At 36.0% G+C, this 72089-nt stretch overlaps 3 protein-coding genes across 4 annotated transcripts; 1 reads left to right on the top strand and 2 right to left on the bottom strand.

Annotated features, from left to right (window-relative positions):
• Nucleotides 1–10535: 10535 nt before the first annotated feature.
• Nucleotides 10536–11003, bottom strand: LOC126696193 (secreted RxLR effector protein 161-like). The gene has a single exon (XM_050392971.1). The coding sequence runs from the start codon at nt 11001–11003 to the stop codon at nt 10536–10538; it is 468 nt and encodes a 155-aa protein (XP_050248928.1).
• Nucleotides 11004–24199: 13196 nt separating this feature from the next.
• On the bottom strand, nt 24200–32783 carry LOC126695286 (endoglucanase 11). The gene is made up of 5 exons (XM_050391971.1): nt 32388–32783; nt 32060–32272; nt 31767–31967; nt 31249–31503; nt 24200–25072 (listed from the first exon to the last, which is right to left on the bottom strand). The coding sequence occupies exons 1-5, from the start codon at nt 32637–32639 to the stop codon at nt 24410–24412; spliced, it is 1584 nt and encodes a 527-aa protein (XP_050247928.1). The 5' UTR covers nt 32640–32783; the 3' UTR covers nt 24200–24409.
• Nucleotides 32784–57364: 24581 nt separating this feature from the next.
• On the top strand, nt 57365–64017 carry LOC126695285 (probable plastidic glucose transporter 1). Of its 2 annotated transcripts, XM_050391969.1 has the most exons (12): nt 57371–57648; nt 57733–57856; nt 58208–58408; nt 59874–59973; nt 60681–60793; nt 61246–61339; nt 61425–61581; nt 61825–61971; nt 62068–62141; nt 62450–62538; nt 63273–63387; nt 63617–64017. In XM_050391969.1, exons 1-12 carry the CDS (start codon nt 57462–57464, stop codon nt 63812–63814), a joined length of 1599 nt encoding a protein of 532 aa, XP_050247926.1. In that variant the 5' UTR covers nt 57371–57461; the 3' UTR covers nt 63815–64017. The 2 variants fall into 2 exon arrangements, with proteins under 2 accessions (XP_050247927.1, XP_050247926.1); XM_050391970.1 differs by lacking the exon at nt 62450–62538 and having other exon boundaries at nt 57365–57648.
• Nucleotides 64018–72089: the final 8072 nt, after the last annotated feature.

Below are 72089 nucleotides of genomic sequence, written 5' to 3'. Positions count from 1 at the left end.
CACATAAACTTTAGAAAGCTCACATTTTTCCATGTCAATATTTTTTATTTGAATTTAAAATCTCTATGGATTCCCTATAAAATCTTTTATATACACCCTTAATTAGAACAATAATAATTTCATGTACAATCACAATTATAATAAATAAATGTCTATTACTAACTAAGGCATGGGTTACTCACATACACTTTAGGGGGTTATATATATATACTACTTTTTTTTACTAATTTAATTTACCTATAAAATATATATTTTGCACACCTTGACTTAAATCTTACACACTATGATCATAGATCAAATCAGCCCAAAATCAAATAACAACATAAACTAGTCCATCCCAAAACTAAACAACACCACAAATCACAGACTATCTCAGTATCTCCAACTCTAAGAGTAAAGAATAAGTGTTTGTGAATTGTGAGTCTCTCTCTTTATTATAAATTTATATTATATGTGTGTGTGTGTGTGAGTGAGTGTTTGATGTTGTTTGTGTGCGTTGTTGTTGTTGCTATTGTTATTATTATTATTATTATTATTTGTTGTAATATTATTTGTGTGAACTGTGATATGTGTGAATGTATAGTATAAGTATAGTATAACTTTATATAATTTAATAATTAGGAAATACATAGGGTTTGTTACAAGTGTGTGTATTGTAATCATATTATAATAACTTTTTGTCATAAAATCAATGATTCAAGAAAAGAAGAAGAAGTAAAGCTACTGATTGTTCAAGCATTTGATTGATTAAGTAGACACTGAGTGTATTATTTATTTATGGATGAGTGTGGCTATGTGGTTTAATAATTATTGCAATGCAAGTGAGTTGAGTTTTGTTAATTAGTTTAAAATATTTTTATAAAAACAATTACAAATAGATAATAAAAATTGCATAAAAATAAAAATGTTATATAAACTTAACAAAATAAAATGCTCACACGTACCCATATTGAAAATAGATAATGACAACTAATAATAAACTATCACGTAATGATTTCAAAATAAGAAAACTCCTAGAATGAAATTGTAAAACTTTACGCAATTGCGTGTTTTTTTTTTCTTTTTCTTTGATGTCGATAACTTAATATATTCAAATTCTCTTTTTATTAATTATTTTTTCAATTTAAATTAAAACAGAGTCTCAAATAGAATTCTAATTCATCCAAACTTCTCCCACCTCCTTTGTCACACGTTTCAAGCTTCTCATTCAATTTCAACTTCTCCTTACAACAACAACTAACACTATTACAGCCCATTGCACACCATTTGCAATTTCAACCAACACTGGATTATAGATAGCAAATATCATGAAGCAGGTTTTTTTTATGGTTGAGCTGGAAAAAATCAGAAAACAAGTAGGAAGGATTTGAACTATATTTAATTATTTATACCCTCCAATATTTTTTTTATCGAATCTTGCAACACCCCCCCCCCCCCCAACCCCCACACACACATTTATAAAACAATAATAATAATAATAAAAATAAATATTTGTTGAACTTGCCCATGCATTGCATGGGTTACCTACTAGTTTTAGCCTTTTAGGATGTTACTAAAACCTAAAACAACAACCTATTTAGTAAGCTTGCATATCAAAAAGAAAGAAGAAGGATTATTAAAAAATAAAACAAAAAATTATATTAGAAAATTATATAAATACTATTTAATAAATAGTTAAATATTAAAAATTCTCATTTAAGAAATTATTGTCTTAGGCCTAATTATAGACTAGAGTAATAGTTTTTGTGGCAGTTTAGGCTTGGAAAGAATTGGACTGTTAAGCATGCTCTTTTGGGAAAGAAATATGTATGTATAAATGTGAAAGAAATAAGAGTCTCACATACTCGTCGGAGAGCCAAAAGGGATTTTGCTTTTTTTTTTTTTTTTTTTAGAAAAGGGATTTTGCTTTTAAAGGGCCTTTAATTATATATGTTCCACCTCCGGATGTGGAGTCTTTGTATAACTACGATAATAAAAGTGATGTGTATTGTACTTTGTAGTTTGTACTCGTCTTGTTACTGTTTGATGAAGTTGAATAAAAGCCCTTTTTAAGTATTAACCAAAAAGGAAAATGTGAAGGCAGAATGGGTAACATAGGGATAACAAGTCATCAATAATTTTTTTTTTTTTTTTTGAGAAATCAAGTCATCAATAATTTAAGAACCACAAGTTCCCACCATATATTAACAAAACAAAATAAAACGACTCCTCATGGCCTAGCTTTCTTGATTGCTTCTCCAAATCATGAAAGAAATAAAGATTAAAAATTCGCCAAAAGAATTGGCCGCAAGGAACACCACATAAGGAAATAATATTGAAAGACAAATTACATTTGTCCTTTTGGATTTACCAGATTGAAGCTCTTGTCCATTTCAAATATTCATTGAAACTGTAGGGGCAGGGTTTGGATCTTGAGCCCAAAAGGTTGAAGGATTCAGGCCCAAAAAGTCCAACACAATGAATTTGTAGAGAGTGGGCTTAAAGACTAGGCTTCAATGGATCGAATAACGTGCATAGTGGATTAAAGATAGTAAGAAAGTAAAGAAAAACAAACTCTGGGCAAAGAAAGCCTTCCTCGGCAAAGTCCGAGGAGAGTGGTCCTTGAGTATATTTCTTTTAAACTTGGATACAATTTTAGTTCTTATTGTTACAGTGTTTTCTCTATAGATTTCCCAATCCCTATCCCTGGAGGATCCCTCACATTATATTTCCTTTTTTGGCTGATCCTAGCCTTCCATTTGTTGGTTATGTAAGCCACTACTCGAATGCTTGTCCCATCAGACGCCCTCCCTAGTCTTCATTGAGTTGCGGCAACCAAGACAATACTGTTTAGATGTATTCTCTACATTAATGCGGCCAGGGGGGGTTTGGTGAGGCACAATAAATGTGGTGGCAGCTTCCATCCCTCCAATCACATCAAGGCTAACCCCCTCTCTGAACCTCTTCCTCCCCAGTGTGGCCCCCCTTTGGTTTTACCATCCAAGTGCATGGACTCCTCAGCACGGTAATGGCCTTCTTGACCATGGGTATAACACATGACATTATTACCTTATTTAAATTTCTATACCCCACATAAACAATTTAGAGAAAATTTGGAAGATAAACACCTTCATCATACAATTCTCATAATTTCGATAAATGTGATAGTATTTCAAATTTATGGTGTCCACTTTTGGATAATTGTTTTTTTTTTTATCATCAGGTTAAGATACTAATTAGTTTTTTATATAAGCAGAGATTGAATCTCAAAACTCTTATTCAACAATAAGACACTTTACCAATTGAGCTAACTAAAATCCACTATAAATCTCATGGCTTATATAATTAGGTTTTGATTAAATTAGCTAAATTATTCGTAGTCAAAGTTCGAATTGCATAAAGAATATGTATACCTTCACTTGATTTTTAAGTTTTAACTGATTTATATATATATATAATAAAATAAAAAAAAACAAAGAAATTAAATTTTTGAGTGGAATATAGAGATTTTCTTAAACGAGTATCTCTTGTTTTTAATTTTTAATATAATTTTTTTATTGTCCTTAAACTTTATAAAGAGATTTTTTTTCAATAGTTTGAAACAAAAATAAGGATGAAAAAAGAATTTTTTTTTTTTTTTTCAATAGTTTAGGGATGAAAAAGGATTTTTTAAAAATTTAAGGATAAAAGTGAAATATTTTCAATAATTTAGGGATGAAAAACAAACTTTTCAATAGACTAGGGGTGACAAACAAATTTTTTTTAAGTTTAAAAATGAAAAACAAGCTTTTGATTAAATTTAGGAACAAAAATAGTATTTTATCCTATATAAAAGTAGTTTGTTTGTTTGGTTTTTTTTTTTTTTTTTTTTGACTAAGATGATAGAATCGATATATTTAAATAAAGAAAAGGTACAAGAAGTATAATAATGGGTCCTGTTGGGCTTTGTGGAGCCTAATTTTGTTTGATTTGGTTCGACGACCTGACCCGACCCGAATAATATTGCATGGTTTTTAATGGGAGATTTACTAAGGCTTAGTCCATGGGGCGGAAGCTTGGGCTGATATCAGCCCAAGCCGGAGCCCGTTTAGCCCATTGTAGAACCGACTTTGGTGATTAGGGTTTTATAGGGTTGTTGCTGTGTTTTTGATATATAGAGAATAGTGTAGCCGCACCTTTTTTTTTTTTCTTTTTTCCCTAATAATAGTGAAATCCCTGCAACTCCGTAGACGTAGGCAAATTGCCAAACCACGTAAATATTGTCTTGTGCATGTGATTGTTTTTTTTTTTTGCGTGTGTTTTCTCTATTTTTTTTTTGTTTCTCACAAGTTGGGATTTTGATTAAATTCCCTACAACTGGTATCAGAGCTTAGGGTTAGGTTTGAGTGGGAGCAATGGCAGAGGAAGCAGGAAAGGCATCTGGAATAGAAAAGTTTGATGGCACAGACTTTGCGTATTGGAGGATGCAGATTGAAGATTATCTCTATGGGAGGAAATTGCATCTGCCTCTTTTGGGGACAAAACCTGAGGCAATGAAGGCTGAGGAATGGGTTCTTCTTGACAGACAGGTACTGGGAGTTATCAGGTTAACTCTGTCTAGGTTTATTGCACATAATGTTGTAAAGGAGAAGACCACAGCAGATCTGATGAAGGCTTTATCCGGTATGTATGAAAAGACGTCAGCAAACAACAAGGTACATCTGATGAAGAAACTATTCAATTTGAAGATGGCAGAGAATGCATCAGTAGCACAACATCTGAACGAATTTAACACTATAACAAATCAATTGTCGTCTGTAGAAATTGATTTTGATGATAAGATTCGTGCACTGATCGTTTTGGCTTCTTTGCCAAACAGTTGGGAGGCAATGAGGATGGCAGTAAGCAATTCTATGTGAAAGGAAAAACTGAATTACAATGACATCCGAGATTTTATTCTGGCTAAGGAGATTCGCAGAAGAGATGTAGGCGAAACCTCAGGATTTGGTTCTGCCCTAAACCTTGAGACAAAAGGCAGAGGTAATGACAGAAATTCAAACCGGGGCAGATCAAAATCCAGAAATTCTAATAGGAACAAAAGTAAATCTAGATCAGGCCAACAAGTACAATGTTGGAACTGTGGGAAAACAGGTCACTTTAGGAGGCAATGTAAAAGTCCTAAGAAGAAGAATGAAGATGATTCTGCTAATGCTGTAATAGAAGAGGTACAGGATGCATTACTTCTTGCAATAGACAGTCCACATGATGATTGGGTTTTGGACTCAGGAGTTTCATTTCATACCACTCCACACCGAGAAATCATGCAGAATTATGTTGCAGTTGATTTTGGTAAGGTGTATTTGGCTGATGGTTCAACCTTGGATGTTGTAGGTATGGGAGACATTCGGATATTGTTGCCCAATGGATCTGTTTGGTTACTGCAGAATGTTCAACATATTCCTAACCTGAGGAGGAATCTAATTTCTGTTGGCCAACTTGATGATGAAAGACATGCAATACTATTTGTTGGTAGTACTTGGAATGTTACAAAGGGAGCTAGGGTATTGACTCGTGGAAAGAAGACTGGTACTCTGTATATGATCTCATGTCCAAGAGACACAATTGCAGTTGCTGATGCAAGTACTTACACAATCTTATGGCACCGCAGACTTAGTCACATGAGTGAGAAAGGGATGAAGATATTGCTGTTAAAAGAAAAACTACCAGAATTGAAGTCCATTGATTTTGACATGTGTGAAAGTTGCATCTTAGGAAAGTAGAAAAATGTGAGCTTCTTGAAAACTGGCAGGACACCGAAGGTTGAAAAATTGGAATTAGTACACACTGATTTGTAGGGGCCTTCTCCAGTTGCATTCCTTGGAGGTTCAAGGTACTATATCACCTTTATTGATGACTCAAGCAGAAAGGTATGAGTTTATTTTCTGAAAAATAAATCTAATGTATTTGAAACTTTTAAGAAGTGGAATGCCATGGTTGAGACAGAATCAGGTTTGAAAGTAAAATTTTTAAGGTCAGATAATGGAGAAGAGTACATAGATGGAGGGTTTAGTGAGTATTGTGCTGCACAGGGAATTAGGATGGAAAAGACCATTCCTGAGACACCACAGCAGAATGGTGTGGTTGAGCGCATGAACAGAACTCTCAATGAGCTTGCTAGAAGTATGAGGTTGCATGCTGGACTACCAAAAACTTTCTGGGCTGATGCTGTTAGCACTGCAGCTTACCTGATAAACCGAGGACCATCAGTTCCCATGGAATTCAAACTTCCTAAGGAGGTTTGGAGCGGTAAAGAGGTAAAGTTTTCACACTTAAAAGTTTTTGGTTGTATTTCTTATGTTCATATTGATTATGGTGCTCATAGTAAACTTGATGCAAAGTCTAAAATATGTTTTTTCATTGGCTATGGTGATGAGAAATTTGATTATAGGTTTTGGGATGAACAAAACAGGAAAATCATCAGAAGTAGAAATGTGATATTTAATGAACAACTTATGTACAAGGATAGGTCAACTGTAGTGTCAGATGTTACAAAGATAGATCAAAAGAAATCTGAGTTTGTTAACTTAGATGAATTGACTGAAAGTACTGTCCAGAAAAGGGGTGAAGAAGATAAGGAGAATGTAAATTCACAGGTAGATCTGAGTACACCTGTAGCTGAAGTTCGTAAATCTTCCAGGAACATTAGACCTCCACAGCATTATTCACCTATTTTAAATTATCTCCTGTTGACTGATGGTGGTGAGCCAGAGTGTTATGATGAAACCTTGCAAGATGAGAATTCAAGCAAGTGGGAGTTAGCCATGAAGGATGAGATGGATTCCTTGTTGGGGAATCAGACATGAGAACTGACTGAATTGCCAGTAGGAAAGAAGGTTTTGCACAATAAGTGGGTATATAGAATAAAGAATGAACATGATGGTAGCAAACGTTACAAAACCAGATTAGTTGTTAAAGGATTCCAGTAGAAGGAGGGCATTGACTACACAGAGATATTTTCTCCAGTTGTGAAGATGTCAACAATCAGACTGATACTGGGAATGGTGGCTGCAGAAAACTTACATCTTGAGCAGTTAGATGTGAAGACAACATTCCTTCATGGTGACTTGGAGGAAGACCTTTACATGATTCAGCCAAAAAGGTTCATTGCTCAAGGACAAGAGAATATAGTCTGCAAACTAAGAAAGAGCTTGTATGGCCTAAAACAAGCTCCTAGATAGTGGTACAAGAAATTTGACAGTTTTGTGCATAGAATTGAGTTCAAGAGATGTGAAGCTGATCACTGTTCCTATGTTAAGTCATTTGACAATTCTTACATCATATTACTGTTGTATGTGGATGATATGTTTTTGCAGGGTCTAGCATTGAGGAGATTAATAATCTGAAGAAGCAATTGTCCAAACAGTTTGCAATGAAGGATTTGGGAGCTGCAAAGCAAATCCTTGGTATAAGAATCATTAGAGACAAGGCTAATGGTACATTGAAACTTTCACAGTCAGAGTATGTGAAGAAAGTTCTCAACAGGTTCAACATGAATGAAGCTAAACCAGTGAGCACACCCTTGGGTAGTCATTTCAAACTAAGCAAAGAACAATCACCGAAGACAAAAGAAGAAAGGGACCATATGAGCAAGGTGCCCTATGCCTCAGCTATTGGCAGCTTGATGTATGCTATGGTGTGTACAAGGCCAGACATTGCACATGCAGTGGGAGTTGTGAGCAGATTCATGAGTAGGCCTGGAAAGTAGCATTGGGAGGCAGTCAAGTGGATTTTGAGATATCTGAAGGGTTCATTAGATACATGTCTTTGCTTCACAGGTGCAAGTTTGAAACTGCAGGGTTATGTAGATGCTGATTTTACTAGTGATATTGATAGTAGAAAGAGTACTACTGGGTTTGTTTTTATTCTGGGTGGTACAGCTATATCATGAGCTTCAAATCTACAGAAGATTGTTACTTTGTCTACTACAGAAGCTGAGTATGTTGCAGCAACTGAAGCTGGAAAAGAGATGATTTGGCTACATGGTTTCTTAGATGAATTGGGTAAGAAGCAGGAGATGGGCATTCTACACAGTGACAGTCAGAGTGCAATTTTTCTTGCCAAAAATTCGGCTTTTCATTCAAAGTCGAAGCATATACAGACAAAATACCACTTTATCTGTTACCTTGTTGAAGACAATTGGTAATACTTGAGAAGATTTGTGGATCTAAAAACCCAGTAGGCTTGTTGACTAAGGGCGTCACCATTGAGAAGCTGAAGCTGTGTGCAGCTTCAGTTAGCCTTCTAACTTGAGGACAGGAGGATGAGTTGCAGGGATGAGGGGATTGTGTTTTTTGGAGGATTGCGGTTGATGTTGGTGATTGAACTAGTCTCCAAGTGGGAGATTTGTTGGGTTTTGTGGAGCCTAGTTTTTTTTTATCTAGTTCGATGACCCGACCCGATCCGAATAATATTGCGTGGTTTTTAATGGAAGATTTATTGAGGCTTAGTCCATGGAGCGGAGGCTTGGGCCGATAGGCCTAAGCCGGAGCCCATTTAGCCCATTGTGGAACCAACTTTGGTGATTAGGGTTTTATAGGGTTGTTGCCATGTTTTTGATATATAGAGAAAATTGTAGCCGCACCTTGTTTTTTTTTTTTTTCTTTTTTCCCTGATAATAGTGAAATCCCTGCAACTCCGTGGACGTAGGCAAATTGTCGAACCACGTAAATATTGTCTTGTGCATGTGATTGTTTTCTTTAGCATGTGTTTTCTCTATTTTTTTTATTTCTCACAGCTGGGATTTTGATTAAATTCCCTACAAGTCCTGCAACCACAGAAGGCTACACACTAGCCTCATAGTAGGACAAGTAGGAAAAGTTGACAAAAACAATAATAAAAAAACACTACATCTGAACTACGCTACAGCAAACAGCTGAAAAAATATGAAAAAAAAACAATACATCTGACTACCCTATAGCAAAACAGCCCATCTGTGGCTTAACGTGTCTGTTGGATAGCTACTAGAGCTTGGTACTCATGCAGAAGAGATGTGGCACCATGAAGAATAATATTTGGGCGAGCGTGGGTGTTTTCAAAACAAATTTTGTTACATGAATTCCATATGTTCCATGCTATCGTAGGCCATTGTTCCATCTCCGTACACGTAAGTCTCACGAGCATACTTCGCATTAGTGTGAAGAAGTCTAAGATCCGAGCATTACTCTTTTGGACCCATCCCCTAACCAGTGCCTATACATTCCTGGCTAGAGGGTATTCCCATAATATATGCTTCACTGTTTCACTCTGCTGTTGGCACACCGCACAAAAAGGGTCTATCTGCATTTTCTTCTTTCACAGGTTATCTCAGGTTGGCAAGATGTTCAAGCATGCTCTCCACTGAAAATTTCTCACCTTTGGTGGGGTATTTAGGGACCACATGACTTCCACAAGCATTCATCTGCAGCAGCCAAAGAGTACTCCCCATTTGACAGGTTAAGCAACCTCAGTGCTACTCCATATGACGACTTTACTGAGAATACCTGAGATTTATTTTCCGTCCATTCCAGTACATCATTTGCATGCAAATTTGTCATTGGGACGCATAAAATATCCTCAATCGTGTGGTCCTCAAACTAGTAGGCTAGTTTATTTTTGTCCCATTGCTTTGTGTCTTCATCCACCAGTTCTCTAACCTTCACTGGTCATGGTCCATCTTGACGAAAGCTTAGGGTTCGAGGCAGCCACTAATGGTTCACAATGTCTATGTAGGTTCCACTCCCCACTCTCTATCTTGACCCTTCCAGTATTACATCACGTGCCTGCAATAGGCTTCGCCACATGTACAACAAGTTACACCCAAGTTCCGCCTCTAAGAATGAGCATGCAGGGAAGTATTTAGCTTTATATATTCTATACTCTATAGAGTAGAGAGTTTGGTTGGTTTATTAGCCTCCACACCTGCTTGAACTGTTGGGTGCAAGTTCTTAATTATATGGCTTGGAGTAGAATTTATTTTTTAACTGTTGTAGAGATGTTACTATTATGTTAGATATGAAGGAAAAACAAAGTACTGCAGCACAAGTATTTCATTGTTTTTTTTTTGGGTGTTAAATACTTCAATTTACAACTCACATCTATATATAGATGTGTTAAGAGTTTATGATGACTACAAGCTTCAAGAATATTGCAAAAGTTTGGTTCATTTCTCATTGATTGACACTTGTCCATGAAGTGTCCACTTGTTTGCTTGTTCAATTTTGCTACTGCTAGATTCTTCATTTGTTGACAGCTAGATTATACTTAGGGACCTAGTTTGACAATTACAAATTACATTCTAACACCTTCTCTTAATTTGTAACTCCCACATTTTTCTTAAACTCTTCCAATTTTGTAAAAACATCTGCTAGTTGGTCAATTGTGTTGACAAACTCGAGCTGTATTTCTTCTTCTTGCACCAATTTTCTTATGAAGTGATGGTGGAGTCCAATGTGCTTTGTTCTATTGTGAAACACCGGATTTTTGGTTATAGCAATGGCTGACATGTTGTCACAGTAGATGATGGTTGGCATCTTTTCACATTATTGCATGTCTAAAAGAATTCTTCTTAGCCATACTGTTTCACATGCTGCATCTGTTGTTGCTATGTATTTGGTTTCGGCGGATGATAATGCAACAGTTTTCTGCTTCTTTAAGGACCAAGAAATTGGTTTTGTACCTAGGCAGAATAAGTAACCAGAAGTGCTCTTGCAATCATCAATTGAACCTGCCCAGTCGCTATATGTATATCCCACTAGCTTGCTCTCTTTTTCTTTCACATATTTGATGCCAAATTTCTTTGTACCTTTTAGGTAGCGTAGATTTCTTTTTGCTGTTGTGAGGTGGATTTTGCTTGGTTCATTCATGAATTTGGAAATAAGATTGACTGGTTGCACAATATCTAGCCTTGTGTTTGTCAAATAAATTAAGCTTCCAACCAAACTTCGATAATTTCTAGCATCAACTTTTTCTGCGCCATCTTCTAAGTGCAATTTCTCATTGAATGCCATTGGGGTGAATACTAGTTTGCAGTTGTTCATTTGGAACCTTTTGAGTAGATCTTCAAGATAATTTTCTTGAGAAATAAATATTTCTCCTTTGCATTGACGTGCTTGGATCCCTAGAAAATATTTCATGGGACCTAAGTCTATCATTTCATATTCTTTCATCGTTGCTCCTTTAAATTCTGCAACCACCTCTGGGTTTGTACCTGCATAAATAAGATCTTCAACATATAAACAAATTTAAAGAAAATCTTTTATACATTTTTTCTTGACATATAGTGATGGTTCACTTAGACTTCTTTGGAATCCATTTTGCTGAAAGTATGAGTCAATTTTGCTATTCCATTCTCGCAGCGCTTGCTTTAGTCCATATAAGGCCTTTTTGAGATGATAGACCTTGTCTACTTTTCCTTTCTACACATAGCCTGGAGGTTGTTCCACATATACCTCTTCTTCGAGTTCTCCATTTAAGAATGCTGCTTTTACATCAAGCTGGAAAACTTGTAGCTCCATTTGGGCTGCTATGGCTAGGACAGTTCTGATAGTTTCCATGTGAGCAACTAGAGCAAAAGCTTCATTGAAATCCACACCTGGTTGTTGTGAGTAACCTTTTGCCACTAATCGCGCCTTGTTGTTTTCAATTGAACCATCTTCTTTGTACTTGGTCTTATAGACCCATTTTAGCCCGATTACTTCTTTGTCTTCAAGTTGATCAACAAGTTCCCATGTGTTGTTCTCTTCAATGGTTGCAATTTCATCATCCATTGCTTTTATCCAGACTTCTTCTTTAGTTGCTTCTTCAAAATTTTGAGGCTCACATGCAAAAAATGCTACATCATAGGATTCATAAATTTCTTTGAGAGAACGTACTCTTCCTGGTGGAGTTTCAAACTCTGAAGATGTTCCAATTGATGGACTTGCTCTTGTTGATGGGCTGTGGCTTGGACTTGCACTTGGAGTTGATTGAGAACTTGAACCTTCTTGATTTGTCACTGGTTCAATAATCTCTAACATTTTAGGCCCTTGACTGGAATCACTTTCCCAATTCCATATTGCTGATTCATTAAAAATAACATCATGAGAAATCACCATCTTGTTTGTTTTGGGATTGTAAAGGCGGTAGCCTTTTGATTCATTGATGTAGCCAACAAAGATTTTCTTTTCTCCTTTTTCATCAAACTTTTCTCTTTCTTGTTTTGGAATATGAGCATAAGCAACACATCCAAACACTTTCAGTAGATGGACTTGAGGTTTCTGTCCATACCAAGCTTGATAAGGAGTCTTGTTCAGAACGACCTTTGTAGGAGACCTGTTTAAGATATAAACAGCAACGTTAACTACTTCAGCCCAGAAATTATTTGATAGCACTTTCCATTTTAACATGCTTCGTGCCATTTCCACAATTGTACAGTTTTTGCATTCTGCCACGTCATTTTGTTGTGGAGTATGATGGATTGTGAGTTGTCTTTGAATACCTTGCTCTTTGCAATATTTTTGGAAGGGTTCATAAATAAATTCTCCACCACGATCTGTTTTGAGAGTCTTCATTTTTTTGCTGCTTTGTTTCTCTACAAAAGCTTTAAATTGAAGAAAAACATTAAAAGCCTCTGATTTTTGTTTAAGAAAATAGACCCACATCATTCTAGTCTAGTCATCAACAAATAAGAGAAAGTATCTATTATCATTGAGTGATGGGGTTCTTGTTGGTCCACAAATATTACCATGCACCAATTCAAGTGGTGCTCGGGCTCTCCATGCAATTTTTGAAAACACGCCTATGCATTTTTCCATAAATACAGCCTTCACAAACTTGATTTAGCTTAGCAATAGGAGGCAATCCTATGATCATATTTTTATCCTTTAGTAATTTGAGGCCATTATAATTTAAGTGTTCATATCTTAAATGCCACAAATATGCTTCATCTATTTTTTTTTTTTAGTTTTAAAAGCAAAATTCTCAGCTAGTGGCATAGTGAGAGGAAAAACATTTTTGGAATTCATTTTTACTTTTGCCACTATGGAATTATTCTTCTTATCTATGATTTTCCCTTCATCATCATCAAAATTTATTTTGTAACCTTTCCTTGATAATTGTCCAAGACTTAATAGATTTGTAGCTAAACCAAGAACATAATGCACATCATAGATAAGTTTAGAGTTACCTCCTTTTGATTCAACAACTACTACATCTTTTCCATCAATGTCATGAAATTTTCCATCTACAAGCTTCACTTTGGACGCGTAGCCTTCATCAAGACTCATGAAAAATTCTTTGCTTCCTGTCATATGATTACTGCAAGCACTATCTAGATACCATGTACTTCTTGGTTCTTGTTGTACAAATATACATGAGAAAAACACTTGTGCGTTTTCAACTTCCTTAGTGAAGTTGGCTTCATCATTTTTTAACATCTTTATACCAGCAATCTCTTTGAGAGTGATTTGGGATTTTACATTTAGTGCATCGAAAATAGCAATTTTTAGACTTATGTCTAGATTTTTTACAGATTATGCATTGAGAGTCAGAGTTAGCAAAAGAATTTCTTTGGCTTGAAAAACTTCTTTTTCCTCTGCCTCAACCTCTAAAATTTTTTTTTCCTCGTCCTTCTCCAGTTTGATTCCTTTGTTGGGAGGAGCTGCTGGCTTCATTTTCTTGTTCATTTTTTTGTGTTTTTATTGTTTGTAATTTTTACTTTAGATTGAAATGCTTGTTCAAAAGGCTGAGTAGAAAATTTGCCCATCCTTTTTTCATGTGCTTCAAGAGATCCACAAAGCTCATCTAGTGTAAGCTTTGATAAGTCTTTAGCTTCTTCAATTGCAACAACCACATGTTCAAATTTTATTGACAAACTTCTTAGTATTTTCTATACAATTTTTTGATCATTTATATTATCTCCATAGCCTCTTATTTGATTTATTATTGTTGAAACTTTAGAGAAAAATTCTTGCATAGTTTCATTTTCTTTCATTTGCAAGTTATCAAATTCTCTCCAAAGATTCTGTAGTTTAATAAAAATTACTTTATCATAACCACTAAATGCTTTTTTAAAATTTCCCATGCTTCTTTGTATTTAATTGCACCTGAAATTCTGGGGAAAATAGTTTTACTTACCCCTTGTTGGATGAAGAGTAGAGCCCTTGCATCTCTTTGCTTGTTTTGCTTGTACTCCTTTAGCTTTGCCGCTGTCAAAGTTGACAGATCTTCTAGCTATTCATAGCCTTCCTCAATTAAATCCCACAAGTCTTGTGAGATGAAGAGTGTCTTCATTTGTGTGCTCCAAAAATCATAGCTCTCACCAGTGAAGATGGGAACAATGTTTTGGGCATAGTTGAAGGTGGCTATACTTGTACTTGCTGCCATGGTTTATGGTTTGTGAATGTCTGGTTTATAGTTTTAGGACAAAAGGGGCTGGCAACCTGCTCTGATGCCAAAATTGTTGGATGCAAGTTCTTAATTATATGGCTAGGAGTAGAATTTAGTTTTTAACTTTTGTAGAGATGTTATTGTTACGCTAGGTATGAAGGAAAAACAGAGTATTGCAACACAAATATTTCATTGTTCTTTTTCCGGATGTTACATACTTCATTTTACAACTCACATCTATATATAGATGTGTTAGGAGTTTAGGATGACTACAAACTTCAAGAATACTGCAGAAGTTTGGTTCATTTCTCATTGATTGACACTTGTCCATGAGGTGTCCACTTGTTTCCTTGTCCACTTTGACAATTACAAATTACATTCTAACATGGACATCATGGCTAAGTTGAAAGCATATATATCCCGAAAACCCATCCCCCCTTTTTTCTTCGGGTCGCATAACCTTTTCCAGTTTATCCAATGTACTTTCTTCTCGTCACTCATCTGTCCCCACCAATAATTCGCAATAATAGAGTTAATATCATTGCAAAGGTTCTTCGGCAGTTTGAAAAGGCTCATTGAATACGTCGATATGACTTGCGCAGTGGATTTGATAAGGACCTCTCTCCCTGCTTTCGAAATGGTTTTTTCTTTCCATCCGGTGACTCGCTTAGCTATTCTCTCTCTTAGTTCTTTGAACGTATTCACCTTGTTCTTTCCTCCCACCATTGGCAAGCCCAAGTATTTCTTAAATTCAGTCACTATTTGAGCGTTGAGCATGTTCTGAATCCTTTCTTGTATCCCTCTATCCGTATTTGGTCTGAAGAATAATGTCGTTTTCTACCGATTAATGGCCTGGCCAGAAGCTCTCTCATATGTGCCTAATATTTGGAGTAGACGATGGCATTCAGTCGGGGTGGCTGGGTAGAAGAGTAGGCTATCGTCGGCGAAAAGTGAGAGATTGTAACTTGTTTCGGTAAGACATGATGCCCTGCGTTTGTTGTGCTTCAATGGACTTGCGGAGCATCCTCAAAAGTCCCTTCATGCAAAACAGGAATAAATATGGTGATAACGGGTCACCCTGTTTTAATCCTCGTGTCGAATGGATAAAACCTCGAGGCTCTCCATTGATGAGTATTGAATAGCTTGCTGAGGATACACCTTGCATGGCCAGATTTACCCACCTATCTGAGAACCCCATTTTGAGCACTATATTGCGCAAAAACTCCCATTCGACTCGGTCGTATGCTTTACTGATGTCAAGCTTGATCGCCATGTGGCCAACCTTGACCTGTCTTCTATTCCTCAATCCATGCAGCATCTCGTACGTTACTAAGGTGTTATTTGAGATCAGTCTATCTGGTACGAATAGACTAATCCATATTAGGTAAAAATTAAAAATCCTGAGGGGTTATACAATATTGTTAGTCATATTAGGTAAAAATTAAAAATCCTGAGGGATTATACAATATTGTTGGTTTTAAATATATTGACGAAAGCTTTTATGTTAAGGTGGTGCCCTACTGTGTTGTATCAAATCCTCAATGATTTTAATTTAATCCATATTAGTTAGGTTTTGTCTTCCTCAATGTTTCTTCATATTTATAAATGGAAACATTTATATTTAAATTGCCACTTTTCTACCAAGCAGCGAACACAGGTGTTGTCGTTAGAAATGATGAAGGTCATATCATTGTTGCATTGATGATAAGAACACAGTATGGGTTTGATGTTATTAAGGGATGTCAAGTATGTTAAAAGAAAGGTATAAGATTAGGGTTATTAGGTTTGAACCTGTTGGTGAATACAATAAAAATACCAGAGAAATAGAACAACATGTATTTCACTTTTTTTTTTAAGGTAGATTTAAACTCTTTACGGTTGGCAAGACTCAAGTCTAGTGCAACAAACCTTCTCTTGTTGAGTCCAAAACTCCACCAAAAGAACACCTCTTTTTACTTAGAAATTCTCTAGATATGTCCATTTTCATTTATATTATTACAGTTGGGCCCAATTTTCACATTTACAAATTAATAATGATTCTCTCTTCTTATCAATGAGGGATTCCACATTTGATAATATACTAACTCCTCACTTACCATATTAAAATCTCATATCTTTTTATTAAATTTACCAATTTATTAAAATTAAAATGATCAACAACAGTGTTTGGTTATGTGGAGATATGGTTGAGTGGATGTGAATACGTGTTGGTGTGAGGGTTAGGATAAGGAGTTTAGGGTATGGTAGGGTCCAGTGTATGACTTCTTTGAAAGAGTCACCTTCTCCATGTGAGACTAGTTTTAGGGGTCTCTATCTCTAAACAAGACTACTCAAGTTTAAGCACAAATGAGTAACCCTTATTCAATAAGAACAGCGAGTGTTAAAAATCCTTATTTATACAACAATAGAACTAACCTAATTGGCGACATGACTTCATATTATTGTTTCACTAATCCCATATGTGCTCTTACTAATTAAGAATGAGTTTACTAGAATTAACACATGTGATTAGTGTGCTTGACCCTAACTAACTCACTCTAGCCCATTTAATAATCACTAACTATCCAAATCATGTTCAACCTCTGAAAATCTTATATATATATATATATATATATAAATATATATATATTTATATATATCCATTTGAGCTCTTGGTTGTCACCTCAAGACTAACTCAAGTACATGGAAGAGCAGAGGGAACTACTATGTGAATTAATAATCATTTTAGTAAAGGAGTGTTGATCGACACTTCAAGGTGAGAGGAAGTGTTGGTTAGTCCCCTTGGAGTGTTGGTCCACATTTTCCTCTATGTTAGGGAACTTTGATAGGGAAATTTGATGATGTTGCACTTCCTTTATGTTCCTATCAATTGAGGGAGAGAACAACCAAAGTGCAAACAAAGGAGGGAATAAAGCTTTCGGCAACGGAGAGGGCAATTGAATTTGTGCATGAATTGGGTATGGGATGTGGATTGAAGGCAACTCAATTGGTGTTATATAAGTGTGATAAATGACGAAGATGCTAAGTTTGACATCCATCATTTAATGGTAGAGATAATTTAGACATAATACCAAAATGTTAGAAACTAAATTGACATATTTAAAATGCTAGAAACTGTTTTTAACATATAAGGAAAACATCGTATTATATTATATTATATATATATAATAAAAGTTGGGATTAGACGCCGTGGTTACGCTACGTGGCTCCACCAAATTGCAAAAATTTTATTAAATTTTTAGATTTTTAAAGAACTAAAAAGGAATAGTATACTACTAGGACTCTAATCATTAAGTAATTTATCTCTTTAAAAAAATATAAAAAATAATAAATATAAAATTTTCCAAGTTTTTCAAAATAAAATCAAGCTAGCTGGCGGTAATTCCTGTGGATATGAACATAGACGATTAAAAAAATAAAGAAAAGGTTGTACTCCTACCATCTATTTCACCGGGTGCTTTTGAATTTTTCAATTGGGACTATCCCTCACAACTTTTTTTTATTTTAATTTGTATAAATCAATATTAGATTAATCAAAAAAATATTATATAGTAAGCGTAAAATAAAAACTACTTCATGTAAGATTGTAGGTAAATTAATATTAGATCAATTAGGACTCCAAATTATTCTTATTTCTAATTCATTATTATCATCAAATAAGTGTATCTCTAAAAAAAAAAATGAAATAAAAAACTGCAAATTAATATTAGATTAATTAGGACTCTAATTCATTCATATCTCAAATTCAAAAAATTAGGACTCTAATTCATTGTTATCATAAAGTAAGTCTATCTCTAAAAAAAAAAAACATACTGCATCCCGTAAGTTTTTTTTTTGGTATTAACTTTAACGTAAAAAAAAAAAAAAAAAAAAAAAAAAAAAAAAAAAAAAAAAATCTAATAACAATAGCTAATAACGTTAACAATTTTTTTTGGGATAAAGTATTTAAAAAAAAAAAACTAATATGTAATTAACCTAAACTTCTTGGTTAGGTAACTTTAAGGAGTTTAGAGTATTTGATTTTTACTTGGACTCCTTTTTTAGGTGAAGTATGTATATATATACACGGTTAATTAGTTGGTGTAGTTTTTCATTCTCCAACTTATTGTACAATTCTTTTATTTAGGCTTCCATTTTTCTACCTACAATCATGTAGGTATGTATTTTTTACTCTAATTTTTTCATTATAATCAATTAAATACGTTTTATGTATTTGTTACCTTTTGTTTAAGCTAATTTCCTTATATTTTTCTTTTTTTTGAGGGAGTAATTTCCTTATGTTTGATCTAATTCATATGTTAATAGTTTGATCCAATTTAATTATTTTGTTGTCCAATATATATGTAAGTTGTTATAGTAAATTCCAATCATAGACTATTAAATTTACATACAATTTTGCAATCTATATGGTACTTTGTTTTTTTAAATTTGTTTAATTTTCTTCTTAATTTTTTTTTTCAAGTTTGTCAAAAAAGATTTCAAGCATCCTAAGAAAGGTTTGTAATTTAGATGTAGAACTTTGCAATTTTTTTAATTAGAGCAAAGGTCTTATTCCTCGAATAGTTCTATCTTTAAAAAGTGGCCAATTTTATGTTACTTTGTCTAAAGATTTCAATCATTAATATTATTATTAACAATACTGCAAATCACTTATATTGTAGATTCATTAGATATAATATTCATATGTGAATAGTTTGATACGTATAACTACAAATGATATTATAATAGCACAATTGGTATGTTAGAAGATAATTTTGTATTAAGGTGCTATCATTTTATATTTGATGGTTGTTATATTAATGCAATTTATTCCTTTCGTTATAATAATTACTTATTTGGTTATAATAATTATATATATTCTACAAAAACCGTGCAACGCACAGGCCTTCAACTGGTTATTATATAATAAAAGTTGGACTTAGAAGCTGTAATTGCACCACGTGGTTTCACTAAATTGCAGGAATTTTAATAAATTTTTAGATTTTAAGAATAGATATATACATATTTTTTGGATAAATATAACAAATTAAGTAATGAAAGAAAGTAGTATTTCATTTAAAACTATAACAGTTGTGTCTATCTAAAATGTTATCAACAAAGTCTAAAATCAATAGAATAGAATTACCTAATGATAGAATTTAAATAAAAAAGAGAGATGAAAAAATGTAAAAGAAAAAAAAAGATCGAATTTGCATTTTTTTTTCCTACGTATAGAACTTGCATTTTTTTTTTCCCTACGTTTCTTTTTTTTTTTTTTTTTTTGGTAGATAAATTTGTATCTTATGTCATCTTTTTCTTAATAATAAAGAAAAAAAAAAGTATTTGAATTTCACCTAAACTACTTATTTTTGTTCATATTATCTTCTTCACAACCTAAAATTCCCACTCTATACACAGAATTTTTTCGTATTTGTTTCTCAAAAAAAAAATTTTGTTATTTCATTATTTCTACTACATACTTTACAATTATTTGCTATATTCTTCCTTTAATTTTTCTGACTTTGTGGTACATTAAATGAAGAAGGCGGGGATAAAGGTAGAGGTTGAAGAAGCCATGGAGTTGGAGGACCAACTTCACAAACGATTCAAGCACGACCCATCTCTACTGGCAGAATGGAGTCCGGCACAGAGCCTGTCACAAAGCCTGCAATGGAGGCCGTCACAGAGCCTGCATTGGGGGCCATCACAGAGCCTGTCACAGAGTCTGCAATGGAGGCCGTCATGAAACCACCAGAGACCATTTGGAGTCCATGTAAAAATTGCCAATCCTTAAAATACTTTCACTTCCTTTTTTTGTTTTTGGTCTCATCTCATTGTAAAGTTAAATCACCACTTATTTTTGGTTTGTTTGTTTTTATTATTGCAAGACGTGACCGGGTATTACGATCATCAGATTTACCACTTACTTCAAAGAAAGGTGTGAGCCATTATTTAGATTTTATTTTCATTTTATTAGGTAATTTTTTTTTCTTTCATCAAATTGAATAGATTTTGTGTATTTGTTGCCTTTTTATTATATATAATATGATTTTTATCAACAAGTTTTATAGATAGGCTGAAATTCTATGTTTAATAACACATTTTAGTGTTTTTTTTAGAAGTCAATATAGTGTTGAGGTCTAAAAAGATCAAAGTGCCCAAGCCCAAAGAAGTGAGCCAAGCCTAAAAGAAAATAAGCCAAGCCCAAGGAAGCAGGTGCAAGGGGACCACGAAAGAGGAGAAGTGGCAGGCCCAAGAGGCTTGAAGCCTAAAAGAAGCATCAAGAAGGAAGAGAAGCCCACGTCAAGAGATTGAAGAATAAATAGCCAGGATCCTCAGCGACCACCAAGAGGCGTGGATTCTCCTAGGCGCATAAGTAAAGTCAAAGAAAGATTAAGACAGTTCGAAAGAAAATGACAAAAAGAAAAATAAGAAACAGAGTAGAAGCCACAAGCGCCAAGCGACCCAGCAAGAAAAGAAAAAAGAATCAGCGACCTCTCATGGTGCAAGTGGGAAGCGCCTCGGGGAACTAGAATGGAGAAATATGAAAAAAGGAATGGCAACGGAAGACTTTCAAACCGGCAGAATGAGATTCTGCCCGGCTGGGAAAAAAGGCAAAAAGGAAGAACTGCCAAACGGAGGGATCGAGAAAGGCTTGACCTCAGCATATCCCGAAATAGGTAACCAGCCATGGACTTTCAAAGAAGTAGAAGCTGAAAAGAAGGGAAGGATGAAAACAGGGAATAGAACCTGCTGAGTAATGGGCATGGTACATGCCCTGTTAACCAGAGGACAAAATAAGGGAACCAATGGTTCCCCAGATTTTAGAGGTGAAAGAGCTATTGATAAAATTCTAAAAAAAGAGAGAAAACTCAAGGAAAGTTAATAACATTACTTCCCGGTATCCTATAAAAGCCACTATTGCACATACTTGATTCAAAAAGAATCAAACTTCGCAAGTCTTGAAGGTTGGAATAGCCATTCAAGACTGTAATTTTTGAGCTTGCTTGAACCTTGTACCACGTCTTAGTGAGCGTACTGTAACCATAACAAAGAAAATTTCAATGAAATATTTCTCACTGATTTAAGGATCCTTATAACGTTATTTTGTGTCTTTGTTATTCTGATCTCTGCATTTACTTTGCTATTTTGATTTGTCTTTCAATACAAATATCCTAGCTTGTCAGTTTACATGTACTGTAGGAAGCATGCCCTGTGCAATACTTGATTCTTAAACAGCCTGTTAGCTACGGTGAATCAAAACCCGGTCCATCAAACCACAAACTACTCGACCCGGGATCCTTGGGCCTGAGTATCACAAAAAAAGGCACTCTCACATATAGCAAGCAATATATTTGTATTTTTTAATTTCTTATTACATGATTACTTATTGTTGACATCAATATTTTATAATGGATTTAATTTGTTATGGCTTTTATTTGGTGCTTTGTTCCATGTAATCTATATTCTTTAATTAAAAGCAAAATTTGCTGTCAAACATGAAATTGGATACGAGAGAATACATCTATCCAAATTTCTATATAAGTCTATCTTTAGTTAACTTTGTTTTTTTTTTTTTTTTTTTTTTTTTTTTTTAAGATAAAAAATTTGGATATTTTTTCATTAATGAATTGAGGTTTTGGCTTAATTTTGTTTTCAACCGTTTCAATTATTGAATTCATTATTTTTTTCATGTATAATATTAATATTTGTGTTTTTTTTTAAATGATAAAAAAATAATATATGTGTTCTTAAAGGCTAAAACACAATACAATTACAAATATTACTTTTTTTTTTTTTTGAAACAAATTACAAATATTACTTTAAGTTAGGGTATATATTTATTTATTAGTAAGTTAGAATGTTACATTAAGTTAGAGTATTATATTTTTATTTATTATTAATTTAGAATGTTACATATGAATGCATATGCTGGTTTAGGGTTGATATAACTTATAACCATTTGAATGAAATCAACACTAAGAGCATCCACAGCAGGTGTGGTAAATGTGCCAAATGCCAAATATTTGGCACATTTACCACACCAAACACTAAAAACACCCATTTATCATATGTGTTAAATGTGCTAAACTTTTACAACATGCTACAGTACCATCACAATTTTAGCACAGTACGGACAGATGTTGCATAATATATATTATTATTTTATTCTCGTTTTCTCTCTCCTCATCACAGATATCACTCTCTCTCCGTCTTCTCATCTCTGTCTTCTCTATTCATCTTCCACAGCACGCCGATCACCAATGGCCGCCACTTAACGCCACCAATCTCACCAAAGACCACCACTCGACACCGCCGTTCATTTGTCTTCTCTATTTCGCTTCGGGTTCTTTTTTTTTTTTTTTTTTTTTCTTTTTTCTGTTCACTTTTTTTGGTTGTGGTTTGATGGGTGGGTTCGGATGGGCAGATTGGTGGTGGGTGGGTTTGAGTTGTGGGTTATGGCGGTGGGTGGGTTGAGATGGGCAAATCGATGGTGGGTGGGTTCGGGTTGTGGGTTATGGTGGTGGGCGAATCGGTGGTAGTGGGTGGGTCGACTGGTGGGCGAATCGGTGGTGGTGCCGATCTCTGTTCTGATATGTTTTTGTTTTTGTCTTTTTTTTTTTTTTTTTTTTCTGTTTTGGTGGTGGATTCGGCGACGGTTGATTTTGGTGGTTGTGGTTTTTTTTTTTTTTTTTTTTTTTTTTTTTTTTTTTTTTTTTTTTTTTTTTTTTTTTTTTTTTTTTTCTGGTGATTGTGGCCGCAACAATTTTTCTGGTTGTTGTTGTTGTTGTTGCAGTGGTGGTTGATGATGATGATGATTTCTTATTTGTTTTTGTCTTTGTTTTTTTGTTTTGGTGGTGGATTTGGCGGCGGTTGTGGGTTGATTTTGGTGGTTGTGGTTTTTTTTTTTTTTTTTTTTTTTTTTTTTTTTTTTTTTTTCTGGTGATTGTGGCCACAACAATTTTTCTGGTTGTTGTTGTTGTTGTTGCAGTGGTGGTTGATGATGATGATGATTTCTGATCTGTTTTTGTTTTTGTTTTTCTATTGTGGTGGTGGATTCGGCGACGGTTGTGGGTTGATTTTGGTGGTTGTGGTTTTTTTTTTTTTTTCCTGGTGATTGTGGCGGCAACAATTTCTCTTGTTGTTGTTGTTGTTGTTGCGGTGGTGGTTGATGATGATGAGGATGAGGGGAGGAATTTAATATATTATTTTAATGTGGTGTAAATATTATTTTAATGTATAAAATTGAAGAATAAAACATCTGATAAATGAAATGTTGTAAAATGATGTGGTAAAATAATAAAGTAGACTATTGATATTTCAAAATGACATTTTTTTTTACAACGTCTGCTGTGGATGCTCTTCAAATGATTTAAATATCAAAATAAGAAATAAGAAATAAATTCCTTTTAAGTGTACAAGTACAATTTATTTTTTAATCTTAAATTTTGAATTATTTCTTCTTCTTTTTTTCATTTTATTTGTTATTAAATTTAATTATATTATCAAAATATTTTTTATTAAGCCGTACATCGCACGGGCATAATACTAGTTAAAGACTAAAATAGTACTTAAACCTTTTTATTTTTATTTTTTTTTCATAAATGTGCCAAGTGCCAAGTCATTACTGATTTTTATTTCAAATTCACTTATATTAGATGGGTTGGTCCATCATGCTTCTCTAGATTAGTAGAAGTTTAAAGTTTTGGTCAATGCAACAAAGCAGGTATCCCGCCAAGAACTTGTGATCAAGTACTTAGTTTATAAATTTTTTAAACCCAAAAAAAAAACTAGTATTAAAAAAATTAAAAATTAATTCCTTTTTCTTAGCATGGAAAATAAAAAGAATGAAAAGAAAGAAGGTAACAATGCTGACCTTTTATACTCCTGTATTAACTGTATTTCAAATATAGCAAAATAGTGAAGGTACACATGGGCTGGCACACCTTACTTCAGCCACCAAAAAAAAGAAAAAAAAAGAATAATAATAATAACAAATAAATAAATAAAAAGAGGAGAGGAATGTTGTTATAGAATATCCAAGACTATTTTTCATCTGATACCATTTCTAATAAGAAGCCAGCAAAGGCGAATCATGATTCAGATCCAAACTCTGGTCCTCTAATTGCAACAACTTTGCCAAAACTCCAACCAATGGGGCTGTATTATATGTGCAGGCCTCAGTCTGCATATAATTATCCCTTTGGTCCACAAACTTGTCATGACAATCAGGTCCTCCAACTAAGGCCCCAACTAGAACATTGGGGTTGGGCTCCTGACTGCTGTACCAGTAATCATAGCCTTGGGTGCACCCTATGAACCCCTTGTTCTCTCTATATGACACAATTGAGGCTCCCCTATGGTGCACCATTGTGGGGTAATTTGAACCATAGCCCACTAAATAGCTCATGTTCATTGGGTTAGACCCCAAAATGTAATCAATCTGTGATTTTGCAAAGCTGAGGATTTCTTGATGGCCCACTATTCCTCCATGGCATTTGAGCTTTTGATTTGAGTTTTGAAGGATATCAGAGTATACTGTGAGTAGGAAAGCTGCTGTTGAAACGTATTGCATGTTGTTCCATTGCCGGACATATAAGAGGCCGCCTGGGGTGTGTTCTACATTGGTGCCATTGTTTTTGTTGAGGCATGAGCATATGTAGTATTCGGCTTTTGATTTGTATTGTTCAAGTATGTGAGCATGCTTCTTGTGCTTTTCTTCCATAAGCAACTGCAAAACATAATGGTTTAAGACAGTACGTACAACTTCATTAACCCAAAATTAAGTCGCTCAAGGGAAGGGAAAACAAAAAAAACAGAAATTGGCTTTACACTGTTTGATGCGTATTAACATGGTGCAATTGCATTGAAATTAGTTTATTGACTTTTTAAACCAAATTCTAACCAGTCCAACCCCAAGAGCGTGCTCCTTCAAGCTAACTTGTGGCTGGTTAATATTGGCGAAAGCTACAATATCTCGCCAAGCTTGGCAAGAAATTGTAGTTTACACTATACATAGCGATTTTCTTTTTTACTTCAGCTCTCTCTCTCTCTCTCTCTCTCTCTCGCACAGATTGAATTCAAGATTCTCTATCTATAACCCCCATATCACAAGATTCACAACTCCATTATTGACCCAATCTCAACGCTTAGGGGCCTGATCATCTAACCAACAAGGGATGTTGATCACCTGAATCACCTCAACACCCCTGGTTTTGTGTCTCTGCCTTCGGGAAAAATAAAATTGTAAAAACTTTGTGTCTAACCTTATTATTTCACAATGTCAAATGTTATGCAATTTAATAAAACAAAATAAACATAAAAGATAAGCATAACGATCTTTCAAAAACGCTTTTAAATAAGCAATGTGCTATTAGAATAATGATCATAAATATTTTATAAAAATTTGAATGTTTTATTTTATTTTCTTCAAATACATGCCATTTACAAAATTTTATCTATTTAATTTTGTAATTTTTAGAGCAAGTATTCTCAATAGTTATATTGGGGGAAAAAGTACTCTATAGTGCCACTTATTTAGACAAAGACAAAGACAAAGGTTAGTCAAACAAAACAATCATATAAGTGACATATTTTAGCTTTTGCAATTATATTTCTTTATTATATTTTGATAATGATGCATATAGAAACTTAATTATGAGATTTTGCTAATAATTGTTTATTTGATAATTTTTTTTGGGTGGTTAAATTTGTAGTTTATGTGAATAAAGTAATCTTAAGAGGTTGTCAAGTTGTTTTTCTAATTGATCTAGTTAATCATTGTTGAGCAATGACTGATAAGAAATTTTGTGTTTGTTTGCAAAACATTTTCACATACCATGTTTTGATTTAGTAGATATTTATGAATGCATTGAGATAAACAATTTGTAATATATTATACAAGTTAGATTCCAAAACTGGTGGATACATGCTACAATAATACTTATTCATTTTCAAAGTATCTTATAATGACACATGGCAATTTCCTATCTTTAATTGGTATGATTAGACAAACAATGACATGTGTTAAACTATTATTTGTAAATGTAAATGTATTTGTCATAATACTAGACACGTGGTATATAATTAAAATTTTGAATGAAATAAGTACATTTTTTTAGTTTGGTATTTAGCTTCGCATTTTTATTATTATTATTATTTATGACTACTAATTCTTAATTTGTTATTTGTCTATCTCTTTTCCTAACTATTCCCATTCCAAAGACTATTGAAGTATTTTGTTCTAAAAAAAAGTATTTTGTTGAAAAAATTCTTTAATTGAGTAATATGTGTAATCTAATTAGATATTAGATATTGAGATCTTAAAAATAAATAAATAAATAAATTTAAAAAAAAAAACTTATTTTGGAACCATAATTAAATACATCACATTTAGAAAAAGAATAGCCAAGAAGTCAATTTTTTTAACTTTTTAAACATATGAAATTAAAATTGTACACAACAATAAAATGTATACAACATTACAACGTTCTCCTAACTTTTAGCTTTTGATTTTTCTTTTTTTTGACACGAAGGTGTGTGTATACATATATAATTTGCTTTGGGTATTGATAGGAAGTGTTTTTAATTTTATATCACATCATTATTTTAGCAATTATAATTACAATTACTTCAGTTATCTACATGTATTTCATCTTCTTCCCCAACCTTTCATCTTCCTCATCCCCCCTTTTTTCTATATATAAATATGTTCTCTCTTTATCCTTCTTTTAAGCAACAAGCTTAGAAATTTTGATGAAAATTTTGTTCCACAATTGCATTTTTGTTTTTGTTCTCCACTATTAGAGGTACTTCTCTCACTCTCTCTCACACACACACACACCCACACACGCACATCTATAATACATTAATCTCTAACCCTATTCTCTGATTTGCTTTAATACTTTTCATTTTACTTTTTTTTTTATATGGAATTAAATATTTAACAAAATTTAAGGCAAAAGATTGATTTATGTATTTTTATTGTTTAGAAATTGTTGTTATTATTTTGATGTTAGTGCAAATATATATGTTTTTTGGTGTTTTGATTAGTGGGTGAATTTTTTTTTTTTTTTTTTTTTTGTTAGGTGAATCAATTAGTAGGTGATGTTCAATTTTTTTTTTTTTTTCATATAACTTTTGTCCAATTGTGATCCAAAAGTTTACTAGTATTTTCGTGATTGTGGAATTCATTGTGTATATGAAAGTTTCTAATAGTTATGTCAACATTTTTTGTATCCAATATTTGGGTTAGAATTGTTTATATTCATCCTTAAATTTTACAACTTTTTCCTTTCATGTTTCCAATAAAAAGTTTTAACTCAGTTTTTATGTAAGTGTAACCTCATAAAAAATGGTTACATATTGTTTAATATATTCTTATTGAAACTCATTACTAACATACATGATAAAAACTAACATTTGTCATTTAAAGGAAAACATTTTTTTTAGATGTTTTATGTTCCCCCTAATTTGTATCTCATTATCAAATAAATTTGACTATCCTTTTTTTTTTTCCCCTTTACATTAAGAATGATATACATATTGTAATATTCTTTCTAAGTGTTATATAAATAATGTTAATATATTAAGAGATTTTAGTGGACTTTTTATGTAATATTATTAACTCAAATAATACATATAAAATTTTATTAATTGTTTCACTGATAATGTCTATTGATTAGTAACAATTGGAAGCAAAAAAAAAAAACACACACACACACACAATTTTTTTCCTAGGATTATGATTATATTTTGTTAAATTGTTAGTTTTACCTAATATTTTAAGTAGAAATATTTATGAGTTTCCATGCATCACAATAAAAATGATACTAATTTACCCAAAAAAAAAATTTTAAGTGTGCAACGCATGGGCCTACTATTAGTGTATTCAAAAATAGAAATCATGACCATACTTTGCATACCTCTAAAGAGCTACTATAATATTAGAAGATAATGTAGTGGTTTGGAATTAAAGATAACATTAAAATAGAGGGTTATAAGTTGAATATTTTGAATGGTGGGACGACACTTTTTTTCTCTTCCTGTTTCGACTATCATGATTGAAATAATTAATTTCCACTGTATTCTATCACTAACGAATTGGCTCATAACAGGAGTGGATGAAAATTTTACTTAAAAATATATAATTTTTTATAAAGAACACAAAATTTCATTAGTTGAAAAAGAAAGCAACGTGATATTGTTTATTTTAGTTATAAAAAAAATTCCTTACCTTTGTTGGTTTTGTAAAGGGTTATATTAAAAAAGAGTATTTCTAAATTAATATTTTTTTATATCTAAAATAAAATTTTCTTATAAGAAAAATACTTTGTTACAAATAACTGATCCTAACATATGATCTTACAAATAATTTAGAAAATAAATTATTTATCATATTCCATTAAAAATAATCACATAATAATCTCAAACATTGGGAGCCTGCGACTAGTATTATGAATGTGTGATGCACTTAATCATATGTAAATTAAAGTAATGTTTTAATAACATAAGTAAGATTGAATAATAAATTTAATGGTAAAAATAAAAAAGAAACAAAATCCCTTCAATTATGTGACAAAAACGCATCATGTAAAACCAAGCATCTATCGACACTAAAAAATATAATTGAGTACTAAAATAAAATTTAAAATTACTTTTACATTTATTTAAAAATAATTAATAATATAAAAAAATAATTTTTATAAATTTTTTGAAATTTTAGTAATAAATTTTTTGAAATTTTAGTAATAAATTTTCAGAACAAATTATATTGATAATATTTATAATAAAGGAACTGGGGGGAGGGTGGGGGAGAGGAGAGAAGACAGGATATCTAATTTGCTTTTTTAGATATGGTAAAATTAAGTTGAACCTATAGTATCCTTTTAATAATTATTTATTTTATTATTAGGTTCAAATATCAAACTTTTTTTCATAAAGGCTAGGTTGCATTTTTTATTCTTTTTTTTTTAAAGAAAAAAATATAATGATGAGGGAAAAGGGTGGGGGGAAGAGATGGCCATTATTTTATTTTATTTTAATATTTTTTTAGAGAAAAAAGAAAAAGACGTGTGTTTGACAAAACTTGGAGAAGAGTAATGTTATGAACACATGAAAATGCATAATTTTGTGTCACAGCTCGTCATGTGACGAGTTGTAATTAGTGGATGTGTGATGATAGGCTATGTAAGAACACACTTCACAACTCACAACTCCTCACGTGGCAAGTTGTGACGTAAAGTAGTGCATTTTACGTGTCCCTAACATTTTTATGTGTATTCACAACTCTTTTTTTTAATAAACAGTAATACTTATTAAAACAAACACGAAAATAGTAAAATTAGTGTTTTAAACCGGATTTATAATACAATATTTAAGTAGAATACAATTATAAAATGGTCTAACCTTTGTAATGGTAAACTTAGATTATAAACAACAGACCTATGTGTATTCACAACTCAATTGGAATACGCCATTTTTTTTTTTAATATTAAGTAATATTGACAAAAGTTATGTGGGTCTGCATTAATAAACGAAATTGTAAAGTTGTGCCTCATCTAACGTACAAACTTCAAACATTCATAAATGAAAGGATTGCAACCACTCACTAGTTTTATCAAGTGGGCCATACTGAAATGTCTGTCCCCACATCAAATTTCAGACAAAACTAGTACATGATATTTCTTCCTTCCTTTTTATGGAAATTTTTAATTTTATATATATTTTTTGGATGCCTTAAATTTTTCATCTCTTTTAAACTTCACATGGACTCGGTACTTTATTTTCTCAGATCATCATTATTACGAACTCTTCCCATATGATAAGCTACAATGAATACGCCCCTTTTCTTTTTCTTTTTTCTTTTTTTTTTTCTTTTTTTTGGAAACAAAGATATCCAGAACTGTTTAATGTCATAAAAATTGACCTTCAACAAATCTTTTTCATTACTTTCAATCATTTTATGTACCTAAGTTTTAATTGACCTTCAAAATTGGCCTGACAACTCCTCTCTCATTTTAAGTTTTAACAAGTCCCGCTTCCACTCTTGAAATTTTTCCCATTAATAAAAAAGAAAAAAAGCTAATGAAATTTCAACAACTTTGTCGGTTCTCATGGTTAATCCTGTATTAGTTATAAACTACTTATTTTCTACTTTTGAACTTGTCTATATGATCTAATTAATGCTTCTTCAGTTAAAGTGAGTGCTCCTAGCAAGGCTCATGGAAGCATATTGGAATAAATTTACAAACCAATTTTATTGTGTGAGAGAAGAGAATTAGTGACAGTGTAGCACTGATTTTAGTCAGGAACCACTTAAAAAGTATTGCCGTATATGCGAAGCATCACCTTCACATGGTTTTGTGCTCCAGATAACCTTTTTCTTTTTTCTTCTTTTTCTATTTTGAATTTTTACCCTATAGATGGTGCCTCATAGGGCTTATTAATCCGCGACCTCTATAAAGTTTTAAAAAAAGAAAGAAAGTATGATTTAAAGCTATAGTAGTATTATTATTCCATCTTTGAATCTATGGAAAGCCGAATCCCAAAAAGATTTGGGAGAGTTAAATTTAGGCTCTCTGGTCTAATCCATTAAAAAAACAAAACCAAAGACAAAAAAGAAATGAGATATTTATAAACTAATAATTGACCCACTTAGAGCATAGAAATCAAAATGAATAATTATAGTAACATGCATTTTGCCACAACTGTTTTATATGGTAAACTGTAATTGATTATTTGTCACTATCACATGTTCTAACCATTTTTTTTCACTACTTATGGTCTTCCATGTAAAACAATTGTGGCAAAGTGTATGCGAAAATGTGTGGTAGTAAAAATTTTCAATCAAAATACTTGGCTCGAGAGACAGAGACAGAGATAGAGACAGGGAGAGGGTAACTTTACCTTTGAGGCAATGACTTGAAGACCAGCATACTTCACGTCCCAGCTGAATTCTGTGATGGCCCAACCAATGCCACCAAAGCAATGAGCCTTGTCAATAAGGTACTTCCAATACTCATCCTTGTCGGTGGCCTTGTACAACCACAAAGCTGCCCATAACAATTCATCCATGTACCCACTCACCGACGCATAGTAGCTCTTCACCACTCCCACACTCCCATCATACTTTCCTCTATACTTGTCCCCAAACTCAAACAACTACACCCACCCAAAAAAGATTAAGGAAATTAATTTAATTTAATAAATTTCAAAAAAAAAAAAAATCATCTATGATAGTACAACTATTTAGTGAACTAATAACCCTAAAAAAAAACCAGTTACTTATATTAATGTCTTAATGTAACAAGAAGTAAAATTAATACAACTATAATTATAGGACCACTCCACTAGATCTATTAATTACTTAAAAAAACTTCTTTTTTTTTTGTTTGGATAAAACTTAAAAAACGTTTTAAATGTACCTGTTGGGCATGGTGTAGGAGTAAGTGTGAGTAATGTGGGTTTGTTTTCTTGAAAACTATTGATGCGGCTGCCATTGCTGCTGCTGTCTCTCCGGCAAGATCCGACCCCGGATTGTTCTCGTCAATCTTGTATGCTTGCCGCGACGTCGTCATGTCCTCCGGCCGTTGCCAGCAATAGTGGTCAGTGTCACCATCACCCACCTGTATAAATTTGAAACCAGTTTTGAATCCAATAATTTTGTTGCATATAATTAATATATAGTTATTTGGAATTATGCAAATGTAGTAGATACCTCGGCCCACAACACATTTGGACTAGTGTGTGCCTTAATGAAATAATCAGTGCCCCACTTAATAGCTTCCATCGCATGCTCCAATTCACCGGCAACAGCAATTTGTTGCCGGTATTCAATGGCACCCCATGAAAGCATTGTCACAGTGAATGCCATTGGTAGCCCAAACTTTACATGGTCACCAGCATCATAATATCCTCCCACCAAGTCCACCTATACACAAAACTCAAATATATATACTAGGGTCACATAATTTGAACACAAGAATACTGTAATGCAACATTTTTGGACAAGTAGGTTTTGAGAGTTGATCGAATTTGGTACTAACTCCTTGTTCAAGGCCATCAGTGAGGCCAGAATGGTCACGCCAAGTGACCCTTTGGTTGTACGGCAACCGCCCGGAGCGTTGGGATTCGAAGTAGAGGAGACTCTTTTTGAGAGCATCAGCATAATCAAAAGCTTGAGCACAGGCAGAAATGGCAAAGATGGATAGTAGTAAACACCAAAGTTGTGCGCATCTGGGAATTATTGGAGCTCCAATTGTACTACTATAGAGCTTTTTCTTCTTTTCCTCCTCCATGGTCTCCCTTCCCTCCTAAAGAGCTTTTAGGAGTGAAGGGAACAGGAAAAGTGAGCTCTCTCTCTCTCTCTCTTACTGCTTATTTACTTTGAAGACTCGTTAGTCTAAGCGAAGATGTGTCTTATGCATGTGACTTTCACATGAAAACGTGAAGACTCCCACACTTTATATGGGATAATGATTGTGTAATTTTAGAGTACCATAATTAAATATTTTATCTCTTACATAACTGTGAGTCTCACTAATTAAATTTATGGTAAGATTCACAATTCATGTAAGAAGTAGAGTACACATTTATAACATTCACGTAGTATTTAATAATTTTCCCATTTTTTTTCCTAACAATAAGCGTGATTGTTGCAATGGTTTTAATACGATTGCTGTGCTAAATATGGAAAATGGCTTGGAATGTGGCACCGCTTTCTGGGATTTGGCATTGTCATTGGCAAATGGATTCTCTATTTATCACACATTTTTTTTAATTGGCTACACTTTGCTTCCAAATCCATTGGTTTCACTCCAAACATGATCCAAAAACTGATCAATGTAAATTAAAAGAGTGGGCCAAATGCCCATGATTTTTAAAAGGTTACTTTCATCTGAGGATTAGATATGTGAAAGTGTGTAAAATACTAATTAATGTTCATAATTCTTTGGTGTCAAATAGTAGGTTATACAGGGACATGGTATATAGCTAAGAAGTTTCCCCAACTAATATTGGGTCTTGGAGAAGGACCTGCCGAGTTGTATCATTGATGATATATGGTCGGGTGTCTATTATTTATCATGTGAAGAACTAGACGTGTCTTTATGCGCCGATTATATTGAGGTTAAGGTAGGACCTATGTTAATGCTACCAAAATCCATGTCTTTTTTGAAGAAACTGTGTTGACAAATGACAGACTCACTCTAAATAGAAACCAGAATAGAAAAGCAATCTAAATGTGAAGCATGACTACACCGACAAGTTTGCATGTGTCCAAATGCTATTGCAGCCATTAGGCATAGCTTATCTTTCATCTATTGTGGCTTCTAATTTGAAGTCTAATTTTGCATTATTTGACCTAAGTTTTTTCCCCTCAATTTTGGTATCAGGAGACACAATAATAACACTCTCCTATATAAGTAGTATTAACTCATTATCACTTCATCAATCTCAATAAAATATTTATTACTCTAAATTTATTTTTTTGTTCCTTTATTTGTAATTTGGATTAAGTATGATACTCCAATTTCATGATATATGAGAATAAAATAGGGGTACATCATTGAATTACACCATCTAATTAACCCTATCATCATTTTGGTAAGATAATCTTTTTAATATCAATTTTCCATGTAGCTCTTTCTCGAATATTTTTTACTTCTTGATTTTGGTTTCATGTTAAAGGCCTAAAGCCACCTAATTATTTGAGAAGTTTATGGAGACAATATTAAAGCACTGAGATGGTGTTTATGCTACAAGAAGTGTAATAATTGGTGGATTAGGTTCTAACAGGAAGCTTATTTTTGTCGGCCTCGTAGATGTGGTTTATTTCATTGACTTCTTATAGCAAGGTCAGCTCAAAGCGTTATGAGGCCTAAGGAGATTACTTTAAGTATGGTCTATTCTTATATATTGAATATTAATAAAAAATTATTTAAATAATTAAATTTAATATATTTTTTTAGATGCAAAATTATGAATTAAAACGAATTAATTGTATTAATTGTATTACTTTTTAATTATTGGTAAATATTTGGGACTTAATTAATACTCCTATTGATACAATGATATCTCTATTGGTAAAATTTTGGAAACATTTTATCATTGGGGGTCTTAGATGGTTGCCTAGTTATCTCGTATCTTGAGTCAACATTGATTATTGGGATGATGTTTATACTACGAGTGTAATTGGACAGAACAATAGTTTACAATAATCTTACAACATATTTGAAATAACCTACCACCTCACATAGGGCCCACTACAATGTGAAATTAAAAAAAAAAATTCAATATTAACTTGAAAATGTTGTGTTCTTAACATGATTCTATTTTGATTTACGGTGAGCTTATTTCATTGATTTATTATTGAACTTAAACAAATGAAGTTTATCTATGCATATACAATAGGTTACATATATATATATATATATATATTGAGAAACTTGAGTTACGTGCTAGTTATAGTATGAAAGACTAATTAATTACAATTAAAAAAAAAGTAAATCAAAAGCAAAAATTACAATTAAAGAATCAACAATCGGTGGACCCATGGGATGTACAAAGAACAAAACTTCATGATAATTACGTCAATCAAACCAAGATTAGTGGTGTTGTATTATATCATAATCATCGTCTCGAATTAGTGAAAAAGCAACGCAATTATGGCTAGGTAGACATGAATAAAAATTCAAAAGTTTATTACCCGAAAAGCAGGCTATTGCCTAAAGTGGTGGGTAGCGACCTTAAACCCAAGGAAAAAAAAGGAAAAGGTTGGTAGCAACAAATCAACGTCGTACTGAGAAATTGTTGTTAGCATTTTTACAATTACAAATTAAGCTAATCCGTTGCCCCTTTCACACGTTTTGCCAACAATAATCTTTGATATGATAAGAGACTTCTAACTCAAGTATTTCTGTTAGAAATGCTCAAGTTTAAAATTTCTAAATTCAATTATTGAATTATTATTACTATTATTTTTATAATAATATATAATTGATAGCTTAGCTTAAATGGAATTTTCATTGTCGGTGCAAGCTCCACGTGTTTGGATTTCAACCGTACGGCTCCCGCATCTAGAACTCCTCCATTTGCGGTGACTGGCCTTTCAAAAGTGAAACCGGTTTGGGCAGTCAACTTGAACTCGGACTTGCAGTGGACCTGCCATGTGTCCTGGCCGACACTTCCACCGGGTAAAATTATTCAAACTTCTGCCAAAGTCAAAAAGAATCTGAGTTGGATTTTCCAAGATATATATATTACAGTATAATGTGGTAAAACTCCTCCCTAGATGGCCAAGACTGATAAGAAATTCAAAAATACGTTCTTTTGATTGGATTTTTTTTTTTTTTTATTTAGTGCGTTTTTAGTAAAAATTATTTACCTCAATTTATTTTACTATTTAGTTTATTTTTGTTATTATTCATAGGTTTTATTGTACTTTTTGATATTATTCATGGGTCTCGCAGTACTATTTCAACTAACTTTTATCTTTATCTACAAAACTTTTAGTAAAAAGTTTTTAATTTCAATAAAATAAACGGATTTCAAACCAACTCTCAGTAAAAAAAATAGTGTATTTCTCCTTCAACCTATTTCACCTATGATTTTTTTTTTTTTTAACAAGAAGATAGAGAATTTTATTTAACCTATGATTTTTTTATTCTTATTTATTTTCACCCATGTTTTTATTGAACCTTTTTTTTAAAAGTTAAAATACAAAACCCAACATCTATAGTTCACCAAAATTCATTTTAGTCCTCTAATTTTGTTTTCGTTTATTTTAGTCCTCTAACTTTCAAGTTTATTCAATTAAAACTTTTCTATCAACTTTTGTTATATGTTGTTGTGAGGCCCAATAGTTTATGGGTCCGGCCCGCTCGCTTATAGGGAGTCCGCAGGCCCCAAACTAAGGGAGGCCAGGGCCCAAGCCCAAAAATAGCGAACTCAAAGTGGCCCGAAGATACGTCCGAGGACCGCTCAGTCCTCGGAAGGCCCAAAAATCCCATTGACGAAAGTGGAATAAAAGCAAACTAAAAAGATCAGAAAATATCTTGAGGTAAATTGTCCTTAATACCCCTCATTGACATGACACTACACCTAACAGATCCGGATTCTTAGGCTTTATTAACCATGCCCAACAATGCTGGGATGGGATTGATGGGACAGATATCAGTCTTGGAAAAACTGACCCTACACGTGGACGAGGGACAACGAACGTAGGCTAGTATAAAAGAGAACGTAAGGTGACAAAGTAAGGAGATCCTTCTGACTTTTGGGGGAAAAAACTCCGGGAATGAGGATGCCCGGATAAAATACGCGCTCCATCACGAAAAACCCATCAACGGGTAACAGGAAAGGGACATTAATGCTCCTCGGACATGATTCGAGGAGTCCAATCCCTTAGTTTATGCAGTTATTGGGCCTGAATATCCAGATTAAAACCTTTTCGAGTCGAGGATTCTCTAAGCTCCGGCCTATATGGACGTCCCGTGACCCAACTCCAGCCTTTCAAGCCCACTCTCTACAAAATTTATTGTGGGGGATCCATCACGCGCGAGCCCAACGTCATCGCTGGGCCGCTTGAGAATCGTGTCCCTACAATTGGCGCCGTCTGTGGGAAAGCTTGCGCGTTGGCACGGGTGGTGCATGAGTCAGCTCTCCAGCAAGCGGAGATTCACGAGTTGTTCCCATCTCCGGCGACGTACAGTTGTTGCTCCGCCATAAGCCTCTGCTAGGGGCTACGCCTTGCACTGCTAACGGAGCGGGCAGCTCTAGGGGCTTCCGGCCTCGAGCCAACTCCTCTCTCCCTGGCCTAGGGGCCGACCTTCGAAAAATAAATCAGTATAGAGAAAAGGCTACTTAACAAAGAAGACATCCTAAAAGTATTGAACAGAACCAAGGCCTTGCATGGTCCTCGGACCCAAGCCTATGGGGAAACCAAGTACAAAGGAGACATCTTAAAAAGTATTGGACAGAACCAAGGCCTTGCATGGTCCTCGGACCCAAGCCTATGGGGAAACCAAGTACAAAGAAGACATCCTAAAAGTATTGGACAGAACCAAGGCCTTGCATGGTCCTCGGACCCAAGCCTATGGGGAAACCAAGTACAAAGGAGACATCTTAAAAAGTATTGGACAGAACCAAGGCCTTACATGGTCCTCGGACCCAAGCCTATGGGGAAACCAAGTACAAAGAAGACATCTTAAAAGTATTGGACAGAACCAAGGCCTTGCATGGTCCTCGGACCCAAGCCTATGGGGAAACCAAGTACAAAGAAGACATCCTAAAAGTATTGGACAGAGCCAAGGCCTTGCATGGTCCTCGGACCTAAGCCTATGGGGAAACCAAGTACAAAGGAGACATCCTAAAAGTATTGGACAGAACCAAGGTCTTGCATGGTCCTCAGACCCAAGCCTATGGGGAAACCAAGTACAAAGAAGACATCTTAAAAGTATTGGACAGAACCAAGGCCTTGCATGGTCCTCGGACCCAAGCCTATGGGGAAACCAAGTACAAAGGAGACATCTTAAAAAGTATTGGACAGAACCAAGGCCTTGCATGGTCCTCGGACCCAAGCCTATGGGGAAACCAAGTACAAAGAAGACATCTTAAAAGTATTGGACAGAACCAAGGCCTTGCATGGTCCTCGGACCCAAGCCTATGGGGAAACCAAGTACAAAGAAGACATCCTAAAAGTATTGGACAGAGCCAAGGCCTTGCATGGTCCTCGGACCCAAGCCTATGGGGAAACCAAGTACAAAGGAGACATCCTAAAAGTATTGGACAGAACCAAGGCCTTGCATGGTCCTCGGACCCAAGCCTATGGGGAAACCAAGTACAAAGAAGACATCTTAAAAGTATTGGACAGAACCAAGGCCTTGCATGGTCCTCGGACCCAAGCCTATGGGGAAACCAAGTACAAAGAAGACATCTTAAAAAGTATTGGACAGAACCAAGGCCTTGCATGGTCCTCGGACCCAAGCCTATGGGGAAACCAAGTACAAAGAAGACATCCTAAAAGTATTGGACAGAACCAAGGCCTTGCATGGTCCTCGGACCCAAGCCTATGGGGAAACCAAGTACAAAGAAGACATCCTAAAAGTATTGGACAAAGCCAAGGCCTTGCATGGTCCTCGGACCCAAGCCTATGGGGAAACCAAGTACAAAGAAGACATCTTAAAAGTATTGGACAGAACCAAGGTCTTGCATGGTCCTCGGACCCAAGCCTATGGGGAAACCAAGTACAAAGAAGACATCTTAAAAAGTATTGGACAGAACCAAGGCCTTGCATGGTCCTCGGACCCAAGCCTATGGGGAAACCAAGTACAAAGAAGACATCCTAAAAGTATTGGACAGAACCAAGGCCTTGCATGGTCCTCGGACCCAAGCCTATGGGGAAACCAAGTACAAAGGAGACATCTTAAAAAGTATTGGACAGAACCAAGGCCTTGCATGGTCCTCGGACCCAAGCCTATGGGGAAACCAAGTACAAAGAAGACATTCTAAAAGTATTGGACAGAACCAAGGCCTTGCATGGTCCTCGGACCCAAGCCTATGGGGAAACCAAGTACAAAGAAGACATCTTAAAAGTATTGGACAGAACCAAGGCCTTGCATGGTCCTCGGACCTAAGCCTGTGGAGAAACCAAGTACACAAGCACCATCGGAGTTCTCTACTTCCCAGTCGATTGCTCGGATGGATTATTTAGAGATTCTCAATATTGGACGGTATTCACGCGCTTATCACAGAATATTCAACTGTTGTCCCGGTTAGTTTCCTAAGTTTGGTTTACTATGAATTATCGATATAATGCTTGGTAGTATTGATAAATTGGAGTTAGTTAGATTATGTTTCAAGCTATTTTGCTCTAAATATTCTGAAAGAAACACACGCATGGGGCACACTCATTCATAAAGTAAGTGTAGTCAAAGGAACAGTATCCAAAAACAATTGAAGAAATTTCCATGATCACTAAAACAAAGAAATAGTACAGTATACAATGAAAAGCTGGAATTAGTTTGTGTCAAAGCCCATTACATAGCCGAAAAGAAAGGAAAATACAAGAGGGAAAAATGAAGCTGAGGAGGTGGGTCAGAGGAGAAGTTGGCTACAGCTCCAAGACTTTGTTCTTCCTCAATGCTTTCTCATGCCCACAACTCAAACAGCAAAAGAGACCCAACTTGAACCTGACACCGTTGAAGGAAAGGTGCAGGGAGTTGGAGATCGTGGGGCTTTCTCTAAATATACGCCTGCCGCAAAGCAGAGGCGCTGATGGCGGAAAATCTTTCTTCTGACATACCCAGATTCTGACATGAACAGAACCTGCTTCGGATTTTGACTGAAAGAGGGAGAGACCCCTTACCCCCCAAGACGAAATGAAGTACTCTCCTGAACTTATGCTTCCTGTGCCCATACCGGACTATGCTGAGTCTCATGAAGGCACGACGCATCAGCGGCGGAGAGAGTTCTTTCTTCCCAACCCTTGCCTTAAACATGTTATGCTAAGGGAGGAGAGCTCCGAATATGGAAGCTGTGATGTGGGAGAAAACTGAAGGATTTATGCGCATATATAAAGCAACTTTTTCTCCTTCCCATTTATTTGAAAAGACAAGGTGATGGCAGTCAACTCACGCGGCGTCCCAAGGAACGCTACAGACAAAAGGGTTCAGGCTCAGCTTCCAATGTCAACTGCAACCCCAAGATTAAAGAAGCCTCGTAAAGGCGCACCTCGATCAGGATGACGTCAGAGAGTACCGCGTGGCCAGAGGTTGCAGAAATATCTCTTAATTCCTGGGCTAAATAAGTTCGTGGCCCAGGCCCGTTCCGCATAAGGGCCCAGGGACTATGGCCCACGCCGAGGAGTGGCCGCTGCCAAGGGCAACCTCCTGCTCGGCGCCTCGTGATATACCTGAAGAAAGGGAGAATTTGAACTCAAAAGAGTCTGGGGTAGAACCTAGGACTTGTATCGTCCTCGGACCTAAGCCTATGGGGAAACCAAGTACAAAAAAGATATCTTATAGGTCTTGGACAGAACCTAGGACTTGCATGGTCCTCGGACCCAAGCCTATGGGGAAACCAAGTACAAAAAAGATATCTTATAGGTCTTGGACAGAACCTAGGACTTGCATGGTCCTCGGACCCAAGCCTGTGGGGAAACCCAGCACCTAAAAGAAAAAGTATAAGTCCTAAACAAAACCCAGGTTGTGCGAAGTCCTCGGACTCAGGATCCTTGAGAAATCAACTACCCGGGTGGGGAAGTTTCTCGGCTTAAATATTGGAAAAGGTTAACGCCAGTGTGTTAAAAAGATGGCGAAATGAACTGATGGTCGTTAGCCTAAAAGAAATCGTTCATTGAAAGGGTGACATGTCCTCGGATAATTACTTCTTGCACCCTATCAAGCACTTAATCCCCATCGCGATTAATTTTGAGGTAAGTCTCGTTCCACACTGGTCGGATTGTTATGTCGAGTGATAATTTTGTTAAAGTTATTATGGCGTCTTTTTATTAGCGAGTATTTTGGCCTTATTTGTCATTGGTTCAAATGCTATACTACTGTGCCGAGCAGAACTTGCAAATTTATTGAAACAAGTAAACAGAACATACGAAATAGAATAACAATAACTTTTATTAATATAAAAAATTATTACAACGTACAAGGAAGGGCTTAAACAAGCCTATACAAAAAATGAACTGCCGGAGCAGTAATAACATCCGCGATACAGACAAGTAAACAGTCAGATGTCTTCTGAAATCGCCTTCAAAGTCTCTCTAAAATCTTTGCCTCAGTACTGCTCATATCAGGATAAGAACCTTTTACAGAGAAGAAGGACAAGGAAGAAGAATTGGAACACATGGAAGCACTTCAGCAAACTCTTGTCGCTGAAGAAAGCAAGGGAAAAAGAAGATGGAGGACATGAGCGGGAAGGAGGAGAAGAAGAGGGAAGCAATGAAAAGAAAGTAAAAGGAGCAAAAGAGGGAGAAGGGGAGCCATATTAGGTATGCTCATGAGAGAGCGGATGGAGATGACAAGGGAGGTTTTCGACTCAGTCACACCGGAAGTGGGGTGTGACGAGTCCCTGCTTCGGATTTTGGCTAAAAGAATGGGGAGGCAAATCTTGAGTCTCCGCCATCCTTGCCCTGACCGAGCCATCTCAAGTTTTGTTAGGACATGGCGTTTCTGAGAAAGGAAGGATTTATTCATGGCTGACTATTATGGAGGATGTATTATTGGATAAGGAATTACCAGACGGGAGAAGTGAACTAGGAGAAGGGCCTGAGGGATTCAGATATGAGAGAATCACCTTTTGTCTTCTCTCTTTATATAGGGGAGTAAGACGAGGGTGCGTAACCTGTTCTGATCCCCAAGGAAATCTGCGAATAAATGTGCATCCGTTTCATTCCCCCACGCTATCAGTAACCGTTAGATTGGGGAGGTCTCGTAAAAGGAAGATATTAAAGGCGTGCTACGGATAACCAAACGGAATAAGCGCATCACGCGTAAATCGAGGGAAATATCTTGTAGACCGGCGCATTCCTCGCGGAGGTGAAGAGTCGCCAACGTTGATCAAGGGCCAAATTAAATGAGCCGCAGTTAAGGCTCGGTATTACCAAAACCCACCTTTCCAACCAAGACGTTGGACAGCAGGGTTTTGAGGGGCTATTGTGGGGCCCAATAGTTTATGGGTCCGGCCCGCTCGCTTATAGGGAGTCCGCAGGCCCCAAACTAAGGGAGGCCAGGGCCCAAGCCCAAAAATAGCGAACTCAAAGTGGCCCGAAGATACGTCCGAGGACCGCTCAGTCCTCGGAAGGCCCAAAAATCCCATTGACGAAAGTGGAATAAAAGCAAACTAAAAAGATCAGAAAATATCTTGAGGTAAATTGTCCTTAATACCCCTCATTGACATGACACTACATCTAACAGATCCGGATTCTTAGGCTTTATTAACCATGCCCAACAATGCTGGGATGGGATTGACGGGATAGATATCAGTCTTGGAAAAACTGACCCTACACGTGGACGAGGGACAACGAACGTAGGCTAGTATAAAAGAGAACGTAAGGTGACAAAGTAAGGAGATCCTTCTGACTTTCGGGGGAAAAAACTCCGGGAATGAGGATACCCGGATAAAATACGCGCTCCATCACGAAAAACCCATCAACGGGTAACCGGAAAGGGACATTAATGCTCCTCGGACATGATTCGAGGAGTCCAATCCCTTAGTTTATGCAGTTATTGGGCCTGAATATCCAGATTAAAACCTTTTCGAGTCGAGGATTCTCTAAGCTCCGGCCTATATGGACGTCCCGTGACCCAACTCCAGCCTTTCAAGCCCACTCTCTACAAAATTTATTGTGGGGGATCCATCACGCGCGAGCCCAACGTCATCGCTGGGCCGCTTGAGAATTGTGTCCCTACAGTTGTAGTTAATTTTTCAATTTTTTAAATTTCTCTTCAGAATTTTTAAATTAAAAAAATTCAATTAATGATTGGGAAATATTCTCCGTATTTTTATTTCAAATAAATTTAACAAAAGTTGACGAAATAGCCTTAATTAAATAAATCTGAAATTTAAAGGACTAAAATGAACGAAAGCAAAATTAGAGAACTGAAATGAAATTTGATGAAACCTAGAAAGTCAGTTTCGCATTTTAACCTTTTTTTATATATCATTTCATAGTTTTTAATATATTTCATTTTTTTCCTTCCTTTTAGAATCGATATATTTCAACCTTATAATCATGTTTTGGGGTAATTAGCGACTACTAGTATTGGATTGGGGTCTTTTACAAATGAAATTTTATTTATTTTTTACAATATAAGGACTATAAATTTATGGTTTCTGCTTCATAATAATTGTTATTTATTATAAGACCAAGACACAAATGAATTCCAAATTTATTCATGAAAAAAAAATTGTATCAAACATTAAAATAAATTTGAAAATTTTTTGGTTGAAATAAACGCCACCAAAAAAATATATATTGTTTCAGTCAAAATAAGTCATTATAAAATTAAACATTTTTCAAGTAATAATCCAACAATAATGAATAAATTTAGGGCCCTGTCTCTAAGTGGCACACTAAGTTCAATTCGTATATGACGATCTAAAAGTAATGTATGCCACTTTGGTCTAGAAGTTACAAAATAAACTATTAAGGCCTTGTTTGGGTGGAAAAATATCATCACTCGTCACCCTATAACTCATTTTCTATCACTTGAAAATCCCCAAATATCACCTAAACCCAATTTAGCACCTAAACCCGGTTATGTTTTCAAATCCAAAAACTCAAAAATGTGGGACCCACACTCTGCCTAGGCTACCAGTGCTCTCAAAACCGCTACCTGCCCCCTCCTCACCCCATTACCCCAAAACCCAACTTTACCAAACCTTCCTAACTGTGGGGCCCGCTGATGTGAGGGTATTTACGAAATTGCCACTCGTTACTCTATTTTTGTAACTCAAAAACACCTAAAACTTGTTTTTGTTTTCAGTAACTCATTACCTAGTTTGGTGAGAATTGAGTGATAGAAACAAAACCCCAAAACCCATCCAAACAAGCACCTTCTCCATGGGACCCACTTATTTTGGGTGATGAATGATGGAAAACCACAAATTCAAACAACTCCTAAATGCGTTTGGATCTTAAGGAATGATCTGTTGGGCTTAGAGCACTCACATCAGTGGGTTCATAATAGAAAAAGATGTCAATTTTACACAATATCCCCTTAAACCAACCCACATCAGTTTGGTTATTATTGTGTAAATATACACTATTGTTATAGTAACCGTGTATATTTACATGATTACTGTTGCTTTGTATTTAATATTTTAATAATTTTTTCTCTCTTCTTGCTAGAGCCTAGAACCCCTCTCTCTCATTCTTTTTCTTTCTCTCATCTCAGAACAAAAACCCTCTCTCACTCTTTCTCTCTATCTCCCTTTCTTAAAGCTTCCATGGCCGAACCTCAAAGATCTCACCACTGCTCGCCTCTACCACCACCATTTTCCTTCATTCCTCCCTACAAAGGCCTCTCCGATCTCACCCACCTTTGTTCAATATTGTTCTCTTTATTTGTGTTGCACCAAGGTTAGCCACAGCTAAACCCCAACGATCCCAACCACTAGTGATGGCGGTGGTTTATGGCAATGGTTTATTGCCTATCTTCTTCTATTTTCTCTTGGGTTTGGGATTTGGATTCTCTTTGTTTAATTTGAGGGTTTGGAGTTTTAGATTTGATTGTTAAGATCTAATGCTGATTGCATGTGCTTTTGGTTTGGATTTTGAAATTTGATTGATTTCAAATGTTTTTGGATTCTTTGAATCGGAAATTTGAATAGGTATGGTGGATTTGGTTTGAGATTACCTTGTATTTGTTGTTTGTGTTGTTGTTATGGTTTAGATTTTTCTTCAACAAGTCTGGTGTTATATGTATTGTGTTGGTCGTAGTGGTAGATGTTGTATTTGTATGTCTTGTGGTGGTTGTAGTGGCGATGGTAGCTATGGCGATGGACAGTGGCAACTGTGAGAGTCTGTGACTTGTGAGAGAAAGGGAGAGAGAAGGATGAAAGAATTAATAAAAAATAATGAAAATTTTAATATTATATTGAAATAAATTTTTAGAATAGATAAATTGATGTGGGTGCTTTTAGAAAGTGTCAGTGTAAAATAGAAAAAATAGGTTTTTAAGTTTTGCACATACTAATGCTATTGCTCGTAATGCACAACATTGATCATTTTGGTATCGATTAAAGCTTTTCTTTGGAACTAGGACCTCTAACATAAGTTGGAACGTAATAGGATGTCTAAGGTAACAAATTCACCATCTTTGCAACTTTATTATGTGATAGAATCTAGTAGGACTGAAACAAAAAGAATCGTTGTGAGTATTTATTTAGATCCAAAGGAAATAGCCAACCAAATTAACAATAGTTTCAGAGAACACCTCCAAGCCTAGAATTTTATTAAAGATCCCATCTCCTTTAGTTGGAAACCACCTCAACCAGGTTGGCTTAAACTCAATTTTGATGTGGGTATTTGACGAAACAAGGTTGTGTAGGCCATTATTTTGCAAAAACGATTTAGGTGATTTGATTTTTGCACATTCAAGCTGACAGGGGTATTTTTTGGCGAAGCAAGGCCATGAAAGCTGATAGTACTAACGGAATCGTTGGCCCTATAAAAACCAAGGACAATGCAACTATAAAAGCCAACGGACGCGTCTCCCACGAACTAATGGAAGATCTTTCAGCAACGGATGACCATAGACCGACGAGGTGGAAAAGCCAACGGGTCCTATATGGCCTTGCTTGGAGCCACGAGGACATGCTAGGGATTAGTCCAAATATCATGGTCCACAAGCTCAATGTATGCCCGACCTTCCCTCCAATCCGACATAAGAAGAGAGTCTTCGCCTAGTAAAGAGAAAAAGCCATAGCCGAAGAGGTACGCAAACTACTGGAGGCAGATTTCATTAGGGAAGTCTACTACCCCAAATGGTTGGCCAACGTGGTCATGGTCAAAAAAGCAAATGGTAAGTGGAGAATGTGTGTAGATTTCACCGACCTGAACAAAGCATGCCCCAAGGACAGCTACCCACTCCCATGCATCAGCCTTCTCGTAGACTCAACAGCCAGCCACAAGCTGTTAAGTTTCATGGATGCCATCTTCGGGTACAACCAGATTAGATTGGACGAAGTAGACCAGGAGAAGACTTCATTTGTCATGAGCCAATGACTCTTTGTTACAAAGTCATGTCGTTCAAGCTGAAGAATGCAAGGACGACATACCAAAGGCTTGTGAACAAGATGTTCACCTAGCAAATTGGGTGGAATGTCGAAGTGTATGTAAACACATGCTTGTAAAGAGCGCAAGGGAAATTGGCCACCTAGACGACCTTCGAGAAACGTTCGAAACCCTTCGCCTCTACGATATAAAGCTCAATCCTAGTAAATGTGTGTTCAGTGTAGCGTCAGGAAAATTCCTAGGCTTTATAGTGTCGCAGCACAATGTGGAAGCCAATCCCGACAAGGTTCGAGCCATATTGGAAATGACGCCTCCAAAAAACATCAAGGAGTTGCAAAGCCTGAACGATGGGGTAGCGGCCCTCAACAAGTTTGTCTCCAGGGCAACGAATAAGTGTCTGCCCTTCTTCAAGGCACTTAAGAAGTCTTTTGAATGGACCAACGAATGCCAGAAGGATTTTGAGAAATTGAAAGCGTACCTTGCTTCCCCACTATTACTCAGTCCATCCAAACCCGGTGAAGAGCTCTCCTTCTACTTGGCCATGTCACCAACAACCGTTAGCTCCACTCTTATCCGAGAGGAAGATCGTGTACAGTTACTTATCTACTACACCAGCTGAGCACTCTGAGGAGCTGAAGGAAGATATCCCCCAATGGAAAAAGGAAGATATCCCCCAATGGAAAAGCTGGCCTTTGTACTAATCACAGCTACTCGAAAACTCAGGTCGTACTTTCAAGTGCACACCATAGTGGTCTAAACGGATAAATTGCTACGAAAAGCAATGAACAACCTACAGGCAGCAAGATGACTAGTTCTATAGGCGATAGAACTCAGTGAGTTCAACATTCAATACCGACCCAGAACTTCTATCAAGGCACAGGCTTTAGCTGATTTCATTGCCAAGTTCATGGCAAAAGAGGATGAAGAGGAGAGGTCGGCGACATGGATGGTATGGACTGACGGTTCGTCCAACCAATGGGCCAGAGGAGCTTGGGTCCTGCTACGGTCGTCGAAAGGAGATATATTAGAGTGTGCAATCCGCCTCCAATTCTCGATGACCAACAATGAAACAAAATATAAAGCGGACCTCTCTAGCCTCAACATGGCTAAAGCAGCAGGGGCCATGTCAGTAGTCATATACTACAATTTGCAAGTTGTTGTTGGGCACATCAACAGTGACTACAAGTCCAAAGGGAGATGAAAGAATATCTGAGCATGATCAAAAGAAAGGTGAGTGAAGGGCTCTCGGCCAAGTTTGTGTAGATCCCAAGGGAAGAGAACGAGCAAGCGAACCGTTTGGCCAAAGCTGCATCTGCAGAGTGTATGGTCGTCACTAATCAGGTACTATCCTTTGTCCAATATTTTCCTGCCATTGACAAAGTAGAGGTACAGGTGATCCCCATGGAAACCGACTAGACAATGCTAATCGTATCCTATCTTAGGAATGGGATGCTCCTAGAAGACTACAATGCTTCCCGTAAGTTGAAGATACAATCATCACGTTTCGTACTAATCGGAGATGTCCTTTACAAGAGGGGCTTCTCCCGTCCATATTTAAGGTGCCTAGCCCATGCGGAAGCAGACTATGTCATAAGAGAAGTCCACGAAGGAGTATGTGGGAACCACTCAGGGGCACGCTCGCTGGTTCACAAGCTGATATGAGCAGGATACTATTGGCCCAATATGCAAAAGGACACCCAGTCCTATATGAAGGTTTATGACAAGTGCCAACACTTTGGCAACATCATACGACAGTCATCAAAGGAACTTACACCAATGAGTGCCTCTTGGCCATTCGCCCAGTAGGGGTTGGACATAATAGGACCCTTCCCCATGGCGATACGGCAGCTCAAGTTTCTTGTCGTAGGGATCGACTACTTTATCAAATGGGTCAATATAAAACCATTGGCCACTATCACGGAGAAAAATTTATGAAGTTTTTTCTGGAAAAGTATTATTTACCGCTTCAAAACCCCTAGGGTCTTCATCTCTGGCAATGGAAAGCAATTCAACAATGACGCGTTTAGAGATTTCTACCAACAATTAGGGATCAAGAACCACTACTCCTCTCCCGCCCACCCTCAAGCTAACGAATAAGTTGAGGTTACAAACCGATCTTTGCTTAAGTGATCAAGACTCGGCTCAAGGGGGTAAAAGGCATATGGCCGGATGAACTACCTGGTTTCCTGTGGGCATATCAGAAAATGGCTCACACACCTACAAGGGAGACACCTTTCTGCCTCGCATTCGGAAGTGAAGCCGTCATTCTAGTAGAAGTTGGACTGACTAGTTATAGGATATCCCACCATAATGAAGAAAGGAATGAAGAGGGGATGCGCCTACAGTTAGACCTTCTAGACGAAGTCAGAGCAATGGCAGAACAATGGATTGCTCGTTATCAGGACTTGATGGCAAAACACTACAACACCAAAGTCAAGCCTCGTCATTTTCAGGTCGGAGACCTAGTCCTAAGGAAAGTGACGACGGCTATCAGAGACCCCACATAGGGCAAGTTGGGCCCCAACTGGGAAAGACCTTACAGGATTGTCAACTACCATAGAAAAGGGACCTACTACCTAGAGACCCTTGATGGACAAAGACTACATCACCCATTAAACATCGGGCACTTGAGGAAATACTACCAGTAGTAGACGAGTGCAGCCTATTTTATCGCTTTCTTTTATTATTTATGTTAAAGCTGGATATTGAAAAATGTTGAAGTTTTAAGGATGTTAAATCTTGTATGCTTTTCTATTATTAATAAGACTTGAAAGGATTATCAAAAACATCTTCCTAATATACCCTTCAGCGAATCACCCAAAATTTTACTAAGTGCCCTTCAGCGAATCACCCAAAATTTTACTAAGTGCTACCTACGGGGTGGACGAACGACCAAGAATACCAACAACTACTTGGTCACAAAATTATACTAAGTCTTATCTACTGGGTGGACAGATGACCAAGGATACCGACGAGCACCTAGTTACAAAATTTTACTAAGTCCTACCTACTAGGTGGACGGATGACCTAGGATACCGACAAGTACCAAGTCACAAAATTTTACTAAGTCCTACCTACTAGGTGGACGAGTGACCAAGGATACCGACGAATACATGGTCACAAAATTTTATTAAGTCCTATCTATGGGATGGACGGACGACTAAGGATACCAACGGGTACCTGGTCACAAAAATTCCCTAAGTCCTTTTTAAAGGATGGACGAACGACCAAGAATATCAACGAGTAGCCGGTTGCAAAAATTTTACTAAATCCTATCTACAGGGTGGACAGATAGCCTAGGATACCAACAGGTGATCACAAAAGTTTGCAAATAAATAGTAAATATACAAATATGGGGGCACGATAGCAATAATAGTATATAAAACAAAGACAATTAGCAACAATAATGATAAAATATGATAATGTGCATGCCCGTTTCTCGGTTAATGGGCCAACTATGTGATTGGATTCACAATTTACTTATTATCATGGGTTTGTGGGTATCCTACAATGGGAAGTTCCTCAGGATAAAGATTAAGGCCTACAAGGACTGCTAATCAGGCTGATCGAACACTTTGGCTCCTATATTTACTCACTCGTTCTTTCTATATTCTTTAGTTTTCTACTATCTAGTGTCTAACCCCTTTCTCTCCTGCGTTCCTCATATTTATAGCCTTCCTCAAGTGAGTCAGCAATGATTGCCTTTAGCCTTTCTCATGCGAGTGGGACCATTTGGGATTATTCCTAACATATCTGAGTCCCACCTTAGAAACGAGATTTTCAGGCTTTGGGACTTTCAATAGACGCCAAGTGTTGCTTGGTGGCGATATTTTCAAAGGCATTACCGAGGTATCCCATGGACCAAACTCCGAACATAGTTGGGCCCCGAGAAGCCCTTAACCGGGAATTTGTTCCCCGAGTAATGCTTATTAGGCCTACTATGGGAGTGGCACCATCCTTGTGGCCCATGGGCTTATTGGTGGTGGGCCGACCACTGTACATATAAATATAGACCTAACGGGGCCAAATATTTATACATAAACGCCCAAAATAAGGTCTATCATTGTTTTAGAATGGGCCTTACAAAAACATTAAAATAACAAGTCAAAATAAAATTAGGACGGAGGAGCTTTGGAAGGGGACTGGTCCTTAATAGACGGGCCATCAGCAATGGACGGACCTTCGGGGGCAACTGGACCCTTTAGGAAAAATTGGACGACGACCTCGGCATCAAGATCATTCACCTCCTCCACCACAGTGTGGATGGAGTCATCGGTTTCGTCGTTGGCAGCATCGGCACCCCCTAGGGTCGGTGGGACAGTATCATCTATAACCACCTGGGATAAGTCTAAGTCTAGGTAGACGGTTGCCCCTCGTTTCAAGCAGTCGTCAAACCCATCGCCATAGTAGTCACTGCACTCATCAAAATATGGTTGCAAGGTAAAGAATGCAGCCACGACTTCAACGTTAGCCTTTTCCATCTACTCACGGAGGGTGGCTAACTTTGTCGCCAAGTTGGTGTTTAACTTCTCCAACTCCCTACAATGACGGGTCTCCTTCTTTAACTAAGCAAGCTTGGTCGTCAACTCCATGTTGAGAGTACGAACGGCCTCCTTGTATTGGTCCATCTTTTTGTTCTCTATCTCTTGGCGCTTCCAGAACCGACGAATCACCCTTTCATTGGCCACACACCTATCCTAAAGGGCCCTCATACGCATCATTGCCTGAAATATAGGGATGATGGTTAGAATAAAAAGAGAAAATATGGAGCACAAAGAACTGACGGATACATACCCTCAACAAGTCATAAAAGCCAAAAGCCCCCAGATCCTTTAAAGTGTGCTCACCACATGCATCCAAGTTCGTCCCCTTGATGATCGAATTGATCATCTCAACAGCGTAGTCTTTGTGGGTGACTAGCCTCTGGATGGGACCAGAAACAACGAGGCTCTTGCCCATCATTAAGCCCTTTCCAACCCCATGACAAGGAGGCAGAAGGGAGGGGGGGTGGGTTTCTGCTACTGATCCCCAACAAATGGGCCTGTCGCCTTCTTGGATGGATGGTCATCCTTCGCGTTGTTTTTTCTCTTAGGGGTAACTTTAAAGGCCACTTGGGAGCCAACGCCCCCCCTACTGCTTGCATGCAGCAGCCGACTTCCTCACCATCACCCTCTGCCTGCCTACATCCATCTATGAAAGAAGTGATGGAAAGAATTAGAAAAGAGACGGGCAAACTAAAGGGAGCAGACCAAAAGATAAATGGACACAAAAACTTACACTAACGAGAAAACGCGTGCAACCGTCGGGCTATAGGTGTCGACTCTAGACCACCACAGAATGTGTAGAGAGTGTTGAGGGTGACCAAGTCCTTCCACTTCCTCTGTTCAATGGGTATCGCCCAAACTTGCCTAAGGAAGCTCTCTTGTTCGACGTTAATCTGAGGATGGACTTGAGCTGAAAATGAAAGAGAAACACGTCAGATATACAGCTAAAACAAATGAGGCAATGAAAACTGAATATTGACGACACACCTGACGCCCTTACAACGCCCCATGTATTGTCAAACCTGTCGGGCATACTATCCCACTCCTCAGGTTTACACACCCAGTCTGTTCCTTGAACAAAGAAGTATCTGTTCTTTCAATTCCTATTACAGTCAAGCATGTCTGACACCAAACTAAGTGACGGCTTCCTTGCTAGGAAGTCATAAATACCCTTTAACGAGTAAATTTGCTGAGGCTTGTAGCAATAGAAGAACTCGTCAAGGGTGAAGCGACGGTTACCACCACTTAACTAACCCCATATCGCCTCGGCCCCAATAAATATCCTCCATGCATTGAGGGCAAGTTGGTTGACGGATAGGCCGAGATAGTTGGTAAGTTGACAGTGTAGCTCCGTCAACGACAATCTCAGTCCTGCAGTGAACATGGCATCATACATGTCGACGTCTACTGTCTTTCTCAAGTAACACCTCTCTAACTTCCTTGGTAGCCAGAGGGAATGTTCTCAGGGATTTGGTAACGGTCAGGAAGGGTATCGAAGATCTTCTGGGACATAGTCGGGTAAAAATCATTCATTGTCCATATTAGTGGAAATATGAACTTTCTATGGCCCCTACCATCTGTCTAGGCCACAGCCTCATCACCCTCCGCTTGGTCTTCCTCTTCACCTTCCTCCTCGTCACCTTCCTCTTCCTTTTCCCCTTCATCACCCTCTCTTTCTCCTTCCTCATCATCTTCATACTCCTTTTCCTCCTCATTAAGGGAGTGAGCATACGGTTCCCTTCCTAGGGACCAAGTTAAGTCCTTCACGGGCACATGCCCTGATGGATAGACCTCGTCGTAGCCTGCACCCTCACGAACTGACGACGACTGTTTACTCGTCGCTTCTCTATCACCTAACATCTATTCACCTACAAGCGACATAAGTATTCTAAAAACCTATTCGACGGGTCTCTAAACAAATGACGACCAACTAGAAAAAAAATAAAAGAATAAAAAAAAAAAAGGATAAAGGAAAGAGACTTACAAAGAAAGTAGATGATGGCTCGAAGCGACGGATTACTCGGAGGGTAACAAAGCAACATAGCGATGAGTTGCTTGTAAGTGACGGCGCGACACAGCAATGAAATAGCCCTAGCCTCAAATCTCTCAGGAGATGAAAAACAGAGTAAGGAAAATAACTAAAGGGGTGGAACTATTTATAGAGTGAAGGGGCGCAGTATACGAAGCGACACTTCTAATTAGAAACGAGGCCAATCAACAAGTGCCACGTGTCATCTAACGTTTAATCTAAAAGCTGTCTACGCCATTAATGACACACTCTTCAATAAAGCATTCAATTAATGATCATAAAGACCCTTACTACTCCGAGACTCGTTAGCCAAAGTCGACAGAACCATGGAGTAGGGGACAACTGATAAAGGTATTTTTGGCGAAGCAAGGCCATGAAAGCTGATAGTACCAACAGAACCGTTGGCCCCACAAAAACAAACAACGATGCAACCATAAAAGCCAACGGATGTGTCTCCCCCAAACGGATGGAAGATCTTTCAACAATGGATGACCATAGATTGATGGGGTGGAAAAGTCGATGGGTCCTACTTGGTCCTCATGAATACACATATATGGAAACATCTTGCGTATCACACACAAAAACCGTATTACTCACATGTATCTCCCTCATATGGAAAGACACCCTAAAATCTTAGAAACCCTAATACCAAATTTTCCTTACAAGGAAAAATTCCCACTCTTAAGGGATCTCGGTTCACTACTCACCACTATATAAGCACCAGACCGCCACTACTCACTACTATATAAGCACTAGACCTTCTCTTTTCTCAGGTACACTGAAAATGTCTAGTTCTCTCACTATAGAGTTCTTAGAGATTTCTCATTTACTAATTTGACATTCGAATGGTTTTTGGCCGATACCATGCCAGTGCCTTCTGTTTGGTCCTTGTGTTCTTGCTCTGTAGGTACCCATTAGTGTGATTTAGAGTCTACAACTCACTGACGATTTCAACACATCATCACAAGCATTCTATCTGCTTTGACTGCACTGGAGAATCTCTTGCAACTTTTTTTACAAGTAAATTTGGCAAATGATCACAAGCTCTAAGTTTGTAGAATTAATGGATATAACAATTAAACAATTTTTAAGTGATAATCCAATAGTAATAAATGACATCCTTTGTATAACTACTTATTTAAAAAAAAAGGGAAATGTTAACGGATCCCTTTAAGGTAATGATTAATGATCTATTTTAAGAAAATTGTCATGGAAAAAAAAAAGTAATTAATGTTTTGATAATTTTTTCTATTTCCCTTAAAAGCAGAGTCAAAATTTTCCTAAAATGGACTGTTAACCATTGCTCTAAAGGCACCTATTAACATGACCATTTAAAAAACACTAATAAATATTATATTAAATAAATAAAGTGAAAATACAAAATAATATATATATATATATATATATGGAAAATTATTAAATACTTCGGGAGTACCATAAATGCGTATTCCCCCTCTCACATGAACTGTGGATCCCACCATAAATTTAATTAACGGAATCCACAGTATGTGAGAGGAGAAGTATACATTTATGGTATTTTAGGAGTACCCAATAATTACCCTATATATATATATATATATTTGTGTGTGTCATGGGGTTTAGGTCAATAACAATTTGCAAAAACAACTCATAAGGTTTTGATTCTTCCGTTGACTCTGTAATGTTTTCATATATGCTTAATTGGCTCTAAGAGCTAATTTTTATGAGAACCGTTACATTCACAATATTTTCACAACAAATTTTAACTAACAAATTGTTATTATTTTTAATATGAATTTACAAATGAAATCATTTTTTTGACCACTAATAACAGTAACAATTTGCCACATGTTAGTAAAGAAAAAAAATAATGAAAATAGTTATTAATGTGGTAAATCTTACTAATGTGGTAACATAATTTTTTTTGTCTATAGTAATTCTCATAAGTTAATGATAATCAGTGACAGAGCTATTCTTGGACCTGGGGGCAGTGGCCCCCTAGATTTTCAAAAAAAAATTTTAGTATATATATATAATATATTATTTTTAGCAATTTGTTCCAATAAAATTGCACTTTGCCCCCTTAACAATATCATTGATATTTTTAAATGCTATAAAAAAATTTAGCCCAACAACAAAAATTAAACCCAAACAACACCACACAAAAAAAAAAAAAAAAAAAAATCAAAGCTGGTTCTAATTAGATATCTACCTAGCCTAGGAGTAGTAAACACCCAACTTACCTCACACATACATATAATAAAAGGGAAAAAAAAGAAAGGAATTTCTAGGCCATTCAAAAAAAAAAAAAAACCTAACTTACGGCTGAACACAGTGAGAAATTCGACAGCTAGCGGCAGAAGAACTGAAGAAGCAAAGCCAGTGGAAGTGGCAGTCAAGGACGCTGGGCTGGGACGGAGAGACCTGAGAGTGGACTCAAAGACAGAATATGCAGAGAAAGAGATAAAAGAAAGGCAATAGTCATCTTTGTCTTTACTCTTTAGTATTAGAAAAAGTTGCATCTGACAGGTGACAAACACAAGACCACACAAGACCACACGTAATAGTCAACACTTGATGTTTTGTAATTTTCTCTTTTTGTAGTTTTGTCTTTAGCAATAATGAATAGGCTGTGATTTTTTGTGATATTTTTTTTTGTAGTTTCGTCTTTAGTATTTTTGTCTATTAGTTAGTGTCTTTTAAAACATTAAAATTGGATAAATAATTAAAGAGATTATTTGCAACTTTGAAATTTATTGGTTAGTTGTTGAATGTTTGTGTGCATAGTATTTGTCTATTGTGTGTAATGATTGTAGATTATTGATCATATAATAACATAATAATTTTAAATTATATTTTATTTGTAGATTATGAAAAAGTCAACTACTATATTTGATTTTTTCAAAAGAAAAATTTCAAATGATTTAGAAGCTAATACTAGTGGTGCAACATTGCCAACCACTAATGTTGAGGAAAATCCTAATGTTCCAATTGAGAAAAATCTTGACGTCCCAATTGAGGAAAATCCTGATGAACCTGTTGAGAAAAATCTTGATGTCCCTATTAAGCAAAATTCTCAAACAAAATTTCAAAAGGTTGATATGAGTTCATTGCAATTAAAACTTGATCCTGGACTGCGTAGACAAATATATACTTATCATATTGATCAACGAGATGAGATCCAGTGACGTTACATTAAGTTGGGTCCATAGCAGCCTTGTTTTAAAAAAATTTTAAAATCTGAAAATGGTCGAAGCTTTCAAGGTTCTTGCTGCGACAATTAATATGGATTCAATCATAGATGATTTCGAAGATTTAAAAAGACAGCGAGTTCCATTTTCATAAATAATTGCATTGTAATATCTTAAAAAACAATAATTTTGTGTATTTTTCTTTGTTGATGGTTTATTAAATGAATGTTTATTTAGAGTTTCAAAAAAAAATTTTGTTTATACTTCTGTCCCCCTAACTCCAAGTCTTGGTTCCGTCCTTGATGATAATGATTAATTTTTCAAATACGAAAATTTCAAATAATTATAAGAAAGAAAGAATTGATTGAAACCGCTTGATGTTTTTGCAATTGACTCAGATCATTTGAGATGGATTTTTCATTTTGGCCGACAAATAAGGATTTGTTGTATTTGGAGAGAACCAACGTGGCAAATTCCGTATTATCTTCTATTCATCCAAAACAAAAAACCAAGTGGGCCCGCGCACTTATCCGACCGAACTGTAACGTACAAGCGGTATTTCTACTACATTCTTCTATTCTTTCTTTTTTACTAGGATTTAGATCCTCTATATTTTCTAAGCAGTTTATTAATAGATTTTTTTAAATTTTAATCACTTTTTTATGATTTAAAGGTTTAAATTTTGCCATATCAGCATTCTATTGAAAATAATTTTAATTTTTTTGTTTGCAACATTATTTTATTATTTTAAGAGTATTATTAATAGAATGCTGACATGACAGAATTTAGACCCTTAAATCATAAAAGAGTGGTCAAGATTTAACGAAATTTGATGATGGACAGAAAATCAATAGGCTAAATGCTCCAGGGTTCAATAGACTAGTGGTTGCCTGAAAGGCTTGAAAAGAAAGAAACACAAAATCAAAGGTGATCGGGATGAACTGACGAAGAACCCTCCGATACTTAAGTTAGTTTTCTTTCTAGAACTCAAGAATTCCAACTTTAGGAGTGGTGAAAACTTACCTTCATTTGATATGGATGAGTTCTTTTATAATGAGTTTTGAAGGGGTTATTTGTTTAGTAACTTCCTCAACATGGATAGAAGTTAGAAGGTTCAAACTTAACTTTCACAATTGTTATGGAAGTTAGAAACTTAGTGGGAAATTAGAGTGATTTTTTGCTCATTCTTCAAAATAATAGAATGTGGTCCGAATTATAAGATTTTGAACAGAAATTTAATCGGAGAATTTCTAAGTATTAGGCTGGACGATCTTTTTACTTGGATAACCTTCTCATATTGGGACAACCTTTCTGAACTTAGATGACACTATTGATGAACCGGAAATAACCCAATTTTTGATTCACCATCAAAATCTATTTAGTAGAGTGGAAATCCATCTGAATCCTTCTTTCTAGCGAATGTGAATTTTTTTTTTTTTTTTTTTTTTTTTTTAAATTCTAGCCATGTGAAATTGGAACACTTCATCTGCAAATACATCCAACGGCCATAAACCTTACGACGTGGACCACACGAGTCCCTCCCACGTGGATACAATGAACATTTCCAACTCCCCTGAAAAAAAAAAACACACACTTGCACGCGACAGACTCTCTCTCTCTCTGTTCCGATGTGGGTAAATACCGTTCATTACGAACTGGTTCGTCCGGTTCCGGCGACCCTAACCAGTCCCCGAAACCCGAATCTCCTCGTTTCTTTTCCGAAACCGAAAACGTTTCGTTTTCTTAGGCTTGTTAAGTTCAAAGCTTTGGCGGCAAAGAAGCAGCAGCTCACTAAGTTAGAAACTCGGAAGCCAGGTCATCCACTCTCAATTTTTACGAATTATGTATTATAAAAATAATCATTTTTGTGTTAAATATTTGTATTTGATATTGTTGCAGAGAGTGAAAACTTCACTGTGAGCGCAAAGAATGGTGATGAAGTTGCTGATTATGGATGGCTACCTGCTTTTCCTCACGTCTTGATTGCTTCTCTGTCCAATTTTCTATTTGGGTATCATATTGGGTCAGTCTTTCTTTCTCTCTATCTTGTTACTATTTGGTAAATGACATATTACCCTTGTGAGTTGTGACTGTGAAATGGACTAACATGAAATTATTATTATTATTTTCTTTGTAATGTGACTGAATTTGTCTTGGTGAGATAATGAAATACTCAACTTTGGCAATATTAATTAAACTGCTTAAGATTTGGATATATAATTGGGTTCAAGCGACTTAGATTGAATCTTTGCACTTTGTAACGTTTTGGGTTTTCTATTGATGCAAAAAGTTTGATGGTTCATTTCAAAAAATGAGTGATTGACTATTTTGATTATTTGGGTTGCTCTTATAGTTTATAAAACTATTCTTGCAGAGTACTGAATGGTCCTATTGTTTCTATTGCACGAGAACTTGGTTTTGAAGGAAATTCAATACTCGAGGGACTTGTGGTTAGCATTTTTATTGTTGGTGCATTTGTTGGAAGCATAAGCTCTGGCTCATTGGTTGATAGACTTGGTTGTCGGCGTACATTCCAAATTGTCACAATACCCTTGATTCTTGGCGCTATATTAAGGTAATACTTGTTTAGTATCTCAAGTAGAACATCACTAGCGGAATTAGTTTGCTAGATAAAGCTATATCTGAAACAGTGTAGTCAAAGGCAAATGGCAAACTTAAGGTGCCAAGTCTTTGTATCACATGAGGCATGAGGTATCAAAAAGGCGCTCACCCAAGTGAAGCAAGGTGCCAAACTCTATAAAATGAACTCAAATCATATGTATCTAATACTCATTAGGCACAATTTGAATTTTTCTAACTGGTAGGAGGCTCTACTGATTAATCTATGAATAGACTTTACAACAATCTAATATGAAAAAATTTCAAAAAACAAAAGAGAAAAAAATATCAAAGATAAAATATTATATGGTTGAAATTCAAAGAAAGAAAGAAAAAATCTAAATTGGTGTGGAAAGAAAGGTGAGAGAAAAAAAAGGGAAACAAGAGAAAGAGACACCCAGTAACTTGAATTAAAGTATAGAACTACCTTTTTTGCCAATTTACAAAACTGTATTTTCCCCCTTCTTGGCTGAATTTCGTTGATGCTCTCGCCTCAAGCACCTTATAACCTGTTTAAGGTGCTCGAGCAATCGCCTAAGCTCTAAAAGTGGTGTGCCCTTAGCTTCAAAGGGACCTTAGTGATGCCTTGCCTTGCCCGAGTGCCTAGGCAAGTGCCTGGGTTGCCTTTTGGCTACACTGATTTTAGTATGAGAAGTTGATTTTTTCTTGGAGCATAATGCATACTGGTCAATTTTTGTAGTGGACTTTTATGCGTTCAATTTTGAACACATGCTCCTGATCAGTGACTGTATGCCATTAGAAATGTTCTATAAATGGCCCATAGGGTCTGATACTTAACATCATTGCCCATGAAACATAAATTTTTTTGGGATGTAATATTGTTTATCTTAGTCTTTGTTAACCTCTTCATGCCAATTATATTCTTTTCAGCCTGCTGTTTCTCTTGTTATCTCCTTTTCTCAAAAAGTATCCAGATGAATTCACCATATCAGTTGTACTTTTATGTGGTTCATCATCTGTCAACACCAAGCTTCCATTACAAATGTTGCAAAATATATTTGCTCTTCAATTGTGGAGGATGACATTCATTGCAATCATATTGTACAATGTATAACTTTATACTATTACACCCAAGTGCGCTGTGCACTTGACTTCTTTTCCCAATTTTTTTTGAATATTTGGGCTGACGTAACAATCAACTGAAACTATTTTGTTCTTCAACATAGATTCAAACAAAAACATGCATGAACATTCAGGTTTGATAAAGCACGTAGAAAAAGGTACACATATGCTTTGTTTCCATGTTTAAATTTAATAGAAATGGAATGGTCCATGTTCAACATTGAATACTTGTTGATGCACAGCACTTGCTTTCTGTCCACCAATGATAGCTCCTTTGATCTTGGATTTTATGTGTTTCGATAAGTATTTTTAACTATGCCCCTTTGCATTTGTAACAGTGCACAAGCTCACTCCTTGGATGAAGTACTTTTGGGAAGATTTCTTGTTGGCCTTGGTATAGGTGTGAATACGGTTCTTGTTCCGATTTATATATCTGAGGTATTGTTGGCATCCATTATGCTGTATTTACAATGTTCATTTCTTTCAAACACTGAGCTTCAAGTGACTGTTGATCTTTATGCTAGTTATAATGGGTGGCCATTTAAAATGAGACCATTGGTGAAGGGAGCTTAGGAATTTCAGATTTTTCTCTCTATATACTCTTGCTCATTATTGGGAAACTGACCATAAGGACATGGTTGGAAAGACAGAGAAAGTGACTGGAAATCACCAAAATACTGGAAAAGTGAGCTCCGGGGTTTCTGTATCATGTGTGTTGACAATGCCTTTTGATCCAACCATTGTGAAGGGTTGTTCAGAAGGTTTAATTTTAATCTTTATAAGGTTTACACATGAATTTTGAGGTTACTCGAGATTCCCGATTATTCCATTTCCTGATGTTAGCAATGTATAGCGGCCAAATAGGATTATTTTCTTCTCGAGACCTTTTACTTTTTTTCATCATGTGGGAATTAGAATTAATTCCCGTTTATCTACTTATATCCATGTGGGGGGGAAGAAACGCTTGTATTCAGCTACAAAGTTTATTTTGTACACTGCAGGAAGCTCCGTTTTTTTATTACTGGGAGTTCTGGGCTTATTTCTGTACTTGCCATGTATATGATAGTTGTGGAGTCAAGGAATTCCAAATAGCATGCATATTTATTCCTTTTACTGCCTTTTCTTTTGACTGTATTTTGTTGTAGGTTTCCCCAACGAAATATAGAGGATCACTGGGAACCTTGAGTCAGATCGGCTCCTGTCTTGGCATTATTACGTCACTTTGTGTGGGAATTCCCTCTGACAATGATCCACATTGGTAAGGTTCTCATCCATTTTGTTTTTGGGGATTTCATATGCCACTTGTTTTCTCTTACCTGCATATGTAAGCATTTTTTTCTGACTGAGTAAACAAAATATCATGTCATCTAAAAGTTGAGCTTATTTAAAGGATAAAACAGGGGCTTTGGGAAAGTAGGTCAGGAATTGCTAGGATTTGTCAGACCTTGTACATATAATTGTGAATCCATATGCCAGTCTTATGTTTATCAGTTTATCATGTAGGTGAATGTTGTTTTATGCATTTATTATTTCTTTCCCTGTTATTCAGGAGTTTCCTTTTACTATACATTGGTTTGGATATGAATGTAAATTTAAGCTGAAAGTAATAATGATGTCTATTGAAGAGCTGGAAGACTCTGACTCTTTAAAGCATAAATATTTTATCTTCATGGAACTTTTGGATAAACTTTAACAAATTATGTCTTTCAGGTGGAGGACAATACTCTACATTGCAAGTATCCCTGGATTTATCATTACGATTGGTATGCAGTTTGCTGTAGACAGCCCCCGCTGGCTTTGTAAAGTAGGACTCTCTCATTAAATTATTCCTGATCTTTTGTTATTTCTCAGTGTGCTTTTCTCAACACTGTCTCTTGTTGTTTGTGAAGGCTGGGAGATTGGATGATGCTAAAGCAGTTGTCAATAACCTTTGGGGAGCATCTGAAGTTGAAAAGGCAATTGAAGAATTTCAGACAGTCAGCAAGAATGATGGAAGTGATTTGAACAGCAGATGGCTTGAACTCCTAGAAGAGCCACACTCTAGAGGTTGTACAAAGGTGGTTTTTGGACATAAAGGAATTTTAATGTTAAGCATAAAATTGGCCCTCTTTTTTTGTTTAAAATAAAGGGTGAAGTTGTGAAAATATAATGTTTTAAGTAGTTGGGATACAGTCTAGCTTGGTACAGAGGCATTTCTTATTTTAAACTGGTACTTTTTCCAAGCATTACACACTTTATGTGCTAAATGAATCCTCATTTACAGACACTGATCTTCTTGTATGGTTGCAGTTGCATTCCTTGGAGGCACCCTTTTTGTACTTCAACAGTTTGCTGGTATAAATGGGGTTCTTTATTTTTCATCATTGACCTTTCAAAATGTTGGAGTTACAAGTGGTGCTTTAGCAAGCTTGGTTGTTGGACTTACCAACCTTGCAGGTTTGAGATCTAATCTGCATCAATATATTTCTGCATTAGAATAAGTTTCTAAGTAGACCAACTTCTCATTCTTTTTCAATTGGTTGTCATCTCTAGGTTCACTTTGTGCTTTGTATTTAATGGATAAGCAAGGAAGAAAAAAGCTCTTGATAGGAAGCTACTTAGGAATGGTAAGTGTTTAAAATGCTTATAAAAGAAATTAAGCTAATGTTGGGGGCCAATAAAAAATCAATATCATTGTACACACACGTGCACAAGTGCATGTGTGTGTGTGTGTGAGAGAGAGAGAGAGAGAAGGTTATTTTACATCTTTGAGAGATGAGAAAGGTTCTTTGTTTTGTTGAGGTCTGGAAATTGCATACGCAGACGTCCATGTTGTTATCCTTAGTTATATCAAAATCATCAATTTTCCTCAATGTTTTTTTTTTCTTCCATATGGATTAATATACTTTTTTTCAAATTCATTGTTTACATGCAGGCAGTTTCGATGTTTCTTGTAGTCTACGCAATCAGTTTTCCTTTAGATGAACAACTCAGTCACAACTTATCAATACTAGGAACTGTACTGTAAGTATTTGCTCACTTAGCAAAAATTAACTTATGTTTGGGAAATGGGGTGAGAACAACAACAACAGAAGAAAAAGGCTTTGGGCGCGTAAAACTACTGTTTTTAAGACAATAGTTGCCCCACTCAAAAGAGAGTTTGCTATCAGATTCCTAGCAAATTGTCTCTAGGATACAACAAATCTTGAAATTTAAAAATTCTGGAGAATTCCAGAATTTCCTTGTATATGTGTTTTTTTATATGAATCATATAAATAGACAATAAAGAGACACCAATGAGAATGCATCATTGAAAGGTAGCCATTGAAAAGACAACCTTCAAAATACTGTTAAAACTGATACCAGTCATTAGAAACAATCAACTATCACTTAAGACATGCTTTTTTGCACAATTTTGCAAAACCCTGAAGCCACAAACAATTTCTCTAGGCACTTCTTATGCCTCTAAGAGGGGATTCCTAGTAATGCTTCATCTCAAATTAACTTTTCTCTTCTTCCTTCCACTAAGCATTTTCAGCTTTGCTTGGAATGGGAAGAAAAAGGCGGGTTTCAATGGGCATGGCCACAAATGAATCATAGTATCCTTCTTGGAAAATGTAGGATGATGTATAGTTGTATACCTTCATAGACTACTTAGGTCAAAATGGAGAAGTAACTGAATGTTTTGTCTCATCTAAAAAGTACCATGCACTATAATGGAATACATTGATGCTATTTGCCTTTGCACATTCTTCAAGGTACATTTTTACCTTTGCAACTGGAGCTGGCCCAGTAACAGGTCTCATTATACCAGAGCTCAGCAGCACCAGGATGCGTGGAAAGATAATGGGATTCAGTTTCACAGCTCATTGGGTAGGTATTACAATAATTGTTGTCCATGATTTTTCTTTCTAGAAGGATTTTCCCAGATCCTAATCCAACACTTCTTCAGCAGTTATAATTTTTGATTCATGCTACTTGTGTTTTAAAATGTTGCTAGGTTCATTTTTGTATTTTACTTTATCTGCATCATGATGCTGCTACTGAAATCACCTTAAAGTTGAGTGATTTTATGATGTCTGATGTCATTATAATTATTCAGGTTTGCAATTTCTTGGTGGGGCTTTTTTTCCTTGACTTAGTTGAGAAATTTGGAGTTTCTCCAGTTTATGCTAGCTTTGGCGGAGTTTCCTTGGTGGCAGCAATATTTGTCAATTACTTCATAGTTGAAACTAAAGGGCGCTCTCTGGAGGAAATAGAAATGTCACTGAATCCCAATATCCAGGCCAGAGACAAGTGACCACATACATTCTGATCCAAAAGATAAGTGTCATGCTCAACTGCAGAGATGGTTTTGCTTCACAGAACACTGGTATTTTGTGATGAAGATTTTCAGCTGGCAATCCTCCATGTTGCAGTCTCTAGACTGCATGTAAGCAAATTTCGATGATTTTTTTTTTTTTTCCTTTAAATATTTAGTGAATGGAAGATTTTTTTTTTTTTTTTTTTTTTTTTGGATCCCGGTTTCATTCTTGTTCTTCACAACCTGATGTCCTCCAGCACTAGCAGTGATGCTACTCCCAAGAACCTTTTGCTAACGCCTAACGCATCATAAAGTTCAGAACAAGTCAGTCTAATCCCTAGCAGTTTTTCTTCTCCTCTAGGATTTTTAATTCATGGCATGGCCTCAAATTCAATAGCCTGTCACTTCAGCAAGGACTAACTTGGGCATGGAATTTCTCCTGTTCAGATGGCTAAAACGGTAAGAATAATAAAAAAAAAATTAAATTAAAAAATTAAAAATAAATAAAAAACTCTCAAGAGATATATGATTTCTTGCAAGATACGGGATTTTTTAAATATCCCATCTCAAATAACATAATTATGACCTCCCGCCAATTGGTGTTGGTGTAGGGATTTAAATTTACATTTTTATTTATACTACTATTTAAGAGATTTTTCTTGTTTGAATACTTAGGGTTTGTTTGGATGCTTTTTTATATCACTCAATTTCTGTCACTCATCACTTTAAAATATCCACCCATTTGGCACCATCATTCACTTGTCATTACTCAATATTATTCACACTGTTTGTGGGCCTCATACCTGTCACTTGGTGTAACTTTTTTTTTTTCCCAGTACCCAAACTCACCGAATCCAGTAAAAAAAAAAAAACCCAAACTCACCGAACCTAGTGAAAAAAAAAAAAAAAAAAAACCAGAAACCCGAACCCAGTGAAAGAAGAAGAAGAAAAACAAGAAAAGAAAGAAAAAACTGAAGACCGAAAATTAGAGGTGATGAAGAACAAAAAAAAAAAAAAAAAAACCTAGAAACCCGAACCCAGTGAAAAAAAAAAAAAAAAAAACCAGCCAATGGAGACCAATGAAAGAAGAAGAAAAAAGAAAGAAAGAAAGAAAGAACCCAGCCAACGGAGACCAGTGAAAAAAAAAAAAAAAAAACCCAGCCAATGGAGACCAGTGAAAGAAGAAGAAAAAAAAAAAAGAAAGAAAGAACCCAGCCAACGGAGACAGTAGAAAAGAAAGAAAAAAAAAAGGTCAAAAGTTACGGCTAACCCTGATAGTGGGTCCTTCCATGTGTGTTTAATTACAAAAATGACAGTTTCCATAACTCATAACTCAAAAATCAGAGAATTGAGTAATGGAAACAAAAAACTGGAAACAGAGTTATGTGGTGCTAAATGGACTTCTCAGCTATGAGTTCTACCATTTTTGAGTTATGAGTTATAGAAACAGAATTATGAGTTGTGGAAATCACTCATTCAAACAGCCTCTTAATTTTGAAATCTAAAATATCTTCAAATTCATCTGCTTCTAAGGCTTAAATCATAGGGTTATACATGTAAAATTAGTAATTTTAAAAATTCTTAATTTTTAGCTAATTAAAAAAAAAAAATTTCTCTCACCTCCACATTTCTCTCTCACGTTAGTTATCAAGTATTAATACATCTTCTTATTTTTGAAAAAGAGATGTGCTACGTCCATAACATTTTTACAACAAATCCTAGGTAGTTACTTGTTATTGATTCAAATTTGAACCAAACATTATTTTTTTTCCCCACAAACGTACCATTTTTATTTATTACTAAACTGTTTTTTTTCACTTCCACATTCCTCTCTCACATTAGTAGTCAAGTACTAATGCAACTTCTTCTTAAAATAAAAATAAAATAAAACTATCATGAGTAAAATGTGTAAACCCAAAAAATAAAAAATAAAAAGCCTCAACACACGTACTAAGCGCATGTGATGAGGCTAGTAGGGTATTATTAGTATTATTCTAATTTCAATTGGATTAAATAATAAATATCCTTTAGGTCCCTTCTCTAAAAAAAAAAAAAAAAAAAAAAATTTGGTCCCTTTTGTTTATTCGTAGCTTTAAATTGGACCATATGACACTATATTTTCTTATGATTTTTTTTCCCCAAAATTGATACAATGTAGCGCGATAAAGGTTTACGATCTTTCTAGGTGATTTTTTTTCCCTTTTAATGTGACATTCTCACTAGCAAATGTGGCGTTACTAAGGATGTACTTTTTGCCAACGTATGCAATCCTAAATCCGTGGATGTGGCACTAATCAGGGTCAATATGGAAATGTACGTAACTCCTAAATCATCAATTTTAATGAGTTGTGTGTTGTGTGAATTGTCATGACAAATTTTGACATGGTTTGGGGTGAAAATTCAAATGCTATTCACTTGCTAGTTTCTCAATATAATTGGTTCTAAAAAAATTGATTTTTTTTTTTTTTTTTTTTTTTTTTTTTTTTTTTTTTTTTATGGGGAAAAATTCAATATAATTGAATTGGAAGAACAATCTAAAAGCAAGGTCTAACTGTTTAATTAGGGAGGTACCTTTTCATTGGTTTGAGTTAGGTTTCATTTGATACTGTGTGCGCGTTTGGGAAGCGCATGTTTTGCGTTTCAGTTTTTTTTTTTTTTTTTTTTTGAGCTGAAATGTTTGACTTTTCTTGTGAACAGTGCATGGTGTGCACTGTTCACGGACCCACAAATTTCACTTTTCAGCAACTTTTCCATTAAGGCTGCGTTTGTTTTGGCGTAAAACCATTTCAGGAAATGATTTTACACCTCGCCGTGTATTTGGTTGCGCATGGAAAATAGAATTTTCCAGAAAAACATTTCATTTTATCGTAAATATTATGGCTTTGACCCAAAAATTGTTTTACATTTCTATTTTCACTTCAAACCATTTCCAGACTCAGACGCGCAAAGAGAGAGAGAGAGAGAGAGAGAGAGAGAGAGAAGAGATCACTGGTACTCTCCCTCACACCAAGCTCACTCACTCACACTGAGCTCCACCCTCTCCCTCACGCCAAACGCAGCCAATCCTCTCCCTCACACTAGTCCGAGCTCCACCCACAGTCTGACGAGCCCCAAAGATCCACCTATGGTGAGTTTCCTTTTCCAGTTGAGTTCATTTCTCGGTCCAACAACCTCACCTCCGATCCACCCTCTATTTGAGTCCGACGACCTCACCTCACCTCCAATCCACACACCTCCGACCCACCCTTTACAAAAGCCGATCCACATCCCCTCAAACCCATCTAGCCAAAATCCACCCTCAAACCCATAAACAACCCATCCTCCGACCCACCTCTCGGATCCGATCTATATATAAATATATTTATTTATTTATATAATTATTTATTTTTTTTTTACTTTTTTTAATTATCCATTTTTTATTTAATTATTGATTTAAGAATTTAAATTTTGTTGGTGTTACAATTATACAGAAATAGAATGCAATGTGATTTGTTAGTGTAAATATTGATTGTGATGGTATTATGTTGTAACTTTTGTTGGTGTTACAATTATACAGAAATAGAATGCCATGTGATTTATTGGTATAAATATTGATTGTGATGGTATTATGTTGTGTACGTTGTTGATGATACAGTTATACAGAAATAGAATGCAATGTGATTTGTTGGTGTAAATATTGATTGTGATGGTATTATGTTGTGTACGTTGTTGATGTTACAATTATACAGAAATATATGTGTATAAATATTTTGGCACTCGTTATCAATGTGGTTTGGATGTTTTCTGTTTGTGGTTGTTTTTATATACTGTGTAATCAATAGCATGCTTGTTTACATACCTCTTACACCACGGTGTTTGTGATTTTTTAGATGAAGAAAAAAACCAAAGCCGCAATTCTTGCCTCAGTTGCATTTGTCCTCCTTGTGGGGGTTACATTGTTAAGGAAATTGCAGCGTAGACGACTGCCTAGGGCGCCTTATGTTAATCATGCAGCCGAGAGAGAGCATTACATAAATAGTAGGGCTGTCCACGGGTCGGGTCGGGTCGGTTTTGGACCCAACCCGGACCCGACCCGCCAACGTCGGGTGGAAGGCGGAGGGACCCGAAACCGACCGCCGGCGTCACTCGGTCGAGTCGGTTTTCGGTTTGGGTGGTGTTCGGGTCGGTTCGGTCGGTGTTGAGAGTCGCCGGATCCTGTAAACGTCGCCGGAATCTTCAAAAAATTCGCCGGAATCTGCAAAAATCCAGTAGATTTGCACCAAAAATCGCCGAAATCAGCCTGGATCTCCTCGAATCTCGCCGGATCTCACCAAATATGGTCGAGATCTCACTTGAATCTCCTCAAATGTTGCCGGATCTCACCAAATCTCACTTGAATGTCGCCGGATATTTCCAGATTTGTATATAACGTCGGTCGGATCGGGTGGCTCGGGTTTTGGAGAAGAAAACCCGCCACTCGACCCGCTGGCGTCGGGTCTTGGGGTCAGAAATCCATCACCGACCGTCGGAGTGGTCGGTTCGGACGGTTGCCGGTTCGGGTTCGGGCGGGTTGGTTGGGTTGATCGGATTTCGGGTTGGGTTGGACACCCCTAATAAATAGTATTCTGCATGGAAATGAGAGACATTGTGTGAATCAAATTAGGATGAAGCCTATAGCTTTCCACCACTTATGTCACATCCTCACTGAGGGGAAGCACATACGCTCGACTATTCACATGTCTGTTACGGAGAAAGTGCTAATTTTCTGTCACATTATTGGTCATAATGTGAGGTTCCGTGTAATTGGTAGTCGGTTGCATAGATCGACTGAGACTGTTCATAGATACTTCAAGGTTGTCCTTAAGGGGATCCTAAAATTATATAGAACTCTAATAAAACTGCCTAGCGAAGATACACCCCCAAAGATAAGGAATAGCAAAAGGTTCTACCCATATTTTAAGGTAAATATTGCGACTTGTGTATTTTTGTAAATTGTGAAGATTTGTGTAATTTTAAACCATTATGTCTGTCGAAAATTAGGATTATGTTGGAGCAATTGATGGTACACATGTTCGTGCATCCGTGCCACCTGAAATACAAGGAAGGTTTCATGGTCGCAAGGATGAAACCACGCAAAATGTGTTAGCTGCCATTAGTTTTGACTTAAAGTTCGCTTATATATTGGCTGGATGGGAAGGCAGTGCACATGATTCATGTGTGTTAAATGATGCATTTGCTAAGCCAGGGGGATTTTCAATTCCCGAAGGTATTATAGGATTACTTCACCTTTTTGGTTTATTAGTTTAATAAATATTGTGCGTTTTCCTAACCATATTAGTGATTTGGTTTTATTTTTGAATATATATAGGTAAATATTATCTTGGTGATGCTGGGTATGGTAGTAAAAATGGAATTTTGTCACCTTATCGGAGTGTGTGATATCACTTGAAAGAGTTTAGTGATCGTCCTCCTGAGAATGAGCAAGAATTGTTCAACCTCCGACACTCTTCATTGAGAACTACCATTGAGCGAGGGTTTGGAGTGTTAAAGAAACGTTTTTGATTGTTAGATGCAGAACATTTTTGGTCTTTTGAAACCCAAGTGAAAGTAGTGTTAGCATGTTGTGTGATTCATAATCACATTATGGGAGTTGAACCAAATGACCATATTATGGAAGCTGCAATAAACCAAGTAGAGTCTAGTGACCCCTAACAAGAAACATAGTCACGTCAGGACTCCATTGAAGACAGTAGAGTGTGGAATGCTAAGAGAGATCAGATATGCCAAGTTATGTAGTCTGATTATACAAGAAGTGGAGAGTAGTACTTTATTTAGATTTCTATGATTGTAATATGTGCTGTATTTTTTTTTTTTTTCTGTAAGGACAATGTATTTACTAGACTTCTGGTGGTGTAAGGAAAAAGTATTTTCAGCATTACATTGTTATTTCCAGTGTTAGCATGTTTCGTTCTGGTGTGCACATTTATAAGCGTGGTTGTATGTGTGTTTGATTTGTTGTTCATATTCCGAGCATAATTACTAAATGCTACTCTCATTTTTAAATGCTACTCTCACTATACAATTTTCATATGTAGTAATGTCGAAGGGAAAAGAGAAGGTGGGCGGCACTAAGCAGTTTAGGTGGCTGCCCCCCATGCACACGACTCTGCTTAGGCTACTTGTCGAAGAGGTTGCGAAGGGCAACAAGCCTTCTAACACTTTCAAGGCCAACTCCTTTGCTTTTGTAGCGAATGAGATATCTGCTCAATTTGGGGTCTAGTGTCACCCCTCTTATGTAGAGAATCGGCTGCGGACTTTGAGGACCATGTGGACCACTATTCAAACTATTAGGAAGAAGAGTGGTTTCGACTGGGACGATAACTTAAAAATGATAACATGCGATGCGAAGACATATCAAGAAGAAGTCATAGTATGGCTTCCAACTATATTTTCTTAATATAAATGATAATATATGTTTTTGGCTTTTATAATCTATGAATTGAGAACAAGACAAGGCTGCTCAAGTACCCTCTTTATATGAAATTTATAGTGTCATTCTTTTTAGGATTCCATTGCTTTTACAAATTTTCAAATATAACTTTTATGTGAGGATCTATTGTAAAATCTAGTCTTAGCATTTGTACATTGTATTTTCTATTGTACTTTTCTTCAAAATCATGGGTTATGTCTCATGTTCCCTAATAGATTTTTTTGTTTATCATTGACCTAAATCATCAAATGGCATCTATATTGAATTGAATATTGAATTTATGAGTGAAGTGATTATTGCATTATTATTATACGTTCATTTCTCCCTTACAAGCGCATCGTAAGCATGCAGAGTATCTGAATAAAAAGATTGAGATTTATGATGAATTGGCTATTGTAGTGGGGAAGGATACAATCACGGGTAGCTTTTCTAAGTCGTATGTGGATATTGAGAATAAGCTAGACAATGGGGACAGTACTAAGTTTGTGGCAAACAATGGGGAGGAAGGTGTGGTGGACAAAAGGAAGAATGCGGTAGAGTCATCCACCACTGGGTCAGGAATTTCCAAGTCCCGCAAAAGAAGGCGTGCACCTCCCTCTGATGATAGTGTGTTGACTGATCTGTCTGATCAACTGAAGGAAATTGCTGTGGCTTTGAAAGAAATCAACCGGGGGCCTGTTGATTACACAGCTCTTTACTCTAAGGTCATGGCTATGGTGGCGGATGGGTATAGCAAAGACATGCTCGCAACTGCCTTTGACCATTTCTGTGAAAATAAGAAGGCAACACGGGGATTTCTAGCCAAGAATGCTAAGCTGAGAAAGCTGTGGATGGATAGTTTTTTGTTCACACACCTCTAACTTGTCTGTTTCATGTTGACTGTGACGATAGCTTTAGGAATTAACTTTTGTTGTAGTACTAGTATTCACCTACCATTGTATTATATATGTAGTCTTTTGTATTATTGGGACGATACAATTGCCCAAATTATGTACTTGTACTGTTCAGATACCACGTGTAGGTATCATTTTTGTACACCATGGAGGTGTAATGCCAATGGTGAAAGATTGATGTGGTTGTTTTGATATAAATATTATGGGTATATTCGGATGATTATTTTTTATGTTGAAGTGGATGATTATTTTTATACTGTTACAGGTTTGTCTAGGCAATGCAGGTGCTAAATTTGTAAGGCATTTCATGTTTTTCGTAAAATGATCCACAAACCAAACATGGGAATTGATTTTCCGTAAAATGAATTTCATTTTCCGAAAATGTTTGAACTAACCAAACATGGGAATTGATTTTCCATAAAACGAATTCCGAGGCAGCCAAATAGCCTAAATACATTTTCCTTTACGGGAAAACAATTTCCCCTGAAATGATTTTATGCTCAGAAAAGCATTTCCATTGAACCAAACGCAGCCTAAAAATGAGTTTCACGGTACTATTCACACATTGAAAAATTATTTTGCTACAGTATTTTTCAGTTTTTAGTTTTCAATTTTCAGCTATATCCAAACGGACCCTATGTCAATACAAGGCCTTTCAATCTATCTACCTATTGATGACAAATACAGTGTGTGCGCACTTATTTTATTCACTTATGCTACTTCCGCTCGAAAGGTTGTCATGATAAATTATATTTACACAAGTAGATGTAAGCCCCAAACCTACTCTAAAACTCTCAAATTAGCCAAATTGGGTACAAGTTATAATTAATATTATAGTAACAGCTCTTTAAAGTTAAAAATATTTTTTTCCCAACACTTTTAACCCAATTAATGATCTCATTCCCTACTA

This window comes from Quercus robur, chromosome 8 (assembly GCF_932294415.1).
Source record: "Quercus robur chromosome 8, dhQueRobu3.1, whole genome shotgun sequence".
In the NCBI taxonomy this organism is placed as follows: Eukaryota; Viridiplantae; Streptophyta; class Magnoliopsida; order Fagales; family Fagaceae; genus Quercus; species Quercus robur.
This window is presented reverse-complemented; position numbering and strand designations above follow the sequence as displayed.

Excerpts from the sequence above, each read along its gene's own strand:
- LOC126695286 (XM_050391971.1), bottom strand. The coding sequence starts at position 32,639 with ATGGAGGAGGAAAAGAAGAAAAAGCTCTATAGTAGTACAATTGGAGCT. Across the intron at positions 32,273-32,387 it reads CTGATGGCCTTGAACAAGGA|GTGGACTTGGTGGGAGGATA; the intron begins GTTAGTACCAAA and ends TTTTGTGTATAG. Across the intron at positions 25,073-31,248 it reads TTCAAGTCATTGCCTCAAAG|TTGCTTATGGAAGAAAAGCA; the intron begins GTAAAGTTACCC and ends TATGTTTTGCAG.
- LOC126695285 (XM_050391969.1), top strand. The coding sequence starts at position 57,462 with ATGTGGGTAAATACCGTTCATTACGAACTGGTTCGTCCGGTTCCGGCG. Across the intron at positions 61,582-61,824 it reads AGAAGAGCCACACTCTAGAG|TTGCATTCCTTGGAGGCACC; the intron begins GTTGTACAAAGG and ends GTATGGTTGCAG. Across the intron at positions 62,539-63,272 it reads TCAATACTAGGAACTGTACT|GTACATTTTTACCTTTGCAA; the intron begins GTAAGTATTTGC and ends ACATTCTTCAAG.
- LOC126696193 (XM_050392971.1), bottom strand. The coding sequence starts at position 11,003 with ATGGCATTCAATGAGAAATTGCACTTAGAAGATGGCGCAGAAAAAGTT.